The sequence below is a fragment of the Chelmon rostratus genome, chromosome 19, assembly GCF_017976325.1.
Source record: "Chelmon rostratus isolate fCheRos1 chromosome 19, fCheRos1.pri, whole genome shotgun sequence".
NCBI lineage: Eukaryota > Metazoa > Chordata > Actinopteri > Chaetodontiformes > Chaetodontidae > Chelmon > Chelmon rostratus.
The window spans coordinates 5,288,986-5,361,074 of NC_055676.1; positions in this window are offsets into that span (position 1 = coordinate 5,288,986).

The following is a 72,089-nucleotide window of genomic DNA, read 5'->3' on the forward strand; positions in this document are numbered from 1 at the left end:
TCTTTCTTTTCCGTGCTTCTGTCTTCTGGATTTCGGACTGTTGAGGGGAGATTTATATTTGCTCTGTTCAACATCATGCTTCTTGCGTTTGTGAGAAAGAGAACACACTTATGTCTTTCTTTTGAAACTTTATATTACAGCAGAATAACATAAAGGCGACATTGCCTCCAATCTGACTGTTTTAGCTATAATAGCTATACTTACCTATAAATACGTTCTGCTCTGTTACTGCAGACACAATTAATGTAGAATCCATTCATATCATTTTTCTCGGACACACTCTCCCCTCTTTGTTGTTCTGCTTATGACTCCCTGACAGTTCTGTCTGTTTTGGTTTTTGTCATGCTATTTGAAGCAGCAGCCACTGGTGAAAGGAGTACTGAAATATTTTACTTAAAGCATTAACAATGGATGGAATGGTAATGCATGTGTGAAACGTCACATGCAGTAACAAACTACAAGATCTTTATATTATGTCTTATGGCTCACTGTTTCATTCAGTCTTACAGTTTTCATCGGTGTTGTAGCAGCAAGCAGCTGTTTCCATTAAAAACCCCTCTCATAACCCCATTTTACACTGTTTATGCAGCACCAAATGACAGACAGACAAAGTTAGCAACTAGCTTGTTAACATAATTAAGAAGCTAGTAGCTAAAGAGTCAGTGATTTGACTCAGCACTACATGGAGACCAAAGCTACTAATAGGAGAGTGAACTTTGGGCTTATTTGTCGGGTGAGCAGAAGTATTATTGGCAAAATAAAGATAAATTTATTGTTGCTTCAAGGTAGGTTGAAACATTTCCCTGCACTTTGAGTTCAAGTCTGGTTAAACCAGCAGGAGTGGAGTCATCTTGAGTTTTCTCAATGTGCTGCCTGACCTGTGAGCTGGTGGATAAAAACAAAACACCACACCTGCATTAGCCCAGCCAGACTGCCTGATGCTTGTGTGTCTGTGAAGTAGCCTAAACAAACTTGTTGCATCTTTTGAGTTCACCTTTTGTCCTTCCCCGACTGTACTTCGGTGCATCTCGCATCTCACAGACTGAGCTTGCGATACCAGACTGATTGGCCCAGCCGCAATTAATTCACAACACAAACTAAAATTTAATCTATGCTGCCTTCAGGTGCCTTTTGGAAATATCAGAATTACAAATTTAAATGAGACATTTCACTGGTGTGTGCCTCGGTGGATGAACAGCATCGTGGTGCTGAAGTTATTCTGCACAGTGTGAATTAAATCCGTTCTTTACCGACGAGCATATAGTTAATGCAAAGGATGTACTCTTTCATTGTAAAAATATAACACCTATAAATCTTCACACCTCCGCTGTGAATGTAATCTTTCATGATCTTCTGTATATGCAAATGAGTTGTGAGGGTGTCACACTGAATTTACTTTTTGGCTTACATGTGCTGCAATATATAATGACCTTAACATTTATCATTGCAGCCAGAGAGCTGAGATTCTAATGAATAGCAAGTTAGCTGTGAATAACCTCAGGGCTGTTCATCTTCTGTACTGTTTTTTATTAAATGTATGACTGTGTATATGCAGTATATATACAGACACATGACAATATAGTGCATAGTATGGAAAATCTCTGTCATATCAGGTGGCACATATAAACAGTTTTATGTTAGTCGTGGGTTATAAAACATATACATTTCAAATGAGTTAAATCTATTAACAATCAACGCCCTGGTTTTGTGTTCTGTGAATCCAAGCCTGCAAAAGAGGAGGAAAAGAAGATTTTTAACTGCACTCTGACAAGTTCTACCTGCTGAGCAGGAGAAAATTTCCGTGAAGAGGGGGTTCGTTAATAAGCCGCCTCTCGCTGCTCCAGATATGACTCAGATTCAGAATACACCTGTTGTGCTTTAGAGCGTTACTTTGATGAAAGCAGACATACACGGAGTCTCGGGAAGGATGAATCGTGATATCAGACGCATTTTCACACCCGCAAAACAGTTTATTGACTGGGGCTCATGCACACACAAAAACACACGTCAAATTGCTGCCAGGTGAAAACCTACTGATTCATCCCTGTGTGGGTGTTGTCATCACTGTAAATAACTCAGAGTTTTAGTCATTTATTAGACATTTTAGCACATGCCTTGATTTAGGGGCCATATGTGCAAGGGAGGATATTCTTTCTGGATGTCCATCATGCTTTGAGCACCCACCCAACCTTCTGCTAATCTCCCTTTAGCTTTCAGATCTCAGGTATGAGCATGTTACACTACTTCCCCATTCGCAACAAGACAGTTCAATGTTTAAGGCTGCGCTCAACTTCACCCGTGCACAGAATAACTCAGCCCTCTGTTGATGCAGGAAAATAGCTTAACTCTGGCTGCAACACAGTACAGCATCTGGGAATATAAACCTTAAAAGTTATGGATCTATCACTGCAACTGGACTTGATTCATCCTTTATTGTCGCACTTCCTGTATTTAATTAAGGCAGAGCTGCTTTTGGTCTGCATGACCCCCAAGCTCTATTAGCGACGGTATGAGCATGTTGGACTACTTCTTGCTTACTTGAATACTCCACTGGTGACTAAATGCTGAGGTGAAAGTATGAAGAAATAGACAAAGACAAAAAATGCATAAAGTTTCACTTTTCCTCCCTTCCTCTGCTTCTTTTTACCCGATGTCTCCATCTGTTTCTTTGTGCCTTCATACCCCTCTATGGAAACTGCCGTGTCTCTTTTTGTTCATCTGTCTTCCATGTTCTGTTCTTTCATCTGCCATTTTTCTTCTATCCATCGCTTAATCTCTGTGTTTGCTTGCCATTTTCTCTACACCTTCAGCTCTTTTCCGTCCATTCTTTCACGCTTTCTTTTTATCCCCCACCAGCAAGTTGGAGTCAACAAATGATTTAAACCTCCAACTTCAAACAGCACAGCACTCTGAGGTTTGCACTAATTCAAATTGAACAGTCATAAAAGTTTTTAATGACATTTCCTTTTTCACTTTTTACTAGTTTTCTAGTTAAAATGAACTCTATTCTCACGCTGCCAAACATTCGGTCTTTGTCAGAATGGGTTTTCTTGGAATGGAAAACTTGAATTTGAGCTACGGTAACAATCCTTAAACACTCAAAGCCAGAGTAAATTTTATGTCAAGGGAAAAAAGGTTGTCTTGCAAAAGCAATGATTCAATTGCAAATCAGAGCGCCCTCACAGTCAGCCCCTGTGTGGAGAAAGGCTATCATTCACGTCATCCAATCATACTTGCCCCAAGCTTGAGTTTTATGACTAACTGCCTCATAAATAATATGAATGCAAATAGAAGCAGTTCAAGACCAGTCTATTAATCAGGGGTAGACATGCAACCAGGCAATATAAATAAACATGACCCGCAACTGTGTGAATCAAAAGTGAAAAAAATACAATTTAAAAGCAAGGAAGATCAACAAAAGTCTGTCCATTTTTAAGCACCTTACTGGATTATCTACTTTTCACAGCAGTACTGCTTCTCTAAGAACTGAGGAATATCATAAAGCGATTTGATGTTTCATGAAGAGACATATACACAAAGAAATATACTGCAAGGAACGAAATAAAACACCAATTTCACACACAAAATGTAGTGCAAACACAGAGAATATGAGTATCAAATTATTTATGTGTTATGAGCGCTCTGGGCAATGATCGAATCACGGCCCTGAACTCTGTCCTTCCTCTGTAAACAAGAATATGTCCCACCGTGTCATCGGAACAGATGACTTACAGCAAAGTCACCAGCTGGAGTCGGACAAGGTGTCACGGAAGACAGTGTGCTTCTTAACCACCAGGACACCCTGATGGCTAAAGTCTTGACTACATCGGGTTTGGGATTGGCCAGCCACTGAAGCCAGGCAACAGCGGGCAGGAACAAAAAGATGAAGAAAAAGGAAGAGAGAAAGAAATTCTTGGAGAGCACAGCGAAACTGACGGGTGACATTTCTAGAAGGTTCCAGCAGCTCCTGACGGCCCCTTAAGGAGGATATTCTGGCTGTAATTGGCCGAGCTGACAAGGATCAGGAAGAAGTGGTGAAAGATGGTGAGTGGCTGGGTGTCATGTCTCGTCAAATCTGTTAAGTGTTTTTGTTCACTAGCGTCATGTCTTGTCATACACTTCCTGTCTTATTGTGAAACCTAACTCTCCTATCGTTTCAGGCCCTTGACTTCCCGGTGTGTTTCCCGCCTGTCTGATTGTCTACCCCGCCCTAATTGTCTCCACCTGTTCATTGTTACCTCGTGTATATATAGTCCGCGTCTCCCTTTGTCCTGTGCCAGATTGTCATGTGCCTTGTCTCGTACTCGCCTTGCTCTCTAGCGTCCTTGATCCTTGTAAGTCTAGTTATCAGTATTGCCTGTAAGGTCTTTTGTTTGATACTTTGCATCTCGTCTAGTTTGGTATCTTTGTTTGTTACTTTGTTATCGCCTCAGCCTTCGAGCTTGATTATTCATTTTCTAGTTTTCCAGTTATCCTTAGCGTTTTCTGTTGTACTTTGTATCTCCTTCAGTTTGCCATTCATTGTTTATCCTGAGCGCTTTGAGTTAATAAACCTTTTTATTTTGAATACTCCGCTGAGCTGTCTGTGGTCTGCATTTTTGAGTCCTCCTTATCTGGTGCCTCCGGGCTTGTCAGTACAATCTGGCCAACCATGGACTCAGCAGACCCTAGCCAGTTAAGAACAGCTCTTACAGCTCAGGGCAGCCTCCTCCACCAGCATGAGGATCAGCTGCGTAATATTCAGCAGGGAGTAAAGGATCTCACAGATAGACAGAGCGAGTTACAGAGATCAGCCATGGCACAAATTAATCTCCTCACAGAACAATTCCACCGGATGAACATCCACCTCGCTAACGCCGCCTTACCTGCCGGAGAATCTCATGCAGAACCGACCGCCATTCCGCCGGTCCGTGACCAGGTCTTGGCCGCTCCACGCCTCGCTGCTCCGGAAAGATTCTCGGGAGACTCCGGTGGATGCCGATCTTTCCTGGTGCAGTGCGATCTGCACTTCAAGCAGTATCCCGGTGCGTATCCGAATGAACAATCCAAAGTGGCATTCATTATCTCCCACCTGTCGGGGCGAGCTTCAGCCTGGGCCACAGCCGAATGGTCCAGAGAATCTATGATGTGCCAAGATGTTAAGACATTTTCCAATATGCTATCTAAGATCTTTGATCATGAGTCGCCAGCCCACGATGCCTCTCGGGCGCTGCTGCGCCTGAGGCAGGGCCAGCGAAGAGTTGTTGACTATGCCATAGACTTTCGCAGACTAGCCGCCGACAGTGGGTGGAACAGCCCGGCATTAAACGATGCCTTCGTCCACGGCCTGTCCGACGCACTGAAGGACCAGCTGGCTCCGCTGGACCTGCCCTCGGATCTGGAAGCCATCATATCGACGGCCATCCGAATCGACTCTCGACTATGCGATCGGGAGAGGAATCGCCGGGAGGACAGCGCGCGCCGAGGAGACGGCTGGAGACAACCTCCGAGGGAGGAGACCCGCCGCTTCGGTCCGCAGTCAGTGCCTCCGCCGTTCACACCCACACCGCCGCCTCCTGGAACGGAGGAGCCCATGCAAGTTGGGCATACCAGGTTGACGGCGGAAGAGAGGAACCGCCGCCGTAGGGAAAACGCCTGCTTCTACTGCGGTGAGCAGGGCCACCTCTTAGCAACCTGCCAGGTAAAAGAGCAGGCTCACCAACTGAAAGGAGGTCGCTGGTGAGCCGTATGCCTGGACTGAACCCTCCTCGCGCGTTGACTAAGGTAACGTTGAAACTGAATCAGAAACTTTGTGACTTAGAGGCACTGATTGACTCTGGGGCTGACGATAATTTCTTGGACTGGCAATTAGCCAGGGATTTCCAGGTAGCCGTTAACAAATTATCGCAGCCCATAAATGCCAGCGCCTTGAACGGACGCTTCCTGTTTCAGATCACACACTGCACCGAACCATGTGAGCTGACCATAGACAATGCACACCGAGAAACTGTCAGCTTCCACTTATTTGATTCAGCTCAACACTCCCTCATTCTGGGTTTGCCGTGGCTCCGCAAGAATAACCCCCACTTAGACTGGGAAACTGGGAAAATCCTGGGGTGGGGAAGGGAATGCATGACAAACTCTCCATGCTTATCTGTCCACAGCACAGAAACCCAGAGCACTGCAGCCCTCGACATTTCGACGGAGGAGAGTGAGCAGTATCCGGACTTGGCCCGGGTTCCGCGGTGTTACTGGGATCTCAAGGAGGTCTTTAACAAAAATAAAGCAACCTCGTTACCTCCTCACAGATCCTCAGACTGCGCCATCGAGCTGCTCTCCGGAGCTCCCATCCCCAAGGGGAGGCTCTACTCACTCTCGGTGCCTGAGCGCAAAGCAATGGATGATTACATCCAAGCCTCTCTTAGGTCCGGGATAATCCGACCCTCATCCTCCCCCGCGGGGGCAGGATTCTTTTTTGTTGGCAAAAAAGACGGGTCCCTCAGGCCATGCATAGACTATAGTCCGCTTAATGATATCACTGTCAAGAACCGCTACCCATTGCCATTAATGTCCTCTGCTTTTGAGCTCCTTCAACAGGCCCAGTGGTTCACTAAGCTGGATCTTCGCAACGCCTATCACCTGATCCGCATCAGGGAAGGGGACGAATGGAAAACCGGGTTTAATACCCCTAGCGGACACTATGAATATTTGGTGATGCCGTTTGGACTGACAAATGCCCCAGCTGTGTTTCAAGGGTATGTGAATGACGTGTTGAGAGAATATTTAAATGACTTTGTTTTCGTATATTTGGATGATATCCTGATATTCTCGCCTGACCTGCACTCTCATCAGCGTCATGTACGTCTGATACTCTCTCGCCTCCTTGAACACCAGCTGTATGTAAAAGCTGAAAAATGTGACTTTCACACTAACCAGGTTTCATTTTTAGGCTACGTGATAACCAAGAACCAGATTGAGATGGACCCCGAGAAAGTAAGCGCGGTGGCTAACTGGCCAGTTCCTACCAACCGCAAGAAATTGCAACAGTTTTTGGGCTTTGCCAATTTCTATAGGAAATTCATCAGGAACTTTAGCTCTGTTGCCGCTCCTCTCCATGCTCTCACATCTTCCAAAGCAGTATTTCAGTGGTCTTCCGGTGCTGAGACAGCCTTCCAGCGTCTGAAGACTGCCTTCACCTCCGCTCCTGTCCTCACGGTACCGGACCCGCAAAGGCAGTTCGTGGTCGAGGTTGATGCATCCAACGAAGGGGTAGGAGCAGTTTTGTCACAACGATCTGCTAAGGATAATAAGATTCACCCATGTGCTTACTTGTCACGCAAACTTAACCAGGCAGAGAGAAAATATGATGTGGGCAACAGGGAACTCTTAGCAGTTAAGACCGCGCTCGAAGAGTGGCGGCACTGGCTAGAGGGAGCAGAACAACCGTTCCTAGTGTGGACTGACCACAAAAATTTGGAATACATCAAAACTGCTAAAAGACTTAACGCCAGACAGGCCCGTTGGGCGCTGTTTTTCAGCCGGTTCCGGTTTACGTTGTCGTACAGGCCCGGGTCTCAGAATACTAAACCGGATGCCTTGTCACGACTGTATGAGCCGGAGCCGGTCGCCAAGGAGCCCGAAACCATCCTACCACTGAACTGTGTGGTCGGAGGGGTCTCCTGGCAGATAGAAAAGGATGTGCAACAAGCTACTGAGGGGGATGAAACCCCGGCAGGCTGTCCCAGCGACCGGTTGTTTGTACCGGCTCGTCTGAGGTCACAGGTGATCCACTGGGCACACACATCCTTGCTTACATGCCATCCGGGGGTGAAAAGGACAGGCTATGTGATCAGGCAAAGGTTCTGGTGGGCCACCATGAATAAAGACATTTTGGAATATGTGCAGGCTTGTGAAATCTGTTCCAGGAACAAGACTCTCCGTCAAAACCCGTCTGGACTCCTTCAACCCCTGCCTATCCCTCAGAGACCATGGACACACCTCGCTCTGGACTTTGTCACCGGACTACCCACGTCAAGAGGTAACACAACCATACTCACTGTGGTGGATAGATTCTCCAAAATGGCCCACTTTATCGCATTACCCAAACTGCCGTCAGCCAAAGACACAGCTACTGTCATGATTAGGGAAATATTTCGCATACACGGATTACCCAAAGACATTGTTTCAGACCGAGGGCCACAATTCATCTCCAATTTCTGGAAAGAATTCTGTCAGATGCTGGGTGCGACTGTAAGCCTGACATCCGGGTACCACCCACAATCCAATGGCCAGAGCGAACGAATGAATCAGGACCTAGAAACTTGCCTCCGTTGTCTTGTGTCCCAGAACCAAACTTCCTGGAGTGACCACCTTACGTGGGTGGAATATGCTCATAACACTCTCCCCACAGCAGCCACTGGAATGTCACCATTTCACGTAGTGTATGGATATCAGCCCCCTCTGTTTGAGGTAAACGAACAGGAAGTGACCGTCCCTTCAGCCCACGCCCTGGTAAGAAGATGCCGACGCATTTGGGCAGCAGCACGGAGCATGCTGTGCCGTAACCAGGCACGGGTGAAGGCAGCGGCTGATCGACACCGGAAAGTGGCACCGCAGTATGTTCAGGGCCAGAAGGTTTGGCTATCTACCAGGGATCTCCCCCTCCATGTTCATTCCCGAAAGCTGGCACCCAGGTTTGTGGGACCCTTTGCAATATCCAGAGTCATTAATCCTGTGTCTGTCCGATTGAAACTCCCCAGGTCCATGAAAGTTCACCCCACTTTCCATGTGTCAAAACTCAAACCTGTCCGTGAAAGCAACCTGGTACCCCCCACCGAACCACCCCCACCACCTCGCCTTGTAGATGGAGGTCCCGTCTACACGGTGAAAAAGTTGCTCGCTGTGCGCCGTCGGGGACGGGGATTCCAGTACCTAGTGGACTGGGAGGGGTATGGTCCTGAGGAGAGATCCTGGGTTCCCACAAGCTTTATTATGGATAAAACGCTCATAGATGACTTTAACGGACAGCATCCTGATGCTCCTGGGCCGTCAGGTGCCGGCCCTAGAGGGGGGGGTACTGTCATGTCTCGTCAAATCTGTTAAGTGTTTTTGTTCACTAGCGTCATGTCTTGTCATACACTTCCTGTCTTATTGTGAAACCTAACTCTCCTATCGTTTCAGGCCCTTGACTTCCCGGTGTGTTTCCCGCCTGTCTGATTGTCTACCCCGCCCTAATTGTCTCCACCTGTTCATTGTTACCTCGTGTATATATAGTCCGCGTCTCCCTTTGTCCTGTGCCAGATTGTCATGTGCCTTGTCTCGTACTCGCCTTGCTCTCTAGCGTCCTTGATCCTTGTAAGTCTAGTTATCAGTATTGCCTGTAAGGTCTTTTGTTTGATACTTTGCATCTCGTCTAGTTTGGTATCTTTGTTTGTTACTTTGTTATCGCCTCAGCCTTCGAGCTTGATTATTCATTTTCTAGTTTTCCAGTTATCCTTAGCGTTTTCTGTTGTACTTTGTATCTCCTTCAGTTTGCCATTCATTGTTTATCCTGAGCGCTTTGAGTTAAACCTTTTTATTTTGAATACTCCGCTGAGCTGTCTGTGGTCTGCATTTTTGAGTCCTCCTTATCTGGTGCCTCCGGGCTTGTCACTGGGTGGGCGTGTGTGCGTTGTTATATTTTTGTGAGGACTTATCTCAGACCTTGAGAAAGTGGACACCTCTGGAAAGCAAGAACATTTTGGCTGGGATTGAGGCTTATGACTTGTTTTGTAGTCTTAAGGTCAGAGCAAGGGCTACGTTAAGGTGGAGCTGTGATGGTCAAGGTCAGGGGATGCATTGTGTGAACGTGGGTCCTCGCAAGTAAAGAAGTGCACATTGGTGGGTTTCTCTGTCATGTGATTCTATGATAGGCATATTTGTATCGCTCGGAGAGCTCATCTAGCATCACTGTATACAGCTGAAAACTAATATCAGGCTTTGCAATATCTCACACACCTACAAAGCTGCATTGCTCTTATATCTCCCAAGGTGGGATTTTGCATTTTTGCTTAGAGTCGTGCTGATAATGCTGAGAAGAAAGCTCTTTTGTCTGTCTTCTGGCCTTTCTGCCCTCTGCCTCACTCGCTTGCCTCATCAGTTGTCCATCCTAGACAGGGAGACATACAGCAGGTGCATCATTAAACTACGTGCGACCTATTTTTCAAAGCTGACGTCTCGAACAGCGTGCACAAATAGCGCCTTCTCCGCTAGAATGTTTTATTATGATGACCTGATAATGATCGTCTTCCTTCAGCGGTCTCAAGCGTTCAAAATCACATGAGGCCTCATCATCGGAGCCATCGCCGTCGCCCTCTGCGCTGTGTGTTCAGCTCAGACTCTCGCACCAGTGTGAGGCTGAGGACAATTGCAGCATTAGGGACGGATAAAACATCTGTGCGGCATCGCAAACAGTAATGGTGGGCTGGGAAAAAAGGTAATACTTCAGAATGCAGTTTCAATCGTGCTGGTTACCGAGTCAAGCATCACATAATTAAACCAAAACATAGCTTACGTCTCATTGCGAGAGACCTTGAGGTGATCTGATTGGCCCGCACTCACTGCCTGCAGTGTTCACTCTTTCTTCTAATGTTATTCAGTTGTTATTGGAGGCTGGTTGCTTTTACCGTCACAAACACGTTGTGCATCTCTGCTCTGCTGACAAACAAGAAAATGCTTTCTCCGCGACAAATATTTTGACGCGTGTTAGAAGTCTTCATATTATTTTTCTCCCGAAACTGCAGCAGAATCAGGGTTTGCACTTATTTCTCGGAGTGTGTGGTGTTCATGTTGGATCTCATGCGGCATCACAGATTCTGAGTCATATTTTTTCCAGTCTGGTAAGTGCGGCTCTGCTCCGCCGGAGAGTGACCATTATTCCGATCGCTCCCTGTGATGTGGTAGAAAATTACACCCAGCCGTCATGGTCACACTACCAAGCAACGATGGCAGAGACGTGGGTTTCAATACACTGAGAATGATGTGATGAGCTACTTTCATTTCAGAGATATCTGCGGGGCTGTCGGACGTGGGTGGGCCACAATGCCAAAAAATACACAGTCTGCCTGCATTTTTACCCTCAGCACTATTATATTATGATGACTTTCCCACCTTGTTTAGCATCCTGTTTGTGTCTGGTTATCATTTTTGCCCTTTTTCTCTGCCTGCAGCATCGGCCTGGAGATCTTTTCTATTAGCCGGCTTCTTCCCTCTCCTCCTTCGCCCTCCATTTTCCTTGTCCTTCTATCTGGCAACCCATCTACCTGTTCCCCTCCTCCCTGTGTTTGTGCTTCTGTCAGACTCTCTGCTAGTCTTGTGGACACACTTTTTTTTGCAGCTGTTGCCAGCTTACTTGTCTACAACTTTTCAAAAGTGAGATTCAAAAACTTCCTGAGCTATTTGATGACAAGTTCTAAAAGTTTTATCGGACCCCTGAGCAACCAAAGGAGCTCAAGTCATTTCGAAATTCTGGTTTCCTCAAACTTGGTCCCTCATAGCTCTTACACTTTATGCTCTTTCAAGTGAAATCGAAATGTTATCACGGAGAGAGCAGCGAGAGTGTTAAGTTGAAAGACAAAGGACAAAATGACTGCTGCATGATAAATAGCATGTAGAAAAGCAGTTAGTGAAGGATAAGAAGATAATGTTCAGCCGCAGTGGACTACAACTGTCCAGCTGCTCGGTTTAAGTGGCGGGGATGAGCTATGACAGCGCGTATGATTGGAATAAGTGAAAGCAGATTTTAAAAACCTCATTGCAAAAGATATGATACACCCACAAAATCCAGCAAAACACACCGTCCACGACCTCCAAAGCAACAACATAAACAGAAAAACCTGAAAACTTTTCTCTCTGTGAAAAAAAAAATACACTATTAAGTCTTGACTATGACGAGTCGCCTCACCCCTTAAGTCTGTTGTTGCCATCCATTTAGATGCTCTGAAGGCACTGAGAAGTGAGAACAGATTGCTCATTTACTTCCCTGTTGTTCAGGTGAAAGAGAGAGATGTTTAAAATGGGACCTTTGAGCCTGGCTGAGTATCGAATGTAAATCACAGAAAACACGCTGTCTGCATATGATAAACAGTCCGTGCTGCACTCACTGTCGGCTGCAGAGTAAATGCCGAGAGCTGAGCTCAACGCAGAGGTGGAATAACATGATTTATATGTGCTTTTAGCAGGTGTAAAGCACAGGTGTGATCAACAAGATTAATTGTGACTGGATTCCGTTTAGGCAGCAGTGGTATAGGCCTGTTTCACAGCAAATGTTTTGACTTGATATATAGAAGGAAAAGCACATTTGTTAGCTAATGCATAGCTAATTGGAATTCAGCCATTACACATAATTAATTAAGCAAGTGCTTTTTCTGAGTGTGACATGCAAAAAGAGAATATTATTTGCATGGTGCCTCACTGGAGTGACACCTCTGTAGAGTTGAACATTAGGAACATATAAAATGTCTGTGTGCCTTAAAGGATAACTTTCGTTTTTTACAACCTGGACCTTATTTGTAGCATTAAATACGACCATTTAGACACCCAGACAACTTTGGTGGCATTTGGAGTCGTTTTGAAGAAATTAGCCCCAGAGGAGCGGCGCGTATATCCGTATAATGCGAGTTATCAGGGCACCCGTGCGTAGCCTCTATAAACACATAATCTGCGGCGAAACTCGTTCATATTCCAATATTTTGTTAATATATGCTGGTGCTATTCCCCTCTGAGCCCGTGGTGGCATGTTATCAACATCATGTGTGTCTCTAGACAACTACTTCTGACGTGGATGACGTCATCTTCGAGCGCAAAATAACAAAATATTGGAATATGAACGAGTTTCGCCGCAGATTGTGTGTTTATAGAGGCTACGCACGGGTGCCCCGATAACTCGCATTATACTGATATACGCGCCGCTCCTCTGGGGCTAATTTCTTCAAAACGACTCCAAATGCCACCAAAGTTGTCTGGGTGTCTAAATGGTCGTAATTAATGCTACAAATAAAGTCCAGGTTGTAAAAAACGAAAGTTATCCTTTAAAGAGAACTGGTAGGGGTTCACTGACCTGCCCACCTGGGCAGTGGTCACATGTCACTCCCCACCTCTCTTTCCCTCCATTTTCTATCATCCCATTGTCGCCATGAAATAACAACATACAGTGGTTTTATCAACACAGAGATTCAAGTACAGAGAAACTCACAGGACACGAAGTGACGATCAAAAAAGCAAATCCTTACTGGCAGTAACCAGGCAGTCATGCACAGCCAAGCCAGCAAATCATTGCAGGGGGTGGGCAAAAATCCCAAATCAAAGCTGAGTCAAAAACCAGAAAGACTAACGTGAAGAAAAAATTAGTGGAAAGAACTCAACACACAAGGATGAACACAGACAATCCAGCAGGAAATAGGGAAGTCAGGGCAGTATATATACAGTGCGGACTAATGGCAGACTCAAGGGCAGGTGAGTAATGAGAGCAGGTGTTTAAAAACAGCAAATGTTCAATTCATGTGAAAGAACAGTCAGCATAAAAATATTTTACATTGGAGTAATATATCTGGTAACTCAGAGGCCCTCTCTCCATGCTTCAGATTTTGGTCAGTTGCAAATGGTGCTGAAGTTCAGATAATTTCAGCTTTGACTGCGTGGCCGAGGCAAAGTTTCTTATGGCTCTCATGGTTCACATGCAGGAGTCCCCTCAGTAAAATAAAGACATTACTGTACATGTCGCATGCGTCTCTGTCGTTTAATGAGAACATAACTGAGGTGGTTATTGTTATTGCAATGATAAGGATTCAGGGGATCATGACACACATTGATTCTTCACCGCAAAATCTATCGGTAATGTTAAGCACAAACAGCTTTTTTTTCTTGGAAATTTAAGGAAAAAGCATAAAAATCTCATCTGTTGACCTTGAGCAGGAAAAAAAAGCAGTCATACATGTTTTATAGGTGGCACCTACTGTGGTGTTTTTCCAGCTTCCCCCCAAAAAACATAATGCTGCTGCTGTGAAACTAAGAACACCTGAATCCCCCATCATTTTAATAACTGCACTGTAAAAGCGCTTGCACATAAGTGCGGTATAAAGCAGCTCTGTAAAAGTCGATGGGCAGTTATAATGGGCAGTTTAAGGAAAAGCTTCTCACTTTTCCACATCAAAAAGGCTTCAAAGACCGTGGTTAACCGGGGTATTATTTAAAACCTGTTTAGGCATGTGAGGTTGTTTTGTGCAAAATTACTTTGGAAGATGAATGCAATAAAACCAACATCATTATGACCTGGACACAGCACAAACCTGAAAGCCAGGAAAGTGACAGAGGAACTGCATGAAGTGCACCTACTCAAAGGGTCTGCTCGCTAATGAGACATTTGTTCAGTGGTGTTCGACCCTGTCTTCCATGGTTATTGCTGCTGCTGCTGCTCTACACACACACGCACACACACGCACATGCACACATTCATGTTTCCATCACTTTTGGAGACATCATATGGACCTACATTTATTTCCTGGAGACCCAAGTCTTCACCCTAAACTGTATGATTTACATTATGGGGACTTGCGTTTAGTCCCCATAAGGAAGGCAAATCCCCACAATCTGACTGTGTAAACAGATTAATGTCCCCGCAATGTGAGTAATACGCAAACACAAACACACACACGCACACACACACACACACAAGATAGTAGGTTTTCCTCAACTTCATGCAGGTTGAAGATGGATGCCCCAGCATTATGCTAATGAGCATCACTGCTGTCCAATCACACGCTCCACTGACTGAAAGGGCAGAGAAAGGGGGAAGCAGAGTGAATGCAGACAGATAAAAGCGGGAGAAATGAGGGGTTGCACATGGAAACCTTCCCTTGTAAAGTTTCTTTTTTTAAGAATTCCCAGTTAGTCATTAAAGTGTCAGTTTTTCCCCTATGAGCCGCGTGTTAACAAGCTATTTTCACTTTCCGCAGAGAGTGTGACTCATCTAAATGACAGATGACAAGTGCAAAGCATTTGAAGGATAACACGGCTGCCTGCTGGGGAGGGAGAGAGAATGAAAAGAGAGCAGGGGCCGAATAAAAATCAGAATCAGCTAAGCTGCCAAGAGTTGTAAATCTTTGTCACACTGGTGCAGGGACGTATCAACAACTAATTTGTCATGTATACAGACGCATCATTCAGGGACAACAGGACCTCACGCTGAGTTCAAGCAGACAGTGGCAGGTATACCTTGGAAGACAGCATAAATCACTCTAATGAGAGGAAAGAGAAGGGAGGTCAGAGCCTTGTGAAAAACAAGCAGCCAAGATCCTGCTCGAGCTCTTTGTACTTGAATCCCTGCGTTCTCTCATCGTCTAATAATTTTCCAATTTTTGTGAACAGTTTCGCATTTTTGGGATAATAATCTCAGACGCATAGAGGTGCAAGGCAACCTTGTGCGACCTTCTCAATGCTCAGACGTGAGCATTATTAGGCCTGCGAGAGTTTAAATTGACTTTTGTTTACTTTTCCAGACAAGCAAACTCTTGTGGGGTCATGTGAGTAATGACTGCAAAAGACTACAAAAGCAGCAAAAGCAGACTGACGCTAGAAAATATTGGAGAGCAAGTCAGGGTGGATGGTTGGTGTGAATCTGAAACAAGGAGCTACATCACGTTTCCCATCTCCTGTCAAGGCAGTTGTTCCCAAACCTTTACCGAGTCGTTGAAGTTGCCTGAATTTAAACCAAATCTTAATCATATAGGCAGCAAATGAGAAAATAAGTCACACACAGTCTATTTTGTTGTAATTTGATGAGTGCATCACTCAAGCAGTTACTCAATGAACAAAACACCTGGCTCAAGTCATATGTTGCAGCAGTGGTTTGTGTTTATCACTATCGTAACTGACATGAATTCAAAGTGACCAAAGCGGAGAGATGAAACCAAACTGGTCCAACAGACAAATGTCTCAAACTAAATTGATTACCATGAAATTTTGAACATACATTCATTGTCCCGTAACTAATTCCATCAGTCTCTATCAGAGCGCTCAGGCACAAGGAGACTGGACTCCAATGCAATGACACTTTAGGGAAACAAAAAGGCTTGAAGCCGGTTTTAATAACAAAAATCTCTGAGTATACAAAATACAGCAATAGGTGTTCAGTGATCAAAAAATATCTAAAGGCGCTAAGGATATTCTCAAAAGGCAACAAGAAACAAAAATGACTCGTAGTGCACAAGGTGCGGCTATAGGCAAGGTAACAAAGACAAGACTGACGTGAACCATGGATCATACAAGACAATCTGGCACAGGACAAGGGAAACGCAGACAATATATACATGAGGTAACAAGCAACAGGTGGAGACAATCAGGGCGGGGCAGACAGACAGACGGGAAACACACCAGGAAGTCAAGGGCCTGAAACGAGAGGGAAGTTAGGTTTCACAATAAAACAGGAAGTGCAAGACAAAAACATGACGCCAGTGAACAAAACCTCAACAAACACGGCGGGACATGACAGTCTCAGCTGTTCTTGTTGTCTGTCTCGTTGTTAAGCGCAAATGTTAGCAAGCTGATATGTGTTCATAAATTTCAAATTTCAAAACAAAAGCGTTTCACTTAAATAAAATAAAGCTTTGCTTATTTTCATTGACAGCAGATTTCTCGTTCATCCAAATGAATGAATGAAACTGTGGGAAAGTTTTGCCGGTTTTTCTCAAAAAAATGGGATTTTGTAGCAAAGCATCAACCCAGTGGTTCATTCCCATTCAGACTCACATTACTTTCAATTGTGCTCCCTCTCAGACAGGCAGGAAGAAAGACAAAGAAAATCTGTCAGATGGCGATGTAGCCAACCCTCCATTCATCTGCCCAATTGTTATTTTAACTGTAAAAATTAGCACCACACCACCACACAGTGTACTTGTGGAGCTGAGGCACAAACAATGCTTATTAATTCCAAACTGATATCTGAATCATTGCATCATGAACTGTAAATCGTTTGGCATTCATCCCGCAGTGCCAAAACATCAATTGGAACAATAAATACGGACTCATTCAAAACACTGATTTGACTTTTTGTATCTGTATAAACAGGATAGGACGCTCTGGCCACCGCCACTGGCCTCAAAAGGAGGGAATAAAAAAGATGGAAGAGGGGGCAGATGGGAAGGCGGGAAAGCAGACAGAGTGCATGGAGAAGACGGCTGAAGGAGAGGGTGTGAGTGCTTGGACGATGATACATTTTGAATTTCAGTTTGTCTGCAGCTCTCTGCCTGACCAGTGATGGATTGTGCACTGTCGAGGCAGAAAGGAATGGAGGAGACACAGAACACACTTCTTTTTCCTGCCTAACTTCTCGTATTTTTTTTTTCTGCTCCTTGGCGGCGAGAAAAAAACACACACACAAAAAAAAAAAACGGAGAACATCTTTGAAGTTTGCCCAGTCTGCCAATGCAGCTGAGAATTACTGATCTCAACACAGTTGTACCAGAATGAACTTTTTGCGTAGGGTTTGCTGCGTGCATCTCCTGTAATTAAAATCTCCTCTCATCTGACCTTCTTCACTAACCAGAGCATGAGCTGACTCTCTCTGCACACAAAATACAGGCACGTGACCACAAAACGTATTAATTGTAAATTTTAACGTGTTCAATATGTATTAAAAAAGCATGCTCAGTAAATAACCTCCTCACCAAAACAGCAGTAGAGCAAGAACATCATAAAATCTGACCTAAATACTTTTGCCATCAATCAGTAGGTTATTATGTCTCACAGCACAACAACAAAAGTCTGCCGTGGCTGAATCGAGACCAGGGATGAGATGTGTCTGCTTCATTTCCAAACAAAATTGTTGCGGGTGTGAGTTTAATGCTCATGCACGCAACTGCAAAATCACTGTAAGCCACGCGAAACATGTATGGGTTAAAGAAAGTGGCGTAAAGACTGTCCTTGCCTCTTTTTCACAGGCCATGTAAACATTTCGGCTGTAGGTTAATAGCAGCGACTACAGTGCCGTGTTACATCATTCGTTGTATAGTGCTGCACTGCTTTGGAGCTCTCCACTAAGAGAGTTTTCAGCCTCAGAAAAACTGCTGCTGGGATATCAGGACGGCCCACTGTTGTGGTTGGAAAGACCATCCTTCAAGCTGATAACTCGCATCAAACCCCTGCGTTGGCAAGTATCTGCCATGCTGTGCCGCTGATGGATGCACACGGTGTGTGTCAGTGTAAGTCAGATATACAGTAAGTGACTCATATTTTGGGTTTCAACAGCGCTGCCAAGTGAAGCCTATGGTTGGTAACAGCGGAGGCCCGAGAGAAAAGCCAGCCTCCCACGTCGGGGGAGTCTGACGAGTTGACCACATTGTGGTAAAGCATATGCGATTTGCAGCTGATTGGCTAAAACCTGCAGAACCACCTCCGATTTCTGCAGATGCATTCAATGACTGCAAACCCCAATGGAACATCTGAGCAGTATCACAGGCAGATACAAACACAACAGTCGGCTTGATCAAACAAATGTTCTTGCATAATAGGGAACAATTTCTTTTTTATTTACTATATTTTTGTTTGTTTGTTTTATTGTTTCCTCCTTTCTTCTCTCTCTCTCCATTTACAGTTTACTGATGACTAAAATTCACCACCCATGCATTTAGTTCTGCTCATTCTTTTATCTTTCCTCCTCTAAATCACCCTAATTCTTCAAAACAGCACTATTTACACCATAATCCTGCAGCTAACACCCACAAGCAAAAATGTCTGGGACTGTAAACTGGTCATTTCCACAGGCTGTGCACTAATGCAAGCACATGTACACAGAAACACTTTCTGAAGGCGGAATCATACCTATTACATGTATGAAGTTGGGATTCAAAGCGTGAATGCCATATGGCCAGGAAAAAAAGTCGAATTTCAATATATTCAGAAGCGACTTCGCTCGCTTCTGAATATATTGAAATTCGACTGATGGAGGACAATAATATGAGTTTAAACATAAAACAAAGTGGAGACGAGGAAAAGATTTCTTTCAGGAAAAGTGCCAGCTCACACTAAGTGCACTTGCAGACACACATACACCCATGCAGTATGAGTGCTGCATCCCTGCAAGTTCTGCAAGTTTTACCATAGGTGTTTGGACAGTAAGGCCTGTAGGGCTCACATAGGAAACTCTGGAGTTCATCAGTGTGTTTCTTGAATGAGTTGTTAATTGAAATGTACAGTCTTACAAACACATTGTTTGTGTGATAGAGTTCTGCTTGAGCCTGTTTTGTATAAAGACTGTGTAAATAGCAGAATATTGCTATACGACTGAAAATCTTGTACAGCATTTGCACTAAGAATAAGCGTTTCTGTCTCTCTCACTCAGAGAAAGAACACCCACAGAGCTGAAATACTTCAAAAATCCACGTACCAACAAATGAGGAAGACGAAACACAGAGGGAAGACATAAGAGCAGAGTCCCGGGCCTCAGTCATTTACATTCCTTTATTGTCTTTACTGTGCAGTTCAATTCAACACGGCATGAGCGTTTACGCTCCGTGGACTCCTTCTCACTGCAAATAAAACAACATTTGGTGAAACCAAAAGCGTGGAACAGCAAGCTGGAGGAAGCGAATACGTTTCTTTGCAGCAATACATCTGCACATCTGGAGCGGAGTCAAACTTCAATGCGTGTGTGTCCTTGGTTATAGATTAGACTGCATAAGTTCCTGCGACATGAAAGCCAGTTTATTCCTGGAAACGGGCAGAATACTCCAGTGAGATGAGTCAGCTCGTGTTTGTATTTGTGAGGCTAAACACTGGAACACAGATTGAGGGAGCCGGTGAGTGAAGATAAAAATCTAAGCATTTTCTTTTCTCTTTTTGCCAGGCTATTTGCATATGAACAAAGCTTCATTCTGTTTCATACAGTTCTGTTTCCCAATTCCAAACTACTCATACATATCACACAAACTTTGTTTTCAGATGTCTTTCTCAATGCCTGGTTCACAAGTTGACATTTAGCTTTGACATTATTATTACAAATATAATGCAAGCATAGAAAAGTCATCAGTACAGTTGTTTTTAGTTTAATTTGAAGTTTGAAGTCCCTCAATTGAAGTTTCACATATGCTTTTAAAATGTGTACTAATAGACTAATTCTGCGATACTTAAAGTGGTATTTAAAGGTACTTTTAGAAAGTGTACTTTATTCGAAGTGTATTATAATTGTACTTAAGTGTACTTTTAAAAAAGTGCACTAAATTACAAATACTTTTAAAAGTAATAAAGTGTTCTTATGAAGGTATACTTATTTTCAAGTCCTTTGTAATACACTAGCATGTTCAGTTAAAGTGTGCTTTAATTTCACTTAATTTCAGGTATATATGTGTATATTTCCAACACATTGGTGATATATTAGAGGTGTACTGCGAGTGTGTTTTGAATGCTCATGAATCAGGATTTTCACTGGTGGACTAAAGTACACTTAATTTTAAAAAGTTGTGCTAATTTAGCTACTATTTGCACTTCAAGTATAATTCATTATACTTCAAGTATTATTCAAGTGGTACTCAATTACTACTGATTACAATTAAATATACTTGAAGGGACAAAAACAGACCAAAGTGTTCTTGGTTGCTCCTTCTTTAAAAAGGATCATTTAAGTGTAATATTTTTTCAGCTGGGTTGTTATGACAAATATACAAATTCAATACTGCTGTGCAGCCAAAATGACATATTCAGGCCTTATGTAGCTTAATTTGAGATGCATGAAACCAAAAGCGTGGAACAGCAAGCTGGAGGAAGCGAATACGTTTCTTTGCAGCAATACATCTGCACATCTGGAGCGGAGTCAAACTTCAATGCGTGTGTGTCCTTGGTTATAGATTAGACTGCATAAGTTCCTGCGACATGAAAGCCAGTTTATTCCTGGAAACGGGCAGAATACTCCAGTGAGATGAGTCAGCTCGTGTTTGTATTTGTGAGGCTAAACACTGGAACACAGATTGAGGGAGCCGGTGAGTGAAGATAAAAATCTAAGCATTTTCTTTTCTCTTTTTGCCAGGCTATTTGCATATGAACAAAGCTTCATTCTGTTTCATACAGTTCTGTTTCCCAATTCCAAACTACTCATACATATCACACAAACTTTGTTTTCAGATGTCTTTCTCAATGCCTGGTTCACAAGTTGACATTTAGCTTTGACATTATTATTACAAATATAATGCAAGCATAGAAAAGTCATCAGTACAGTTGTTTTTAGTTTAATTTGAAGTTTGAAGTCCCTCAATTGAAGTTTCACATATGCTTTTAAAATGTGTACTAATAGACTAATTCTGCGATACTTAAAGTGGTATTTAAAGGTACTTTTAGAAAGTGTACTTTATTCGAAGTGTATTATAATTGTACTTAAGTGTACTTTTAAAAAAGTGCACTAAATTACAAATACTTTTAAAAGTAATAAAGTGTTCTTATGAAGGTATACTTATTTTCAAGTCCTTTGTAATACACTAGCATGTTCAGTTAAAGTGTGCTTTAATTTCACTTAATTTCAGGTATATATGTGTATATTTCCAACACATTGGTGATATATTAGAGGTGTACTGCGAGTGTGTTTTGAATGCTCATGAATCAGGATTTTCACTGGTGGACTAAAGTACACTTAATTTTAAAAAGTTGTGCTAATTTAGCTACTATTTGCACTTCAAGTATAATTCATTATACTTCAAGTATTATTCAAGTGGTACTCAATTACTACTGATTACAATTAAATATACTTGAAGGGACAAAAACAGACCAAAGTGTTCTTGGTTGCTCCTTCTTTAAAAAGGATCATTTAAGTGTAATATTTTTTCAGCTGGGTTGTTATGACAAATATACAAATTCAATACTGCTGTGCAGCCAAAATGACATATTCAGGCCTTATGTAGCTTAATTTGAGATGCATCATCAGACGAAATGGGATAACAGCAGCTTCCTCATATCAGATCCTATTCTCAACACAATTTCCCCATCCTGCATTACTGGAAAGACTGAGACTGAAAACATCCAGCTGATGAAATGTTTTCAGTTTAAAGCAGCGTTTTGATGCTTCTCTCTGTTACTGACATTCTGGAAGATGAAATGTCTTTGTGTGAGGTTGGTGTTACAATATCATTGAAAAAAAATGTGACCTTCTGTTTCAGTGCTCCGCAACAGACAAGTTTGGTTATTTTCATCTGAATTAGTCACCTCCGCAAACAGCACTTTACCATTATCAACCATCTTTGGGAGTAAACATTCTAAGGATGCAAAACAGGCTTCAAGATGTATGCTGCATATCAGACAGTGTTTACTGGGACCATCATGACAAATATCAAAATTATTGCATTTACACATAATAGTATTTTAATGGCCATAAAAGCTGACTCTTTGCTCTGTGCTCGTAATGATGAATCCAAGAAGTTAAGAGCTTTTCTAAATGCGACTCCATGGGGCTTATTTACTAAGCCGAATGTATTCAGTTTAGTGGCGTACTTACAAACACTGGCGTTGTAAATGAGCACAGGCGCAGTTAAATATATTTAAATGCACTGCCGCCTGATGCCGGGCCATTTGAGACACATCAGCAACGGAGCACAAAAGAAAGCGCAAGATCTCTGCTACTGAACGTATGAATCTGTCCATGAAACAGTTCCAGATTGCATGTTCTCGGTGTCTGCGCTCAGTTTAGATCAATCAGCAGCTCTTAATTGATTTTTTTCTGTTCTTCACTGTCCGAAAATCAACATTATATTTTGAGATTTAATGATGTAAAGCAATAAAGGACGAGAATGTTCAAGGGGGTGTTTACTTACAGTGGGAAAGTATTAGCATGCTCATCCACATGAGGATTGCTCTCAAGGAGGAAAAAACAGCAACCAAAATCACTCTTTCAAGGAAGACAACTGTGACTGTGACAAACGCAGACTATATATACACATGAGGTAACAGGGAACAGGTGGAAGCAATCATGGCGGGGCAGACAATCAGACAGGCGGGAAGGACACCAGGAAGTCAAGGGCCTGAAATGAGAGGAGAAGTCACAAGACAACAGGACAAAAACTAATCATAACCTAACACAATTTCTTGAGCATGACAATACAGTTCTTATACTTTGAATTTTCTCTTAGGTGAATCATTTTTATTTTATAGTTCGGTTCAGCAGCTAATGGAATTCACTCTGAAGCTGCCGCAGGGTCTTTGTGCAGGTTGTTGTCTGGATTATAGCACCAGACAGTGAAACATCACCTGCTGTGGGTTATAATATTTCCTCATCAGTATCTCTGTGACTGCCACGTCTCCCACAAAGACGTTTTTAGCATCGCTACATGTCAATGTTTTCTGTTTGGATGCACATTTTCTCCAGATCAAGCGTTCGTGACGTTGAACGCACAGTGTAGCTGGAGATCATTCACAGCGAACCTGTCCCAAAATTTTCCTATCATTGACATTGTTGTCATGACAACTGCTGGAGAAAGTGTTGTGTGTTGTGGCTGCTGAGTTCACACATTTGGCATTTCACAGCTTCTATAAGCGTCTAAATTGCAGTTCCAGAATGTGTCTCCTCTTCTTTAGGACACAATTTGTAGTTGTAAGAATATGTCACAAATAAGTATGGACTTCGTGCTGGTCCAATTAGGAGAGAAATGAAAGACATGACATTAATTCATTTGAAAAAAATTTTTTTTTACTGCCAGTTGTTCCAGATCTCACACCATGAATAAAAATCAGATGCAGCCCTTTCAGCAATAAGTTTCACAACTTCTGATTTCTTGGACGAGGCCCATTTTTTTCTCTGTCAAAAATAAAACAAAACTGCATCAAAGCCAAGCAGTTAATTCACATTTGATAGCTTGCACTGTTTCTTCTGTGCGGCATTAGGCTACTGTTACATCACAGCTAAATTATCCAGCGCAGCATCACAACCGTGGCTAAAAGAGTGTCGAGGGTACAGGGTCAAATTTAAAGAAACTGAACAAACAATACAGAAGTTAATTCAGTACGTTTTGGCACTTGGATACCAGGAGCAAGCTAACAGCTTCCTGCTAAAAGCCTCAGTGCTTCAGTCACTCCTGCTGACTTGACACTTATTCAACAATACAAACTTCTGACTAGTGAAGACGTGAATTACAAATTTGTGTTTAGAAGTAAAAAAAAAAAACAACTTCTGACACCTGATGGGCTTTGTTTTTGTCTCACAGCAGTCAAGTCAATGCACTTCGTGGCTTCCTCCCTTTGTTTTACAGTATGGTAATGCATGCTTGTTTTGCAATTGTCGAGCAATCTCTAGTCCTCTAGCATCTGCTTTATCTGTGTGTGTGTGTATGTGTGTGTGTGTGTGTGTGTGTGTGCACGTGTAACTTAGTGTGTTTTATTCAAATTATAGCGCTGGGAGCTGTTCCTTTGCACTATTGCTCCAGCCTGAGTTCTCCGTGCTTTGCCTCCACGCGAATGCGTTTGTAGTCTGACTTTTTGTCAATGACGAGAGCGGGGGGATTAGAGCTCATAATAGAGTAATAAAGTCTAATGGCTCTCTAGTTTAAGGTAATGTCATTTTTATGACTCTCACAAAGACAAAGAATGATGGTCTGAAGGAGAGATTTCAAACTTGACCAAACTTGGGAATATGAGGAAGGGTGAAAGGAAAATGAGAGAGGAAAATGGAGGAAAACAGACGGATTCACTGCAACCTCTGCTCAGCTCGCCATGTTTGGTGGGTTTCTACCCTCAGTGCATTGTGCCATGGAAGAAGTGCAAAGCAATCTTACCAAAGACCCGTGTCAGAACATGGTGGTTCCTTGAGGGAATTGTCATTTTTCCTTTAACCATTTGTGAGGTGGCTGGTACGTGTCTTGATGCCAGTTGTATTGAATGACAGTGATTTAGAGTTCTTGTCTCTATTAAATAATATTCAAGGGTTAGGATATGAAGGGTTGGTAGTTGCTGGACGGTGGCAGCTCGTTACATGATATACTAACTGTAACACTATTACCAGAACTTGGTAGCAACACATTATATTACTTTATGACCAGATAATGGTAATATGTTACTGTAATGCATGAATTTTTTAGTACCTTACTCCAAACACTGCCTCTGAGATCAGCTGTAGAACTGTAAATAATTGCATACTGCAGCCGTGGTGAAGAGGAGGCTGTGTGGCTCAGGTGTTATCTGTCTGGTGACACCTGCAGATCTCTGTCCTCCCAGATCCATATTCGTCATGTGTTTTCACAGTTGATCTATACTTTTGTCGATACTGTCATTTTAATATGTTTGTCTGTTTTGAACACATACATACACAAAGACATCTATTGCATGTCTGTCCGTCCTCCCTCTGTCTCTCATCCTTGTGTTTTTTCCCTCAACGTCTTCCTTCAGCGAGGTGTGTGAGGACTTTCTGTTGTTTCAGTCACAGTTGTGACAACAGAGCTCCTTCAGCTCCAAATAGCTGAAGCTTTGAGGAGTGCGGTGCGAGTTCTGGTTTCAATATGAACAGAGAATGGTTGAAGCAACAGCAGATTGTTGAGGACTTTGCGGTGCACAATTCAGACAGGCACATCGACTGGGTTGCCTAGCAACGTAACGTTCAGTGTGCGTGCTAAGCGGTTTGTGTAAAAACCGTGCAGCTCTTTTTACTTCCGCGTGTGAGTTAGTGGCTACGGCCGCTGTGAAGTTTCTATTGTTTAAACATCCTTGTGTCGTTGCTGCTGAGTGCTGTGTTTTACTCTGCTGTTGAAATGGCAGTTGTGTCATTTCTGTATACAGAAATGACACAACTGCAACAATAATAGACTATAGTCTATTATTACCTGTTGCTCCCACCAGGGTGTCCATAGCACTTATATTTATTGTTGGTCATTTATGCTCAATGAATAGAGTTTTATCCTCTTGTCTGGTTAATTGTTGTGAGGCTATACAGAGGAAGGCCATTGGATATTGGATACGGGCTGCAGAATTTGGCTCTATTGTTGTTTGGACATCAGGGATCGGTGGCGTGTCCCACCAGCGTTGTCGGATTGAAATTTAATGCAGTTGTAGCCACCTGTATTACATGAGGGTGATAGTACTCTTTCCATTCCTGCACATTTCCCTAGCAAACTGCAGTGATTTTAACATGAAGCATTGGAATTAAGATGATTCCCCTCAACTTAAAGATATACTTTTTAACCGTTGCCTGTAAATGGTTTGTGTTTTCAATGCAAAACAGAATCTTTCTGATTTCTAAAACATTTGATTCAGCTTCTACTTGATCAATGTGATGTGAAAAGTTAGTTAGTTAGTTGTTGTTAGTTGTTCAAAATAGAGAGGGAGATGAAAAGTTCAGTTTGAAGATGTGGAATATTTCATAATTAATGCCAAAATTAAATCAATTTGATGCTTTGAAGGCACAGCAATTGCACTGCCAAAGCATGTTAGGTTAGAAAATGGGATACAGATACAGAAAATGACGTCTCTGTGCACCTCTGTTGTCTACTCAGCTATAATTGATAAATAAAGCCCTGAATTACATGACATTTGAGGACAGTGGAACAAATCTTTAAACGTTTCTTTTGCAATGCTTTTCAAGCATTGCGCCAGACGGGATCTATATCTTCACAGATTGTGGCCCACAATGGTCCTCTTGGGGACAGTCCCGAAGATTGATCGAGTCACTCTCCAGGAGAGAAGCCAGTGTGAAACCACTTTAATACCCTGCAGCTTTTCTCTTCCTGTGTCTGCTTGTGTCACATTCAGTTTGTCTTTCGTGGTCACATGATCCTTTCATTGTCATAATTGCCTTTGTAAAACCTCTCCCCCATGCATAACAAACACGAGCGTAATGATATGAGCAACAGTGGCTCAAGGGGGAAGTTTAGGTTTAAAAAATATCAGCATCAATAAGTCATCAAGTATATTTAATTTAACATCAGCATCCATTGGTTTTCTAGGCAGGTGCACAACATGAAATGCAAGTCTGCATCTGAGCTTCTACATGAAATATAATGTCTCTGAATATCTGATTAACAATGTGGAAGGTGTGTATTTAGTGTTGCAGGATAGATTTTGTTTGCTTCTGAGCCAGCGGAGTGCATCAGGTGGAGAGGAAGAAAACTGAGGTGATTTTCTATGTAATGAATGTTGGGGGGGATAATAATGCCAGCGTGTTGTCAAGGCCCCAGGGCCGGGAACAAACAGCCCTGTGAGCGTCTTTGTACCATTTTCTACTTCACCCCTGGATGAGCAATGGTCAAAGCAATTCCCCAAATTCAAACCAACCCCAACCTCACCCGGAGAAGTTCAGGAGGATTTTATTTAAGCCTCAAGAGTCAGAGGTGTGACCAGACGTACGGGGCTAATGGATATATATGGCTGCATTTAGTTCAACAACTTCAACTGAGCCAAAAGTGGGAAAAGATTGTTCCTGAATTGGCGGTCTTACCTGTATTGGAAAACTGAGACAACAGGTGCATCTTGCCTGTTTGTCAAATTGCCAAATAACTCGTCTTTTTGTTCCCTTTTCTTGCTCAACAAAAAACAAACTCTTTTAAGCTCTATCGTCCAATGTGACTTTTCTTGACGATGAAAATGAAATAAAAAAAATATCGTATGTGGCAGCTATTAAAAGCTATGAATTCCATATTCAGTCTTTTGTTGTAGATTCTGATTCATATTTTCAAACATAAATAAATTGAAAAATGAATTCACAATGTTAGAGAGTCTTTACTTCCTGTCAGTCTGCAACTAACAGAAGTAACAGCACTGAAAATATACAATAATTTTCCAAGAGAAGTGGACTGTGCAGGTGGGAAGACATCAAAAAGTCAGCTCAGCTGTTTCATTCCTAATGGCTCCATCACACTGGGCAGTTGACCATCATCACTGAGAAACCTGGTGACGTTTTTGGTCGTAAATAAAAAAAAAGGGTTTTAGATCGTGGCCCAGTTTGAGATTTGGCACTTCACAACGCACTGTGGATCAGGATTTCGCAACGAGCCTGCTGCCACGTTTACAGCACAGCTGATCCGAGAGAAATAACGCAGATTACACTGGTGAGATACCGTAATGCTCCAGGCGCCGATGCTAACTCACTTTAACTCACTTTTGAAACCTGGCATCCCACGCACCCCTCTTTTCACTGTGCGTGTCTGGCTTCACACGCTCCCCTTTTTTTTTTGGAAAATCAGAGCCATTGTGATCATATAACGGTCACCACCATGTCAACCACTGACACACAACAAACTAAAGCAGCACACACAGGCAGCGTGCAACAGGTGTAGCTCATTGGCAGTAACAAGCCGGCTGATTGGCGATTGGGCCCGGAACGCGCTGGAAAGGGCAAATGCGACTTTCAGGCTTATTGACTCAGCGGGGTGAGCGAGTGTTTCTGTTGAAACCTAAATACAAGAAAAGGGGGGAAATATAATAGAGTATGAAAGGACAGGAGCCAGGGCTTAGATGGAGTCATGAATAAAGGATAGCTGATTGATATTCTCCTAAGCCTCATTAGGCCATAGCACTTGCTCAGTGTGATGTCTGTTACATTACACAAAGATGAATGACAAACAGTCTCAGCATGCACACACCTGCCTTGAAATAACAAATCTAACAGTTTCCACAAAGAGCTTTTGGCTTTGTCTCGGGTTGTTTATGTGTAGCAAGAAGCGTTTCTTGATTTATTTATTTTTTTGTATGGTGTTATTTCTCGCCATGACTTATCTTGTTGCAGAATGATTATAACGTGATACTTTCTCTCCTCCATTACTCATCCAGCAACCCTCTGCCCCCTTGTAATCTGTCTCCTTCTTATCATAGCTGGCGCACAATGATAATAATGTATTGATCGTGTTCATAAGAATTAATGTGCGCAGATTCATTGTTATCAGCGCTGTGGCATAAGATCAATGCTTTATCATAGTTACATAATGGATTTCCTGCGAGTTACTAATACAGTTGATTGGTTATGAGAGACACATACTGAATGACAGAGAATTGTTAATGTGAAAGCATTTATTGCATTAATTAATGCCCTCAATGCATTTATTGCCCTAACTGTGATCTTTTTTAATGACTCAATTAAAAGATTTTGCTGTTGTAATAACTCAGGAAGAGTACGGTGATATGATAGGATATAAACTTTACGATTACACCTACAGCAGGGTTATCAAGCATCAGTCTGATCAGATGTTGGAAAGTTACAGATCTCCAAATGTTCGTCGAGCAGAAGTGTTGTTGAGAGAAATATTTGTAGCAATGCTTGCTGGATAGTTTTAATTTTACATTTTAATGTGGAGAGCTATGCTCATATATCATGCTGATTAAAAAGTCAAGTGCCTCTTCACAATCAACTGCGCCACTTTAATGAAGACTGCACAATAAATGTGCTGGAAATTGTCTCGACAACATCGAGTGATAACACGTGCACGCAAATCTAAACACAGCAAACTGCTCAACATATGTACAATTTCATGTTTTAGCTATCTTTTCAAAATGTGAAAACATCTTTCAAAGCTCATATATAGCCACAGATGTCTAGTGTGTGACTCTTTTGGTCAAATCTCACGTCAAACCTCGCCCTGATCGCCGTGAGATTTGTTAAACACACACATATCCCCCTCAGGATGAGCTGTGATAACTTCGGTGACCCCCTTTAATGCTTCAGCCACGATTTATCCGTTACTTTGGTTCATGAACAAATACCTAAGCAGGGCATGACAGAGCTGCTAACTTTCTCTCTTTTCGCTCTCAGTCTTGTTTGCAGGATCACACGCTGTCTGTTCACACATCCACTATGCATAACACATTCTCCATTCCAAATGATCACATCCTTTGTTAGTTCTTGCACTAAAAATGTCACTCAACATTAACAGAGCACTGCTTTACTTCAGAGGCCTTGTACGAACGTTCAGGTTTGACGCCGTGCTGTGTAGAGCTGCTGTTAAAGCTGTAATGAAACTAATCAATGCCTTACTCGCGATAAGGTTGAGGGAACACTTCAGACTGAGGTCTATAGCCCTATTAGAGCTGTGGTGTGTCCTGGAGGCAAATCTTTGATGGATGCAACCAGAGTGGCCCGGTTTGAGTCGAGACAGCTGGGGATTTCTCCTGTAGCTCTAAAGATACAATACCTTGGAAAGTATTGATATTTGATACCTCAAGGGCCAGCTCCTCTGCTTTTCCTCACTTGTGTTGTTTTCTTCGTCAGTAAAAACCAGTCATGGAGGCTCTGCACCCCCAGTGTTTAGCAAATTAATATCCTGGCAAGACCTGCCAACGAGACGGCTGACAAGCGCTGGAAGAAAACGGCGCTCTGAGTGAGAGGTTGGGAGGCGGAGGGCATGATTCAAGAGTTCATACTAAAAGCATAAAAAGCTAAAGTCTTGCCTCAAGTGTAGGTTAGACTTTGTTACACAGGCTTTTTGTTCTCAGTGTACAGTATTCTGTCTGTCTGTCTGCACTACCAGCTGTCAGGTAAAGGTATATTGCGTCAACTTCCTGCTGGTTTTACTCTACCAGCGACTAGACTCCAGAGGATCCTGTTTTATCTCCCATCTTCTTATGGGGCTACACTTAATGAGGAGGCTTCACATCACATCACATCAAAGTCCTCCTCTGTTGCAAAAGTCTATAAATATTGTTGATCTGTCCCTATTTAAGATGTTTACACCAAACTACATGACAAAAAGTGCAACTCACTCAGTGCTGTTAGTCAGCCTGGATTTATGTTTAAAGGTTTTTCTAGTTGCCTCCAGAGCGTGGAGGACTGACCATAATTTCATTGTGATAAATTAGATGAACGCAGACTCTCACTTTGTGGAATCGTTGGCCTTCCCCTTGATTGCAGCCACACTTTGTGATTTCGGCTGAAGAGAAAGCTCCACTTCTACAGAACGTGTACAACATCACAGTTAAGGTTGATATCCCTGCAGCATCCTCTCTGTTGTCTCTTGTACATGCTGCGGATTAATTGCGGTTTACTGCTGCAGGTTGCCATATATAGGATTTTTCACTGTGCTTGTCAGTGCATGCTTTTTTTTATGCCCACATATGTAATCATGTGTGCAGTGTTAAAGTATTTGTCATGTCCTTACAAGTATGTGTACAGTTTGTATGTGTGTGTGTATGAATGTGCGTGGTGTAACGGGCAAAGCAAAAATAATTCCCAGTGAGATTAGAGAGAGAGTCACCTTATTGGCTGATTAATAATGTAGAAAATGGCGAGTGGTGGCTGCACATTAAACATTTAGTCCACACACACACACACACACACACATACATCCAACTCATGTACACACAGCACATTAAACATTTAGTCTCCACTGAGCGCCTCGGCTCCACAGACTCCATGTTCCTCCAGTTGGCCACACAGTTAATTAGCAGTTAAATACACGTCCAGACGAAAAGCAAGATGGAGCGAAGCTAATGGACTCATTCATTGGGTGCATCGTTGGCATAAAAAGCTGAAATCATTTTCACCGTGATGCTAATGTTTGTCGGAAAGTATCATGAGGCAGTGCGTGCGGTCTGACTGTAAACCAAACAGAACTTGCGCTTTGAGCCCTGGAAATGATATATGATATGATTTGCTGAGCCTGCTGATGTTATTCACAGAAGGGAAACAGAGAGAATGTCATGTAATGGACCCTGACTCAGTGGTGATTTAAAATTTATTATGCATTATTGGCACTATCAAAAACTGTTAGTGATTTTAAAATGGCTTCACAAGAAAAAAAAAAAAAGAAGATCTGCTTGTATTTTGAGTGAGTGAGTGAGAGGGTGAATTGAAATCTGTGGACTGAAAAGCACACACCGTCAAGCCCATGGTTGCTTAGGGCATGCTTTTACTCAGACGCTGATGCTTGTTTCAACTTACCCTCCCTGCAAATAGTCGTCAAACAATGGCGCACACCATGGTGTTTGCCATGAAGTCTTTTTGATGAGAGTGGATGCTTTTTAAATCCTCACTCTAACCGCACTCAGCTGCACTTTACTGCAGCTGGCTGGTTCGAGCAGGACCAGGAGGCTTGTTTGTCTTTGCATGCCACCGTCTATTGTCTCAGGCACACATCTCATGAACGGGCCATGGTATGATGATATGAAAACACGAACCTGAATCACAGAAACAGAATATGTGCTGCTCAGTTATACAGTTGGTTCGCTACAGGTGGCTCACACACAGCCCACTACAAAAAACAATGTGTTAACTCACAGTAGTTAAAGACCTCTGCAGCCTATGAGGATGCAAATCTTTCCAAATTAAACAAATTTGCTCATACTCACTTATTTTCTACAACAGCTGGAATCATACTGCATTTGCTGGGGACTATTTCTTGTGCTAGTGGGTATTTATGACAGCAGGGGGGTGTATGTGGGTTAGGGTCAAAATAAATTAGCGTTACCACGTTCATCCTAATGAGGAAACAGGTCACACTACGTGGCTGATTGATGTGTTTTTTAAGAACAATGTAGGTCGAGGGCACAGAAGAATAAGCGTTGTCAGGAAGCGGGTACATAGGCAGGAGTAGCAGGATCAGTTCTTTGTTGGTTTGGGTCTCGCCAGCAACAAGAAAAATATAAGATATCGCCAGATTTATCCCTTAATGATGAATGACAAAAGAGTCTTTCTATGAGATGGGATCCAGTTTCCATAATTATCTATTATCTCACATTCATTGTCACAGTGGCCTCTCTGTGCTGCCCTGGCTACCCCACCTGTCAATGCCTATTCCCTTACTCCCTTTTGTGCTCCCGCATTGTTATTTTTCTCCAGGTAATGTCCTTCATTCTAAAGCAATTCTCATTTGTATACAGAGACTCTTCCCAGCAGTTATTTGCATTGATGAAGTGTACCTGACATGCACTTTAAATTGGCCTACATCAAGCTTTTTATGCATGTATGCACGTGCACACGCAACCACTGAAGTGCCCAACGTTGCGCAGTGCTCCCCCAGGCCATGGAAGGGAGGGCAGTATTTCTCTCTCCCTTTCCCTCCCTCATTATTATTGATGCTGAAACACTCCTCAGCAGGGTTGTTCACTGGTCACTGCAGCACAGGAGTGGAGGGAAACGGGACACTGGTTGGTTAGGAGGGAGAAAGAGAGAATAAGATGGAGAGTGCCTGCTATTACAAGCTTAGTTGCTTTCAAACTCTCTCTCTCTCTCTCTCTCTCTCACACACACACACACACAGAGTGAAAATGGCTCAATTACTCCCTCACACTACTTCGCCTCCTCTTTTCTGCACTTTTCAATTCCCTCTGTCCCCTCTCTCAACGCCCTTCCTCCCCCACTTTAAATTTCCTTATCCCCTCCATTTTCTCACCTCTCCGTCTTATGTGCTCTGCCACTCATCTCTCCCTCCTTTGGTGCTTCTTTCCATCTTCTTTCCCCTCTCTAGTCAGACTTCTTCGCAGGCTACATGCACTTCGGTTTCCCCCAACCACCCCCCTCCACCATCCTTCTTTCCCCCCGTCCCATTTCGCCTTGTTCTCCAACACACCTTTTTTGTTCCTTCTTTCCTATGCACCTCCTCTTTTTTTCCAGTTTATTTCCCCCATAGGTCTCACCTTTTTCATTTTCATTATTACACTAACCACTCCCTCAAGCCTTTCTCCTCAACTTTTTCCTCTGTCCTTTGTGCTTCATTTCCATTCAACACTGGGGGAAAAAAGAGAGCAGACTAAGTTCTCACTCAATGCACGTTGCACCGGAAAAGACCACAAGTCTGCTTCACAGGTATCTCATCATAGTTTGGAGCGTCAGTACAGCCAGCACTACCACTAACAGGAACATTTTAGTCACCAAATTCACTGCTGTTCTCGAGCTTTATTTTTTTTTCCCGTTGACATTTGTTTGTTGAACATTAAATGAGGCCAAATTTGTATTCTAACCTTATACGCAGTTGTACATGCAGTCCCTGGTCAATTAAACAGGCTCATAAACATGAAAGAAAATTTGATTAAAAACTATTTCAAAGACCAACTTGCTTAATTGGCCAAGCCTGCCACTATGGTCAGCAACCACTCCACGCCAGACAAACATGGATGAATACAACCTGGTGTGTGTGTGTGTGTGTGCGTGTGTGTGCGTGTGTGTGTGTGTGTAATGCAAACACAAAGGCATTGAAAATGGGTCTGTGATGGATTTTGTAATAGAGTTGGCCTAACCAGCTACATTCCCATTGAGTCATGATTTCCTCATTTTGGCTGCATCAACAAAAAGAAGCCGCAGGGTGAAAAAAGAGCTTTGCATCACTTTTTGTTATTCAGCGTTATTTCACTTTACTTGGATTTTGGGTGACAGGATGGACTAAGACTTCAGAAAGAATTGTTACCGTGCAGGCAGAGGCCGGATCCGTCACCGGACATGGATCTAGAGAATGTGGGATCAATCCAAACACAAGGTTTTTGTTTTTAAATTAGCTACTTCATTAAAAGACGATGTGTTATTCCATTCCATTTAACATAGGCTTGCTGGTGACACTGGTAATAGACCTTTCAGTACAGAATGGAGGCATTGGTTGTTGCTGAAAACAACCTTTCATGGTCATGTGACCACAAAATGAGAAGCATGATGTTATTATGGTGCCACAGAACACCTGCGTTTTTGCGTTGATAGGACGAGTGAAGCAAACTCAGCTCAGCTCTTACACCAAACACCACAAGACACTGTTTAAGCAGTAATACAACAGGAGCCCCTTGGCTTGTCATAATTACATTACACCATAAACTTATTTATTTTCCGCTCGTGGCCCAAATGACAAGTATAGCAGAGTCCTCTGTGGAATTGTTTTTAGCCCTTGAGATGTTTTGGCCAACTCAGTCTGGTACCTGCCAACATAGAGTTCTGAAAACAAAGGAGAGTTGGCAGCACAAGACACCTCCCACCCACACACAAACCCGAAAGCACACAATGCTGAAACTTTACAGTAGTCTGCTAGACTTCCTGTGACTTCCTGCCACACTGTCTGCCGGTGCTCTTAATGTTTTTATATCATAGTCCATGTTTTTTTTAACTCGGTCTGGTTGTCAGTTTGTTTTCTGGTGCATAGTTACAGCCCGACTGAATTGGCTTATCAAAGGATGCAAAGAAGGAAACAAGAATGCTTAAAATTTGGAAGAAAATATGAATAAATAAAGCGACCGTAAAGCAAAGAGGCCATCTGCTTAGCTTAATGGCAGAATGGTGCCTCACGTCACTTAATGGACAAATGTCAGGAGAAAATCATGTCTTGGCCAACCCGTTCTTGACAGCTCATACCCAGCTGATGTTATCAGTTGAACAGTTGGGGGGGTCCAAAGTGTCAGACTTTAAACCACTGTTCTAGATTAATTCATTTTTTATTGCTCAAATTCCATGATGTCCCATTGCACATTCAGAATTCTGTCTCATCCCTCATCCAGTCAAGGCCTGGGGCAAAACAAGTCTTCTGTTTGTCCAAAAACCTGATATCTTCCTCTAAAACTCCAGGTCGCCAAAGGAAATGAAAGCAGTTGGACTGGCTATCATTGTAACATGTCTTCTAACAGCAGACCAATAAGAGTAGGCTATTGTTAGAACAATGCAGGGCCCTACGCAGAACAGTTCTCTTAATCCCGCTTCTGATGGATTTCTGATCATTACTGCCTCAATCTGTGCGTTCCAGACCGCCTACAGCACAGTATAAATACAACCTTCCACTTCAGAATATTGTCTTGCAGAATATTCTGTTCCAGAACATGAGAGGTAAAATATCATCATAGAAAATGACATTCCATATCAAATCAGAAAATTCCATTCCAGAACATTCTATTGCATTATTTTAGAACATAAGAGAAAATGTCATTGCAGATTAGAACATTACATCACAGATTGCAGTAAATTCCATTTCAGAAGATGAGAAGAATAAGAAGAACAATGATCTGAATGATGACATTCCTTTCCAGAACATTCTATTTCAGAAGGTTCTATTTTAGAATATTGTATTTTAGAATAGAATATAAATATGCCACTACATTTCTAAATTATTGAGTAGAATCTATCAGAACACAAAATTCATTATACATGGCAACACACAATCTTAAACTGCCTTGCTCTCCCGAATTTGCATTGGGTCCTGTGGGATCAGCAAGTTCCCAAGCAGAGGATCACAAGCAGTGGATTCCAGTCCCAGTCAGCTAAATTACAGCATAACAATTGACAGGGACCAGATTCTGACTGGATCAGGGTCAAATTATGATTCTTTGCCTAATTCTTAAGTCTTAACTGTATCACTTTAATCATAAAAAATGTAAGTCCCTGAAGATTTCAGTTTTTCTTCAGAAAATGCACAGTCTGGAAGAAGAGTCGGAGTCCAGAGAAGTTGAATCCAGGGAGCTTTATTCTCTTTACAGATCAAAAAGCGTGGGCAAGTCGTGCCGAACAATGCCAAAATTCTGCTCTGAACATCATCTTTTATACTATTGTCAGGGGGCATGGCCATATGGTTTGGCCAAATCCTTTTTTATCATTTTACATTTTACTCTGATTCTATTGGTGTTTCGTTGTTTGGGGGCTCTCCCCTCTGATGCCCTCTGGATGCCCTCTGGCACTAATATCAATTGGGAATTTTCCACTGTAGCTTTTGGGATTTTCCACTGAGATCCCTTTGGCATCAGTATCTATTGGGATCTTAGGAATTTTCTACATTACTGCTTTGTACTAGTTTTAGCAAGTTATCTCTATTCTAGTGTTTTCAACGGTGTCCAGCCAACTCTTAGGACACTTTTTAAAATATAGAACAGAACATGGCCAAGCAAAACAGAGACAGTAAAATGACTTACTAACTAAACAGACATATGACTCACTAAGCAAACAGAGATATTATTTCTTAAGTAAACAGAGATGTGATTCATTAAGTAAACAGAAATAAGAGTTAGTTGACTCCAGTAGATTACATTTGCAAAGATCCTCTTCATGTGCCCGTCTCCCCCATGCCTCTGAGCACAGAGCAGAGCAGAGTGAGCACTGAGCAGAGGGGCACAATCTTGTCCTCTAGTCCTCAGATTAACACTACACAATGACAGTGCAGAACAACAAGCTGATAAACTCCACAATGAAGCCACATAGTGAACAACAGAACTGCTGGACGTTGGTGCATGCAAGTCATTTGAATTCATTTTGAGCAGATAATTTCCTTTGAAATAATCATTGCATAAAAGAGTAGTTTTCTTGTACTTTTCCTCATATTTAGGAGCCTTTTATGTGATTCTTGGCATTAATAAATGCTTTACAATGACTAATAAAGGGTCAATATGCTTCTAGTATGCAAGCTAATAAACTAGTTATTGGTGAATATGTGTACCTCTATATGAAGTGTTACCAAAAGGTTTTCTTACACCTCTTAAAATAAAGAAGACCTTGCAACCCCCCCCCCCCCCCCCCCCCCCCCCCCCCCTCGAAGCTTGTGGGACAGCTTCTGAGGGCAGGATCCCCATGCTGGCAACCAGTGGCAGACATCAACATTAACTGACCAACATCAAGTCCCATATGTGTGATGTGATTTGTGTCTTAACTTGAACTCCTCGGAAGGAAAATATGGACTGCAGGAAAAGTTAAACAAAACATCCAAAACTGTTGTTAAAAACTTCAAAGCATGAAACCAGGATGGAATTTGAAACTGTTTTTAACCTTGCATAACACCTGAAAAGATAGCTATTTCTTAAAGTTGGACTCACAAAAACACACAAATCTAAGCAAAACATTTGCAGCTAAAAATACTTGCTATTTGGAAGAAACAGCCATATGGCATTCATTCTATGATCAGAAAGTGGTATGTCTCTGGGGCATGTTTTAACTTTGTATGATGTCAGGATCAGACAGATGAAATGAAGTATAAAAAGCTACACTACCTTCATTATCCCTAGTTTGCAATACAACTTTTAAAGTGTATACGTTAAATCTATGTGTCCTTTTCTCATGCAGCAAAATTCATCTATGCAGGTCAACATTATGTTAAATTCTGTGTTTATTCAGTTTTTGTTATAGTACTTCAGTTGGTCAGCGTGAGTAATGTTACCTAACAGTGCATTTCTCATCAAAGATGGAAGCTGTTCACTCAGAGATACAAAGAATTCAAACACATTTTGACTTTGTTTCCACTTTTGCATTATGGGGTTGAACAGAATACATTTTTGTATTTTTCATCAGCGTACTTAAAGTGGCGAAGTGGACATCCTTTATACTGTTCATTGTTTCTGGTGCTGACAAGTAGTCAGCATATTCATGATAAATAAGTCCAGTGCTTTTATCCTGAAAGCTACTGCTGTGATGGAGCATCAGACCAGTGAATAAATTGCACTAAAAGGACAGATGTGACAGAAGCTCTCTTTAATTCTTAGTGGTTGTGACAGGTGTTAAAAATGGCCAATAATTATTCCATCACGTGTTCATCCACAGTGTGACGACTGATTTGACGTATTCAATCCTGCCTTACATTCATGCCCGTGGCCATATTCTCAAAGGATCTTATCTTACCAGTAGGAATCCTCCTAAATGGCCCTCAGAGTTCCTCATCAAGAGATTCCTCTTCAGAACTTTTCATCAACTCTGTACAACTGAATAAGCTGCAAACTGTAGCAGGGAGCTGTGCAGATTGTCCTTTCCACTGTTCCTGGATTGTTTTGATTTGTTGGTGAGCAGGAGTGAATCCTTGTTAAATGGCTCCCACCAAAGCATTGGATCCAAAGTCCTTTATCATCCTATTTTTTCAAAACGCTGATGCAATGAGACACGCTACCTGCAGCACATTACTGCAGCATAAATTTCTCCATTCTGATATTAGTAAAGTCTTATCCCTAACCCTTACTGATTGTGAGCAGGAAACATGCTGAGAATACGCTGAGAGCTCTTAACTTAAAACTACTTAAACTCTCATGATGAGCATAGAATGGACGGTGAAATCCATCAGCCCAATGACAGAATTAAGCCTATATTAAGGCTTGGTGTATTTATGAAAACTTAATTAATAAACATCTCAGTTGAATAAATTGTAAAGCATACTTTAAAAGTAGTCTACAAAATGTTTAAAGACAGGCCTACATGCGCAGTAACCTATTCACATGCTGAAACTACTTTACTTTCATTTAACATGCCGGTCATTTAAGTACTGAATCTATTTAATATGCTCATTATTTTGGGTTGGGGAGGATTAGGCTCAGGTTTAGGGGAGATGTGAGCGCATCTATAATGAAATCGACCACAAATTTTATCCCTGAACTATCTAATCTGTAGCGTTTCATTAACTCACTGTCATTCTATTGAATATTTTTGCAACCTCTTTGTCTTTTTGGCATTTCTTCCTCTGCTTAAGAAACTCTTAAGCCTCTTAAAAATCAATTTTTCCCCCCCTTAGGAGCTCTCTTAAGGGCTGAGATGCTTTGTGAATAACTTTTATCTTTACCAGGATCGAATCTTAACTGTGAGGGGAAATTCTTAGAAAAACATCATAATTCTGGGCTAAGCCCTTGTTTGTCCAGCTAATGTATTCACACTAATGAGGATCACGTGGAGAAGCAGAAGCAATATGGATTAAGAAGTAATCAAACCTCTGACCATATAGAATAGTCAGGCCACGGGAAAATTGAATCATGGGAGCATTGACATTGACATAACACCAAATTACACATATAGAAACTCAACAATCTGAGATCACTGGAGAAAAAAAAGAAAGCATGGCTGGGACTTTCCTGACCTTTAAAGGCAATGCAGACAGGAAATCAAAGAGGGCTCAGCATCTGTAATTCCGTCAGACAAAGCCGTGGATAACATTCTAATGCATACCAATATATTACTGCCCATTTTGCCAACTTATCTGAGATGTATTGCTTTGAACCTGAAACTCACTTGGGAGATAAACATCAAATCCTCAAGCATGCGTCGTGTTTCTTAATCAGCCTGAACAAGAGAGGCAAGAAAGGAAAGGAAGAGGATGGAAGGAAATACGAGGCAACAAGAAGGAAACTGCAATCACAAGTGAGCAAGAAAACTAGTGTCAGAACACACACACAGCTGTAAAGACAGTGGTGGGAAGAAAGGACATAAAACACTTACTTACTTACTTAACCACACAGGATTTAGAATCTGTGCTTATTTGTGTTGTTGTAGCTATAAACTAAGACTAAGCTGGCTGAAACAAAGCCACATTCAAATGGAGCATTTGGCAAACGATGATGATCACCACGCTACACGCATGCCCATCGTTGCTTTGTGTAATGACCGTGCGTCCGTGCACTACTGGTCAGTTTACTGGCTGGTGAGGGATGCAGCAGGCCTGATGAGGGGGCGAGCCACAGGTGAGCAGGGCGGGAAAACAGACAATATCGCTGTATCTGAAACCATTATGAACTCCAATTCTATGTAGCCGACTAAAGAGTGTGTCAGACTGCAGAGCAGCAACAACAACAATAAAAGCAATTTTGGCACGACTCAGTTCTTTCATCTTACGGTTGTATAAATTCAACGGGGCACTCGATTTTGCATTTGAAAGTCAGTTCAATCACCACACTGAGCTCTACACAGAAAATAGCTGCACCATTGATTGAAAGCGTCTTTCCACGCTGGGCTGGGGGACAATTTGAGTTCTCTCTATGTTGGATAATGATTTTCAGTAGACATTCATACCAAAAATATGGCAAACACAATATATAGGTAGATGTCGGAGGCAGTATGAGTGTTTGGAAGTGTGAGGACTGGCTACGTACAGTACTTCACAGCTAAACTGTGGGCATATCATAAGACATCCAGTCCCCAGGTCTCCTCTCATACACTCACTTTAACACAAGTGCAAGGATGTACCTCTGCTAAAGTGGAAAGTGCTCGAGGGCTCCCTCGTGGACTTTCTGAGCCCTCTGCGAACACTCGCCAGAAGTTCAGAATCCTGCAGACATCGCTCGAGGGAATAATCCTCAATTTACAGCACTGCAGAGTGAACAGGGGACGGCATGCCTGCGAGTGTTCGAAAAAGGGTAGAGCTGTTTGGCCTCTGATATCATGCAGACAACTAAAAAATGCTTTCATCTGATCTGAGCTGACAACATTACTGCTTTGCTTGTGAGCAAGAAAAACATGGTCCGTGTGAGGGTTTCAAATGTGCTCGAGTGCGACAGTATGTGGGCTACAACAAACTTCAAGATAAACACTGGACGTGAGCTGATTATCAGAAAGTTGAAGTCTTTTTTGCATTTTTAGTACAATAGCGCATTAATTTCCTGATGTGCTAAAATGTATTGATCTCTAAACCAAATGTTTTACCTCAGTCAAAAAAAATATCTAATTTTGTATTTTTTTATTATTGCTGGCCTCCCAGATCAAGTATTCTTAGCAGTACTAACTGTGCTTTAGGTTTACTAATGCTATAAACCTCAATTTCTCTCTAATATGTCTCCTCTGTCAATGTGAATACAGCATCATGTGCATTTATTGTGAAGGTCCACTTCCTGTTTTGTTGTGTTTTTTAGCTAACTTCATTTCTGTTCCCGGAGGCACCCTTCCCTCCTCTCGAGGAGTGATTGGGCGCACCTGGATTCACTTCCTGAATCAAGACGCCTACTCATACTCTGATGAGACGCTGCTCGACGCCAGAGTATACTCTTTCGTACCGTGTTACCAGTTGGCTTTGTATCTACCTCGTGGTAAAACTGTTTGATCGTGTCATTTGAAAGTTTCTCTTGGAGTAATTGTTTGTCTCCTCTCTTTTGTTTCAGTGCCTCCCGTGCCCACACAGCCCAGCACTCTCTGGACCTTTTTGAGTTTTTCGTTTAACCCTCTCTGTTTCGCTCCTGGGTCCCTCTCAGCATTAATCGTCACATATCTGGTCTTAAACTATGGGTACATGCTCCAATCTTAAAAACCACCCACTTCATTATACTGGCTACTGATAAACTGCAATTAAGTTGTAGTCACATTTCAAGGTCACCCAGTGGATGCTTAAGTAAATTTAATGTGCTGCTTCACAGAGGGTCTGTGCTTAATTGATCACTTTTTATCTTTAATTAAACTGCACACAAAAGAGAGAGAGAGAGGGAGAAAAAAATGACCCTAACGTTATGAGCTACTGTTCGCAGATAAGTAATAAAATCCACCAAATTTAATCCGCTCCAACTACAGACTGTAGCAGGACAACAAGTTAAAGGGAGTTGAATCTTAAATCAGAGCTGTGTACTGTGAGAAAGAAAAAAAAATGGCACAGCTTGCAAATGTGTAAAACCATCAAATATAAATCATTATTATTATTTCACATTAAAAGTGCTGTACCGCAGTCTCAATATAAAGCCAATGCATCAAATATCTACCCTGCTGTAAGCACACACACACACACACCATAGCCCTGATGCAGCTCCTGATTCAACCCCTGCTGCTGTCCCCCTCCGCCAGCAATCGACTGTGTTTATATATTGATTAATGTGGCCCCTACTGTAATATCCTACAGGGCATAACGCAGCAGGCTGCTCTTGTCAAATTCTGCTATGTGTGTGTCTTTTCCGTGCATGTGTGTGTGTCTGTGTTTTTAGATTTACGCTGATTAATGGGCTGCTGCAGTGATGTACCCTCGGCCCACACACGGAACAATTATCGTCAATGAAAAAACTGTCCTGTGCGTGTGCTGAGCGTGCAGCCGTGAGTTTGTATTTACGTGCGCGCTTATGCTGAACACTTTAGGGGTCAAAGCGGCCGTGTACTCATTAACCAAACACAATGTCGAGTCTATTGCCGTGGCGACATGTTTCACTGGGGTTTCGGCAGGTCTTCAACACTGTGATGGAGTTAGAAGAGTAAAAGAAACACATGCACGGTCGTCACATTTTCCACGCGGAAATGGAGGAAATTGATAATATATATCACTTTGAGTCCGTCTGTCACACCCAGATGGAGGCACTACAGCATTTAAAGGAAATGAAAAATACTGTATTAAATGTTATTCTTTGCTCTGCTCTGAAACTTTCTTTCTTTCTTTCTTTTTTCCTTTGGGATTTAAGTTTATATTGTTCATTAAAGAACAATAAGGAAAGGTTTGGTGCATGGCAGCACCCCCCCATAATTTCAGGGTTATACAAGGAGACACTATTACTGTTGAAGGTATGGCATAGGAAATAAAAGCTACATTAAATGAAAAAATAAGTATCGTGTACAGAAGATAGACCAAATCCATGACACAGAAGATTTTGTGACTACATTATGTTTGAAATTTTTGGATCTTGCGGTCTCCCATCTTCAGGTAAGTCCCATCTTCTTTTTAATGTACTGAGAACAGACTCATAGGGTGCAATCTCTTCTCTTTTCTTTCTCTCTCAGTTTCGTTTTTCCTGATTTCCACTGCCTCAAACTAATCATACCCTCAATGCACACCTTAATATATTCAGTGTTTGAGAGCTGTCCCCTGCTGAACCAAACCTAAACAACTCAGGACGTCCATAACACCAAAATTTAAGGCCTATTTCCATTTACAATATATGTGTAAGAAAGTTCCCCACTTTCATTCTGCAATCCAGCACAAATTGTCATTCATCAGCTTCATTTTGGAGAGTCTTACTGGAGCGTGCAAAATTCCTGCCATAAGTTTCACATTAGATGGGTAATCACTGACAAAAATTGCTCATAGAATCGTGAAGCTGTTATAAATCCAACTAATCCACAATGTTTTGTGTCTATAAACCCACTAAAACTAGATTTCTTACTTGTAAATATTTCAGAAAAATTTTTATTTAACCCTTGAAACTGAATTGTTGAACTAAATCTTATTGGGACGTTAATACACTGTCTTCAGACAGATTTCCAACAGCGTGTGGGGCATGATGATGCCACTGCTTCCATTGAAACAGAGACAGTTTGACTAAATGTTGCTCTGATGAAGACTATCTTTGGTTGAGAGACAGAGCATGCAGCAATACGCTGATATGCAAGACTGTCTTAGTCGAAACAACTCTGTTTTTAGTTCATCCACTGCCTATGAAGCTTTTGACATGTTTTATTTCTTGCCCTGGCTATAATTTGTTTACTTGTTATTGATTAGTTTGAAAGGCAGCTGCATTTTGCTTCTTTACTTGGCACGATGCAGCAGACCTATACATAATTCATACAGTAACTATTTAAAATACGAACTCACGTCTAAACAGAATCGCTGCAGCCGGGATTGCTAACTGCAAGTCACTGCACAGCGACCCACATGAACTCGTACGGACAAAATAACATCAAAATTTAATATCCTTACTGTCACCCGGCCTCAGAGGATCTACAGCAAATTTCACCAAACCCACACCGAGTTGATGTGTATGTCCACGTTTTTCTCCTGCACATTCTTTCCTCCTTCATACATAAATGATTAAACTGAGTCAGAGCATTTCCACCGAGCATAATTCAGTCATCTGAATGTTTTATCGGTTCCACTGTCTTTCATTCCAGCATGATTTGGATCCCCTAAACCCTGCTGTACTGTAGCTGAACCTTGCTTTTCTGTTCTATTTGGGGCAGGCTGTATTAATTGTTGATTCATAGAGGGGAGGCAGGCGACGTGTGAAGGAGACGGCAGAGCGGGAGAGCAGGCGGGGAGAAGAGAGGACGCTCAATACGGTTCGGTCAGCAGTTTGCTCGGAGCGATGTGTTTGCAGCCAAGTCGCTCGGCCGATAATTGGCGAAACAGATGGTGTGAATCAGCCAGGATGAAGAGGTCGGGATGTGACACAAACACGCCACGTGGCACAGGCATCTTCTCAACCCTTTCAGTCACTAGTTTGGTAAAATATAGCGCTTGTCAGTTTAGTCCACTGCTGCTCTCTGCACGTCTTTGCTCTCACATAGTTACGTCTCCACCAGAATTTCCCAAAAGCAGCTACATCTCCAAAACGCCATTTTACCCCCCCATCCACTCAGGTGTCAAAGATTTAATTACATTAGAAATTAAGGGTGCCGTCGCAACATGACTTGCATATAAAAAGAGCGTTTTATCGAGTTTAATTGCTTTTTTGATTGTCGTCCAAAACACCCATCACCCTGTTAGCCAGTGCAGTGACCTACGAACCCGCCCCCCACAAATTACATTTAAACAGAACTAATTTCAATCGGCACATTTATTTTGGAGAAAACTGCTGTGTGGATTTGCTGGTAATGATGTGGTCTCTTCTCTTACATCTAGAAAAGTCATGAAGAGGAGATGGATGGATGGATGGATGGATGGATGGGAGTACAGAGGACATGACTTTGACCCTGGAGACCAGGGTTTGTGGTCTCTCTTCAAACAGGTAATTATTTTTTCAGCTGTGGCGGCAGTCTTTCGTAACATTAACCATGACCACAATCTTTACCTTATAACCAATAGCAGGCTTTATAGGGGTCAAGGAGGGAACGGCACACTAAATTAATTTAGTATGACATAAATGAGTAGGTTATTTATATTTAACGTAGAACTGTGTCCCATGTCGGAGGAAGGATTGTTCATTACTCAGGAATAGTTGGCTCCACTGCGCTACAGTATACATGGGCTAAGCTGCTGCAAAAATGTCATGAAAACAAAAAATCTGGTGCACAGACGTGTTAAAGCGGAGAAGCTTGTGAATCTTATCATGTGTTCTATTTTATGAGTTATTGGCAGGTTTGCCAGAATGAAACTGAGAAGGAATCTCAGCTTGTATGCAAGTTTGTTTGGATTAAATTGAATAATTTCTGTATCTAATCTTGGCGTTGAAGCAGGCATTCTCTGAGAAATGGAGCTAGCAAAGTGAAAAAAAAACAAAAAAACAAATGTGTGTGTGTGCGTTTTTCAGCGAGAGTGACAGAACGGAGAAACTCGCTGCAAAACTTATCTTGATCTGAGGATTAGACGCCAATGTTGCTGTTGTTATTCATACTGCACATGTTGACTGTTTGACTGTGAGGATGGCATGTTTTGTTACTGCAGAGTCAAATCTTGTTTATTGATGAAATCAGATCTGCGGTGTACGCTCTGCTTGGTACGGCAGAGATGTCGATGTTGTTGTTCAGATCACTGTGAGCATTATGCCCTGCATGGCCTTGAGGTTCTCCGTGGTAAACTAGTGCTGTATAGGCCAGTAACACTGAGCTGTGTTTGTCTTGATGTGGGTATTTTAGCAGCAGCACCTGTTAGGTGTAAATACAACAGAGAACAATCATGTTAATAAGTGAACCAAGTTCTCCTGACAGATTTTAAAGGAATGTTAAAGTAAACAATCATTAAAATTTTGCATGATCTGGTCAGCAGTTGTTGTTTTTTATGCTGTGTTTAGATTATTTTGCACTGGTTATATTATTCAGTGACTGGTGTAGAGGGCCCACATTAGGTGTAAACTTCAACTTTAGCGTCCTTCAAAGGGATCTTAACCTGTGCTTGCAATAGCAAAGCATCATCTCAAATATCTATTTAAACTTCCATCCTTGGATAGTATTTCATAATATCTGTGCAGAGGATTTCATGAGGCAGGTCCTCTTCAGCTTGCTCATCTCTTTTGAATTTCTTTTTGCTGTGGTCTGTACACACATTTTTCTGACATCACATCTTATGAACTTGTAAAAAAAACCAGAACTATGTCATTCCCATCATGTCATTGTTGCCAGCAATGTTATTTCCAGTTATTTCAGTAACACAGCTCAGCTGCAAGGTGCTGTAGAGGTAGCATATAGTTAGCAAGTAGCTGGTGAAGATAGTGGAGCGTTTAGCAGCTAAAGAGGCACACATTTCCTTCAGGAGTTGGTGGAGACCAAAATAGAGCTAAATGACATCTGTTGGAGAGTCACTTTATCCACTCGATGCCACCATAAGAATAAACATAAATGTAGGTTAGAATAACCACGTTGCAAACGGCTGTTTATAACGCACTACCTTGCATTAGAAATTGTATGCATGACCCGAGGACCTGTGTGAGAGAGACAGAGAAAATGAAGCCCACGCACTGGAATATGTTTCAGTTTTTAATGGGCATGAGTTTATGAGTTCTGGCTCTGACAACAGATAAACAAGTCTTTTGACCCTCACGCACTATTACTGACCTTAAACAAAAATAATAAGCAAAAGTTATCCTTTAGAAGATACAAGATATTTTTCATGCCAAAGACTTTTTTCTCATGGCCCATTTTGCTGGATGCTGTTTGTGGAATTAAATGCATAACTCCACAGATCAGAGATCTGTAGCGGTGAAGCATTCTGATCCCTTCCGACCTCGGCTGACACCACCAAAGTTTGTCTCCTCTCTCTCGCCCTCTCATCCATCTATCGCTTCAGAAAAGAGCCGTCTCTTGCTTTCTGTAAACATGAATCACTTTCCCACGTCTTCCAAACACATTCAGGGATGCTGTAAAAATGAGCTAATATCTGGTGTGGTTGTCATAATCGTTTCATCAAATTTCGCAGATCAACACTTCTTTTCTGGTCTTATCAGATCAGATCAGATCAAATCTCAAGAAATAAGACTTCAAAAAGTTTGCCTGCAGAAATCATAATTCCATGTAAAGAGAAATTATAACCCTAATCTGTTTTATTGCTGCATAACCTTTTTTATTATGATGTCAATCATCGATGAAAAAGCAGTCAATCATTTAGTGTTAGTACAAACAGTGTTCATTATGGTCTGTTGTTGTCTCTTTATGATTCTGTCAATCAGGTTGGGTTTAAACAGATATTGTCAGTTAAGTCAGTCATCATTGTGTGCTGAGGCCCCTTTCTCTCAGCTTTATATAGAAGGAAAACGAGGAACAGGCTTTGTTCAGTATTCTCCTGACCTTCAGTGTGGTGGTAAATGTTTTCTGTGTTGATGAAGTTTGAGAAGTGACAAACTGTGAACAGACCAGGAGGACATTGTTTACAGATGTGCCTCTTTTAATGGAAAATTATAAAGTCAAAATATAGTTTAATTGTGAGTTAATATTGATTGACAGCTGTACATCTGTGAATCTGTAGTTCAGTTGGGCGGCACCTTAGCTTTAACATGGAGGGCTTTTCCCATACGCTCAGATGTGGTGCATTATTAAAGATATATGTATTTTTAAAATAAATGCTGGAATAATGCATTGAGAAAAGAGAGTATTTGAAAAATGCAGTATAGTAAAAGTGTCTACAGCCATGCCAGCATCTTATAGAAGAATGCTGTAAAATATGGAATAAGAATTTAAGAATGTATTAAAAACTCAGGATGACATCAAAACATCAATTTATACAACTTTATTCATCTGTTATTATAATCTTCCTGTTTATAGGGTAATGAAAAGACTTCCATTCTTTCAAGGTTTCGCTGCAAAGTTGCTTTTAATAATTTCTCGAACAGACTTGAACCTTTCATGCCCTTGCGTCAGTGCGCCTCCTCCATGCAAGATTTAGTATCTATGATGTCTGTTGTTAATGTGACTCTAAGCACTTGCTTTTATGTGGCCATTGTTGTGTTACATTATGGCGTAACACGCACATGCATGCAAACGCATGCCTGGTTGAAAGAGTACCCGCTGCTGTGAAAAGACAGGTTTCAGAGATGCGCTTTTCTGGCAAACTTGCCATTTCAGACTGTCTTCCCAATGATTTAAAATGGTGCACAGCGATCCAAAGTGAATCTTAATGTGTCATGTTGGCTTCTTATGATTTAGGTGTCACTCCCAGTGATTCCCATGGCTCAGGCAGTGTGATCCTTTGTTGTATCAATTATCCCTGAAGTCGCTCAAGGGGAGACTTTGATATATGGCATGTTACCTAGCGACTCCCTAGCTGTGGCTGTGCAGCTCCTGTGCCTTCACATGTGTGGGTATGTTTCAAAGCGACGTGAACACAGAGGGGAAGTGTGTGTTTCCAGCTCAGCTATGGTTTAATACTGCAGCTCCGAAATACAGCCAATGAAATCTGTCATTATGATTCTATATCAGACATGAACATTTTCATATAATACATGTTGGGATTGCAGATCCAATAACAGCCATGTAAGTAGTTCCATCCATCTTGTTGTGGGAGTGAGGTCATGTTTGGAGGAGTGGAAGAAGGAGGAAAAATCATATAAGCCGTTTCTCTATGTAATAGCTTCAAAATATGATAGAGGGAGCTGCTTGTCTTCAAAACGGTCAAACTGGCCATCATTACTAAAACAAAAACATATGCCTCTGCAGAGGGACAGAGACTATCCAACAGGTATGTGTCATGTTGGACAGAGTGGGCCTTGAGAGATGGAAGGCTTTGATGGGGATGTGACAGAAGAGAATGGGGTGGATGGTGTAACTGAAATTTTTGGTGTTTAATGGAGCTGTGAATGATGGGGTAGTTTTTGAGTCATAAAAGGAAGACTATGTGTGTTTTCTTGAATGGCAGTTATGGTGGAACGCATACACACCAACGCAGATTTGTCTGTTATTGAGCAGAACAGCAAACATCAATGTGAAAGGTGTGTGGAGAAAACCAAACCTAACCAAAGCTGCACGTGGTTTCATACCGATCTCTCTCGCTGTGTCCTCTGCCTTTCCGTCTTTCTCTCCCTCTGCATCATTCCCAGCATAAATCCACTTAATGTTCTTTCCTTTTCCACTGGAAACTATTCACGCCTCCAGCAGAAGACTGACAATTGGTCCTTAGGCATTTTCTGCTTTATTTTCACCATAAATCAAAGAAGTGGGAAAGGCAAAACTCAAGTGTCACAATGTGACATTTGGGACTTCATAATAAGGGCTATAAATTAGCACATTGTACTGTACGTGCACTCACATGAGAGACTCTGGCTAATGTTCATTACTTTCTAACAGTAAAGGATTGAGACAAAGCACAGCAATCAATAAGTTCAAATTCTCATTAGTGCATGTCTGATTCATTTCATCCTTTCCCCTCTCTGCCATCCTGCTATTTATTTTTCTACATTGCCTTTTCATGCTGAAATTTCTCTTTCTTTTTCTTCTTTTTACCCCTCTGCTAAACGAATGCTAATTCACCAAAGGTAAACACAATACTGAAATCGCCTTTCTCACGAAAATCACATAATTACACAGCTAACTTTCATTAGCTAGTACGTTTTGTGGAAAACGTAGGGCCACCCAGATTTTTAATCAACATAATGGAAAAAAAAAAACAACAACAGTTAACATGTTGAACTATTATGTACAGTCTAATCTTTTATTATAATTTCATTTTGTGTTTCCTGTGCTTATGTTTTTACTTTTCTGTTTCCCTGAAGAATCTTTTGCTGCCATCAAGGATCAGCACAGTCATGTAGCTCATTAAATATGAAGCATACAGTATATCTCACATTTAGTCTTTAGGCCATTTTAAAGGTGCTATAATTTTATGATGTCCATTATTTCAGTGCTACTGCAGGTCAAATGGAGCATAAAATGCCCCTGCACCGTTATGCTTGATGTTCACACTGCACACATATGTACATGAAGTGACCTCTCGTCTTTGTTATTGTTTTTCTTACTTGTGCACAAGAACCCATCTCGTTGTTCTCTCTCACACATGCAAAGTAGTGAAGTAGTAAAGTAGTGAAGTGCATCCAGAGAAGTCCTGCAGTGATAGTGATGCTGTGCAACAGTTTGAGTTGAGAGATGGGAGATGATGTGCACAGACTTACAGCACATGTGGTAACAGTTAAGATATTTTTGCAAAAAGGAAATATTCTCACCACATAGATTTCCCCATCTTTAAGTATTTTGCGTACTGCTACACTTGGGACATAATTAATTTTTGCTTGTGTGTGCAAGATTGTGTGTCTGAAAGTCTATCTGTAAATGTGCGTGTGTGTTGCTGTGGGGTCCTCTGTCTCACGGTTCGACAGGGGGTCCAACATTCTTAGTCAGATCTAGGGATCATCCCTGAATAGCTAGGAGCCTGTGTGTGTGTGTGTGTGTGTGTGTGTGTGTGTGTGCGTGTGTGTGTGTGTGTGTTTGTGTGTGTGTGTTCTGAACCCCATGAACCAGGGACAAAGTAACCTCCCAATATGGCAAAGAGAGAAAAAGGCAGAGAGAGCAAATAAGAGAAATCAAGGAGAGAGAAAATGAAATCAGCAGAGAAACAGAAGTTATGGGAAAAAAAGGACATAAAAGCGACATACAGCAACAATCAAACACAGAGCTAAAAATAAAGAATAAGGAAGAAATAGAGAAAAACAAACAATTATGATAAAATACAACTCGGTAGTGTGTTTCTTGGGAGGAAGAGAGAGAAGCAGACAGGCACAGAGGGAAGATGAAGAAGAGGAGGAAAAAGACACATCATCTCATTCCCCGTGTTGAAAAACATTTTTGTTTTTATAAATGAATTGAGTGCTTCTGGTGCACGTGTATAGTGTGTGTTTGTGTGTGTGTGTGTGTGTGTGCGTGTGTGCCTGTCTCTCCCCGGAGCACAAAGACAAAATACTTCCTCCGTCCTTCCTTGTGTTCATTCCCTGGCTCGCTCCACCTCCTCTTCCATGACCATTTCTTAATATTATTTTTATTGCATTTCTGCTTTATTGGACATTATAGCTGGATATAACACGCATAGGGAGCAATAAAAGATAAGAAACAGGCTGCGTGCGATAGAGGAAAAGAAAAAGTGGAAAAAGGAGGAGTGAAGCGGTAACGAGACGAAACTGCACGCAGCGACGGAGCAATGCACGATGAAAAACGCAGTTCTTCATGTAGCTTGATGCTTTGCTGTTGCTCTCTGTCAGAGGCTGACTGGAAACACTTCTTGTGTTTCCAGTCAGGTTTACCTACAGAGCAGCAGCCCTTGAGCTGATAAGAAATCAGTGGCTTGCAGGTCAGCATCTCCAACAGCAACAGTTCAAGTGTCTCTCTCGTCTCACCTCGAAGATGTGCCATTAAAAACAGAGCAGTCTCCAGCTTGGGGAAGCTCGGCAAAGCGAGCTGGGTATGTTGTCTGGGAAAGAAACAGTGCTTTGTTTTAGGGATTAAAAACCTGAATGCCGTGACAGCTGTGACCTACTGCACTCCTGACAGCTTCAAGATTTCTTGGCTACCTGTGGGTGGAAGAGCACAAGCTTTTGCCTTATTATTGCCTTTACCACTACATGTCCAAAAGTATGTGGACTCCCAAACTTTAGAGCATTCTGTAGTTATTAAACAGCAACATCAGCATGCCGCTATAAGATCCCCCGCTCTTCTGTGAAGACTTTCCTCAAGATTTTGGAACCTGACTGCAGGGATTTTCTCACATTCAGCCACACGAGAGCATGGGGGAGGTCAGTCACTTATTTTGGGTCATAAGGCACGGTTAGAGTTGGTGTGCCAACTCATCCCAGAGGTGTTGGATGGGGTTGAGGTCTGGGTCAGGCCCCTGTGCAGGCCAGTCAAGTTTACCTACAGCTCAGAAAAACATTTTTTTCTTTTTGGCTTGGCTTTGTGCTCGGCAGCACAGGAAAGGGCTTGAAAGGCCCTGAATTGTCATGGATATGATTTTCCTAGTTCTGAACTACAAGGCCAAACCCAAACTTTAAAAAATTAATTTCATATTTCTACTACATATGGAGCAACATTAGTTGCTTCTGATAATCTTAGCTTTGTTTTGGTCTCAACCAATTCGAGTTAAAGATATCTTTGTCTGAAGCTGCCAGATGCTAATGTTGCCTGTCTGTTGTGCTATGGCTGGAAACTACGATGATGATGCTAAAAAGCGGAGTAGAGCTGCGGGCAAATGTGTGCTTGGACCATATTTCACTTTTTTTTTCACAACTGAACCCTTTAACATGCTGGGAACTGCAGTGTATTGAATCATGACAAATGTTTATGTTGTTTTCTGTTGTTTTTGTTGTATTGAACTATATGTGAAGGATGGATCTACACCACTAGATGCAAGGAAAAAAGATTTTCTGTACTGTCAGTCCTGACTTTATTACAGATTAAGGGAAATGTTTTCGAATGGTTCCACCAATAATGCTCTTACCCTCGTCCACCTCAGCTCCTCTCTTTCCTCTTTCTATCAGATATGAATGGAGGCCTTTGGAGTAAAGGATATTAAAGTGAGATAAAGAGACAGACTGGACTGAGAGAGGGACAGAGGGGCAGCGAGGTGTTAGAGAAGATCCAGCAGGGACACACCATGGCAATGTAAGGGGCAGGAAGATGCATTGTTGCAGTTATGAAGGGACGTCTGTGGGGAAGAATTGCAAAGAAGCACAGAGAGACTTGATGGAAAGGCAATAGAAGGGCACATGATAAATTGATATAGTTGGGGAAAATGTCTTGAGAAAAAAGGATTCTAAAAGAAAAAGTACAGACGGCTAATGGAAAGAGGAAGGAGAAGCCGAGATAAAATTATCAACTAAAAAAGGACAGCTGACATTCCTTCTCCAAAAGAGAAGTACGTCAGAAGCTGTACATATAGAAGCACAACCTTGTCTTATCTGCTTAAATCACAAACCCACTGCATGAAAGTAGAACATCCAAGCACGTGGCACAGCTAAGTGTGTCTGCACATCCTTGCTAAGTAGGTGACACTCTAATGCTTATGACTTGCAGGGTAAACTAGCTGGCTTCATTGCTAAGCACACACTAAATCTATTGCTGTTTTAAGACGATGCTGCTTCTCCTGTTTGACACAACTGACACTCCAGCAGATTCAGATGCTGCAACACAGCTAAAATCATTAGCTTATTTTCTTAACATAGGTAAGAGCTGTGAAGAAGGTTTGTTATACACTGCAAACTCCAGTTCAAACAAACAAAGTTCATCAAGGTAGAACTTTACGTAAAAGCTCCCCTGTGACTGATTTATTTCCTTCTTCTTCGTCTGTCATCCATTGATTCATTCATTCAACCTTTATTTAAAAGCTCAAAAAATCATTGAGGGCATGCCCTCATTTTCAGTGATAAGAGAACGAACAACAAGCAACAGACCACAGTTAAAAATCATGATTTCAAATTGACCCATGATTGTGTTTCACTTTTAATGTGCAGTAAAATATTCCAAGTGTGCAGTTTCCCCAAATTTGCATGGAAGGGTTTGCATGCGGGACATTCAAGCATTATCCAATCACTTCAACAGGTCATATAATGACTATGGGACCAGTTTAATAAGATGACATGTTTAAGGGCTTTATAGATAAATAGAAACTGCGCTTACAGACGCCCATGCAGCCTTTTCTTACAAGGTGCTATGATGAGTAAAATAACTGTCACCGGTAATGACAGAGTGATGAACTGAATCTGGGGGTTTAAGGGTGGAGGCTGAGGTGTGTCTATAGATAACACTGGAACTAGTACAGGAAAATTAGCTCTGTTTCTGTGCAAATGTCCAATGTGTGTCAGTGTGAAATTTGAATGGAAGTGTTTGATCGAGCCAGACACAAAGATATTTCTGACTGTGATACCGTCTCAATACTGTGTCCATTCATAGTAGTAATATGCGAGCTATTGTCCACATTATCTCTGGCTCTTGAGAATAGCGCATATTTAGTCTTGTTTGCATCCGGACTATCTTCAAATTAAAAAGGGTATCTTTATTTATCAAAGGCTTGTTGTGGGATTTCAGTGGCTGAGTGTGGAGTATTAGGAAAGCAATACAGACCTGTCCTTCCTCTTTATCTCCTTTGGTAAAACGCAGCTTGCTTAGCTTGCTAAATCCAGCTACTGAGGTTAGAGCACTTGATTTATAGGCATTAAATTGAAATGTTTCAAACTCTTAACCTCTTTGCTATCATTCGGAGCCGCCAAGGTGAGACTTGGCCTGTGCAGTTCAAAAAAAAAAAAAAAAAAAAAAAAAAAAAAAAATCCTGATTATTTTCGACCTAGGTTGAAATTTGCAGAGGTGGGGAAGGATGTTTTGATGGATATAAAAGAAGGCAAGCAAAGAGTGACTAGAGGACAAATGGATCTCTGAAAGAGAAATAGAGAAAAAGAAATTAAAGTCCAAACACACACGAACCCAAAATGACACACACACACACAAATACTCTATATGCTAAGGGAGACAATCATACGTACGACGCTCCGACAAGGTGAAAGCATTTGGGTTTGCCATCGTCTCTGCAGACAGCCGATGATAAATATGAAAAGAAAAAAGGTGGAGTACAGAAAGGAGAAAATAAAGTAGATAGACAGGCATCGTGGGATGTCTGTGGAGTTTGCAGTGTTTTATTAAAAAAAATCATTAAGTCAGTGAGCCAATTTGAAGAGGACAGGAGAGGTTGAGAAGCAGTCGATTGATGGAGGGATAATTATAGTTATACTGAGAAGAAAATGCCCTCTGGTTGTGGGTGTGTGCTGCATGTGTGAGTGGAGAATTTATTGCATGCATGCATGTAATATATGCATGTGGTGTGTGTGTGTGTGTGTGTGTATTACAGGTGCAGAGGGAATAGTAAGATTTATATTTTCTTCCCGCGTTTATGCAAGTCTGTCCCACTTAGACACTAAAGATATACTGCTGGGACGCACACACGCACGCGCACACACACAGAAAACATGCTGAAATGAATGCACACACGCTTCTTGCTTTGACAAGAAGGCATTAGTGTGTGGTAATGGCGTGTCCTCTATGGAAAACAGCAAAGCATATGGAGGGGATAGGAGAAGAGAAATGATAGAGCGAGAGGAGAGGAAAGAGGAGGGCAGGAGAGGAGAAAGGAAAGGAAAGATGCAGAGGAGAGCAGAAAGGAAAGAAGAAGAGAGGAAGAAGAAAAGAAATAAGATGATTACCGAGTGACACCTGAATAGAACATTGCAGTAATTCCAAAAATAAAAAGATAATGGTAAAAAAAAAAAAAAAACTAAACTAAAACTTACAATGCTGTCACCTTGAGTAGTTCGTTATGGATTGATTGCTTTGTAAATCTGAAATCATGTAGTCATCTGCACAACCCCGCAGCTACAGTAACAGGAATGTCAATGCTTACAACCAAAAACTGATTGATTACATTAGATTATTTTACTTGACATATCTCAGCGGTTCTGTTAGCATACAGTCAAGAGCTAATTTGGAATCTTAGTCTTGCGTGTTTTGGCTTAGGCCTAGTTTGACTGCACATAGGTGTGTATATATATAAATAGATGTAAATCCTGAACACTAGAGAGGAACGCAACATTGTGTGGGTGAGAAAAACATCTGAATGCAAAGGGTGAAAAAACATAATGAAGCAAGAGAGAAGTGGGGGAGAAGTGGCTTCGTTTTGAGGACTACAACAGCAAAGCCTGTGTTTTCACCAAAAGCTTTTCAATAAAGCCTTTATTGTATTCAGCCTCTTGAGATGTTGCAAGCTGTGTAATTATAGCATAGATTACGCCCTGATTACAAGTAGTACAATGCACTTTTATGTGTTTGCAAAAGAATTATTATATCTCGTAGTGGCTTGAGAACTGCTTGTATAACGCTGCAGCTCACGGTAATTGTTGATGCATCCATTCCATTCAGTGTCTTAAAAACATTTTAACAGGGCACGCTGATTGAACGCGGGTTATTGTCTTCTCCCAGTGTGCTGGGAGTGCATTAACATCACTGTCAACTGGACCATAGTATTTTGTTACACTGTCTCGTCTAAACTTTACTGAGAAGCGTTTATTAGTTAAATAAATAAAGCTGTAAATTTGCAACAATGAAGCGAACGGAGAGGCAAGGATTCCCCTGAAGGAGGACTCGAAATAAGTTTTGCTGTTAACAAAAGCTTCTCAAAATACAAATTGACAAAAGCAATGTTATGACGTTTATTATTCTCTCTCTCTTTATGCTGCGTCTAACTTATTTAACCCTGGCTGACACATTGAAAGGCCTGTAGTCCAAGGTGGAGCACTGCTGGAACAATAGATAAAGCTATGGGCAAATGAGAGATGATTTTTGGATTAGTCAAGATTAGTTCCATTTATTAGACGGCTTTGTTCAAAACCAACTCGGATTTGCCAGCAAATGCAAATGCAATTCAAATTTGCAGTCTGGTGTCCAACAGCCGTGTCTAGACAGTAGAGCAATATATTTGGGACCTGAGAATGAAGGTGTGAGACGACTACGGAACAAGGGCAAGAAAAGAAGAGCGAAAGCACAAGAGCTAATGAGAGGGAGAGAGAGGGGAGGCAAAGAATAGGGCAGGATGAGCTTTTAGGAATTACAGGTGCAGAAGAACAATGACAATACCCTCAGAGATGTTCCCACACATGAAAATACACCTCTAATTTTTCTCCACCTTCTTTTCAATTTTCTAACCCAATTCCACTTGTTCTGCCTCCGCGTCGCCTCTAAACGAGAGAAAAGCGAGCGAGGGGAGAAATGAGGTGTGACGAGAGCTATTTAACTAGACGGCTCCAATCTGATTTAATGGACTGGATAACTGACTGGTTGACTAACTTACTGTACAGGCTGACTGGCGGAGTGACAGAGCGGTGGGCCGATTTGCTGGCTGGCAGCTGAACAATACAGCCACTCAACGGAAGATTTGCCGCCAGATGTTGCCGTGTTTGACTGAACGACTACTTCGGGTGGCCGTCTACCCCAAGCTAACTTTTCTTGATGGAATGTCTTTCCAACGCTGTGCTAAGTGGTGGGGAGATTGGCTGATTAACAGACCGATGATGTGGCCAGGTGCTGCTCTCTGATTATCAGCCCCTCCTCCACCCGTCTATTCTCCATTGCTCTTATTCTCACCTTTTCCTCTCGCTACTCCACGCAGTAAATGTAATAAGAACTGTGGGACTAGCAGTGACGCCATCCCTGAATTGACATGCAAATTAATTTCTCATCTTCCTTCAACTTTACACTGACCTGGGAAGCCATTCTCCGATATAAATGCATAATTTAGGAGCTGATAAAAGCTCTTTTGTTCTGCTGAGATGTAACATTTAAAGAGCAGTTTATTATAATTTTTTTTCTTTACTTTATATTGTGAGCATAAAAGGGGAGCAAGGGATCATGGCTGGACTCATGGTGAAATTGAACATGAATCTCTTTCTGCAGAGTGGCTCCTTTTAATGGCACTTTAGGGAGAGAGGAGGAAGCCAACTGTGGACATACCGACACACATGACATTGAGGTAGACACACACAGCAAGAAAACTTCTTACAAAAAGTGTGCATGTGCACACTGGGTGGTAGACTGTTCACATGCAGAGCTCCATGTGGAAGTGCTGGGGCTGCCAGTGTCTCAGACTGAGATCCTATATTTTTTTTATCATTGCATCTACCAAGACAAAAGTCAGATAAAAAAAATTAATAACCTGCAAACAGCAACAGACCGACACAGATTAGCACAGCGGCCCACCGCCACAAAACAGCAATGGATAGATTACAGTCAAGTACCACAAACTGTCACGCCCTCCACTTCTGCCCTCTCCTAGTGGCAATCCCTCTTTCCCTCCCCTCCTATCTCTCCCTCTTCTATCACACTCCTCCTTAGGTGGGCGTGTGCTGGCTGGTGTGTGAGGCACGGACAGGTGTTGGGAATCTGCTGATCATCAACTCTACTCACCTGCAGTGGGGTGTGGTCCACTCTGCTCCATTGTTCTCCTTGCTGCCATAAATACCAGCTTCAGTCCATGACTCGACGCCGGACCGTAAACTACCTCCAGTTAGTTTATTCCCAGCTGCTCAAGATCTGTAAGTCTGCTCTTTGTAATTTTGGTGCTTGAAACTAATTGTGTCTTTGCTCTGCCTCAGTTTTGGACCACCCTGCTACCCTCTGTCTCTGAAGATTCTGCCACCCTAAAACCCCTGCTCCAACTCCAGCCAAGCCACATCTACTGCCACACCTGTCCGCTGCCATCTGCCTCACCTCCAGCCGCACCGTCTCAGCCTTCCCCTCAGTCTCCGTCAGTAACCCTTATCTCTTGTTGGTCCTGTAATATTAGTTTCGTAGCTTTAGTTTGTCCCTGGCTTAATTTAGTCCTGTAGCTATCTACGTTAGTGTTCTGTTGCTAGTCTAGTTTCTTGTTAGTTTGGTTCCTGTCCAGTAACTTTGCTATTGAGTCTAGTACTTTGGTTTGTGTAATATTTGCTCAGAGTATCTGATTAGTTTGTTGCTCTTCACTGTACATATTAATATCGCACTCGTGGGTCTTTGTATATTAACTTGATTGTAAAGTGTTAAACTTGTGTGCTGTGAACTTCATCTGCGCTTGAGCCTCTGCCTCTGAACTGTGACACACACCAGTTTGTCCTGTTTGTTTCATTTCAAATGCAAAACAACCTGATACTCTGTGCTGAAAGCTTGAATAACCATTAAAGCAGCATCATTTGACAGCAGTCGTCCAGCTCTTACACATTCAGCAGACTGGAAGCAACATTAGCATTTATTTGTTTTATTTTTCTGGCCACCTGAGGAATGCAAGTCTGACTTTTATTATCCTTTTAGCTCTGTTTTGGTTTCAACCAGCTACTAAAAGAGCTATCTGGCTCTTTAGATGCTAAATGCACCACTGTTCACCAGCCAGTTGCGAAACACCTGCCTGGAAACAAAGTTGATGAGAGCAAAGGGACTGAACCAAGAGAGTAAAGTTGTGGGCCATGAATACCAAAACAATGAACTAAACGATGCTAAAATGTTCTTTCGAACTGAGAAGCGCAAATATGGGTTTTCCGTGGATTCATTGCAACACCCTTTTTACTGCATGTAGTCAGGTCACTTATTGTTAATATAAAGCTTTTGATTAGTGCAGCTTTAAACTTTGGGATATCAGAACAAAAACAACCAACTGAACATCTTTTTGGATCAGTGAGTCTCAGCTGGCCTCAGCGTGACCTGTAACAATCCCGACAGATAAAGTCTGTCTAACCTGAGCCCAGGATCCTGCTGGAAAGCAAAATCACCAGAGAAAAACATCTTCATCCTAACAACTATGCACACAGTTTTTGCTGTCAAGGCTGAAGAATAGACAGAGGCTTTTTGCACAAAATGTCAAGAATGTCGCCTTTTGATGAAACCAGACAGGACAGAGGGAGGCTGCTCGGCGCTGCTGCTGCTGCTGCCACCCACACTTGGGTGTATCCCGCACGCTGTCAATCTAAATTCCTGCAGCCTTTCATAGACTGCTTCTTCGTCTCTGCAGCTGTTTGTCTGTGGAGGTACTTCTGTCTCCATGTAATGTATTCCTGCGTGAGTTCCTCCATCAGCAGCTGTTGATCTGCTGTGATGTTCACTGTTCAGGAGCTCAATAGGCTGCAGTGGAGTTTGATTTCAGCTGTGAGATAAAAAAGCTGCAAAATGTGGTGCTTTATTCAGATGATGTGTCGGCTTGTGCATGCGTGTGTTTTCATAACTGTGTTTCATGAATACATTTGCTGTTATGATGCTGTCAGTGGAATCCTACATTAAAAAGAAATCAGAGCGCTGGGTTGTGTGCTTTTAATACTGCCTCTTTTCAATACGTTCAGTGTTACTAGAGCACAACCTTTTAAACAATGAAGATCTAATAGCTGTTTCAATTCATCATTTCCATTGAATTGAACACTGAGCTTCATATTCTGTAGCTTTGAAATGGGTTCTGTCATAGTCATTCTTCATGACATACAATGTTATGTTCTCTGTATGATGGCTCACATACAGAGAACGGATTTACCCATCATGTTATGCCTCTACCCATTTCTTCTCTTCCACATCACTGTTCCTCCTTATCTTTCCTGTAGATTGTTCTCTCCTTCCTCTCTGTCACAACACACACCTTTAATCAATCAAATTAACATATGCATACACACAACAGCATACTTTCACACATGAGACAGGCATAACAAGACAATGTCCCGATAACGACTGATACGACAACGGAGTAAGAAGGAGCAGAGAGAAAAAAAGACTGAAGATGAAGAAATGGGAGTGGGGGAAGAAAAATAGAGATAGGGGAGAAAAAAGTCTTAAAAGGAGACAGATGAAAGTTCAATGATGAGAGAAGGGGAGGAGACTGCGGAAGACAAACGTTTGAAATCCATTAAGTGGAGACACGGCATGTGCACAGAGGGGAAGAGAGGGGAGGATGATGGAGTGGAGCGTGAGCAGGCACAACACAAGAGGAGGAGAAGCCGAGGCATGCAGTCGGTCTCGCGGCGCAGTCCTGGGCCACCTGGACGCCTCACACACTCGCAAACACACTGTCCATAAATCACATTCCATCACATACATAGGAGGAAAGGCAGTAAAGTTTTAGATACTGGAAATGTCATTTTTTAATCTTACGTATCTGCGTGCGCTCGCAGGTGCAACATGCAGGCACGCACGGGTCTCATGTGCACTTAACCCTTGTGTGGGTTTAACCACGGACAATATTTCCTAAGTTAATTGACCTGGGACATAACATGCATTTAAAATCAATATAGAAAATGTACGTGTGAATACGTGTGTGAATGTGTGAATACATATGAGATAACAGAATTCATCATTTGTCTATTTACATTTTCTAGGACATTAATAACAATTAAAGCACCATTTTTTAAAATAGAAAATAAATAAACATGTGTCTTTTCTGTATATGAAGCACTGTTAACTATAATCTTTCATGGAGTCAGCCTGAGTTTGGTCCCAGAAGCGCTGGATGCCTAAACATCCAGCATGTTTTAAACACTATTCATTGCCAGCTGCAGCAGGATAGCAGCTTGGCCCAATTTTGTTCCCACCACTCTATGTGCCATTACTATCCCGTATGATTACAGTGCTGCTGGTCACTGATCCTTCACTCCCTGTGTGGTGCGCTTATGAGCACCACATTTTTTTCCCCCCGTCCTATCATTAGCAGCCTCCATTTGAGAAATTATTTTCTTGCACATAAGAAATTCTGATGTTGTTGCCACAGAGGCTCCGTGTCATGTCCAACAGCACCAGGCAGGGCTATGAGTGTGTGTGTGTGTGTGGGTTTTATCTGCTAGACAATTAGGCACACATCATGGTTATGGATTATTTCCAATTTATTACAACTTCGGTAATTTTTTTTGGAGTTTTAGGGACCATTTCTATCATTTTTGTTGCCTGTTGCCCTTTTTACTGGATACTGTGGAACGTTGTGTTTAGTAAGGTAAAGAGAGATATTGATTTTGTAAATATGGATGATGTTCGAGTTGATCGAGTTGTCTGCTCACATATGAAACATTGAAGAGAAAAACGAGCTCTTTATCAGGATAAACTGACGGTATGCAGAGGTCCTTTTCAGTGTGCGGTTCATTTGAAATTCTTTTTTCAAATATTGGAAAGAGCTCAGGTGACATTCCCCTCCTCTCCTCCTTCTCATGTCTCAACTCCTTTGCTCCCCTGTTATATCTAATCTCCCCTCTCCTCCCCTCTTTTCATGTATTATCCTCCCTCTTCAGCTGTCATCCTTCAATTCTCCTGTTTCCCCTCTATTGTCATCTCAGGTACCTCTTCTTTTCTCCGTTCTTGCCTCCCCTCATCTCTTTTCCGGCGGAAAAGGGACGATCTTCTCTCCCGGTGACATTCGATAAGCAAATAAAACTGTGGTGTCAGCAAGACACTAACCATATGCCAGTACAACGATGCTGCAATGCCATTTATACACTCTATAAAGCGCTGAGCTGTGATCATAGAGGTATGCTAATAAAACAGCTCTGTGAAGACAGAGCTGGCAGAGTTACTCGAGCGCAGAGGCGCAGAGAAGGGAAAAGGGCTGCATAATTACGCGGGAGGAATGTGTGTGTGTGTGTGTGTGCATGTGCGGAGGTGCGGGTGTTGAACATGTGTGTTTGAGACATGTGTGTGGGCCTTTGTACATGTGTGGTTTTGTGTGTGTGTGTGAGAGAGAGAGTGTGCCGGAGTGATTGCATGTGTGTGCGAGCATCTTTGTGGTTTGGCATGTGTGCCAGGTCTGTAGAGAGCCTCTCATCTGCTGCCCAGAATTAGTCAATAACTGGCACCTTCTCTTGATAACTAGCTCAGTTAAAAAGTACTGAGTTTTAATTTACTCTCTCTTTTGCACTCTGCCTTAATCCATACAAGCCTGCCTCGCTCTGTTGCTCTGCATCTGTCTTTCTTCAAAATAAACGATTAAGCTCCCTTTCCGTCCCTCACACATACGTTTGGGTCTTACTTTTGTATCTCCGGACATCATTTCTGCCAGTTACGATGACATTTCACTGACCAAAATGCTGAGCTGCAGCATTCAGACACGGCAACAGTGAAGCCACGTTTTCTAAACCACTTTGTGTGAGGTAAAACCAAAAGCGGGTGCAGCCACAGTGCGGTTAAATCATCCCTTACTGGAATACTGTGTGTGTGCACAACAATGGTAAGCATGGTTGGTCAAAGCTGAACCAGGAAATTAGTGTGTAAACTGTGCTGAATGTTTATCAGAACAATTTCAGCAAAAGAAAAAAAAAAGCTTCTGTTCACCATTGTTTTCTCTCCAAAATAAGTTTGGCTAACCTGGGCGTTTGTTTAAAACCAGCATGATTGCCTGCACGTGCGCCGTTGTACTTGAAAGTGATTTCCAGATCTCAGCAATTCACTCACAGTAGCGAGTACAGTATTGTATATTCCTGTACAACAGTGTACTTCAAACGCTCTGATGAAGATCGCGTGCCAAAGCCATTAGCATTTTCCTAACGAGTGAAATGTGTATTTTTTCCTCCTCGACTTGATAACTTGGGATGTGCTTCCTTTTTAGATGTTTTGGAATATGCTCACTGGACTGTGGGCTTAGCCCTCTGAGTATAATATTGTAGTCACTGATAAAAACTGGTAGAAAAATAATCCTTATCAAGAATATGAACTCTATGTCCAACCCTTACGTTAACCAACAAGCCAGATCCTCACCTTAACCCTGAAAACCAAGTCTACACCTTCAAACAGCCCCTTAGAGAAGAGATTACCAGCCAGTGTCCTCACGTCCCAAAAATGTCCCCTCTCTCAAAATATGGTCCTCACAAAGACAGAAGTACCAGAACAAACACACACGAATACCACAGACCCATTATTGAGTCATGCTCACTCCTATCATTAACTCTGGAAACTGTGATCAAACAAGTGTTTCTCTAATGATCTGCACAATATCTAAACCACTATCATATGTGTGCACAACGCCGCAGTTACACTCAGACCACAGTTGAATTTACTCTGCTCTGTAATCCATCACTCCCTGGATGGATGTTTGGACACAAATATCACACAGGTGGTACTTACCATCAAAAACAAGCCCTGCACTATGTAATGCAATTTGGTGCGATCCAATTTTGCACCGCTGCTAATATAATTATCCACATCCACAGTATCTAGTTACATGCGTGCATGCATACAGTGGGGATAAAACATAATAACAAGGAATGGAACGCTATTTTCTATGGTAAAAAAAGAAAAATAGTATGTAGTTTGTGTTGTTACATTGGAGCAAATTCTAAGCTGTACATGGCACCATTTGTCTTATTTATTCATTTTGCACTAAATCAAGACTGTTTGATATTTATCGAAACCCTCTGACTCAGCATTGGTATCAAAAATACCATTGCACAATAGCATAGTGTCATTTCTTATTAAACACCAGTGGATGATACATGCACACACACACACACACACACACACACAGCACTACCTTCCTCTCACCTGGAATTAAGCGTGCAACAGCGAAATTGTCATCTCTGTTCAGCACGCTGACATTCTTAGTCATGGCAAGCAATGCACATCAGGTACTGTAGGTGCACAGGCTGAACTCTCTGACACTAATGCTGATGACAAATCCCACACTTGGATAGCAGGATGTGATATGTTTTCAAGTAATCCGTGAGTTTGGTTGAGGGAACCACGGATGTTTGCCTAATTACAAAAGTACTTCAAACCTCACGCTGTGTGGCCCTGAAAAATGTGACAACGTTTATGCTGACTCGACTGTTAATCAGTCAGCGGGGATTACATCACGAGAGATTTGATCTTTTCGCAGCAACGAATGTTCACACAGTTGGAGTTGCTGTTAAGAACTGTACAGCAGCGAGCGACCATGTGAGCTTCACTTTTCCACACGCCAAAAGACCTTGCTGACCTTTGTGATGTGGCTGCGAGAGTTGGCTTATGCTGATAAGACTTTATTTATCCCACGCAGGGGAAATTCACTTGTTACATGACAGATGAGCACATGGCATCAGCGCTCACCTCATCATTTTATCACACGCCACATGTCGTTCTCTGATGGTGGGCGTCAAAACTGTGAATCACACATGTAATCCGAATGAAGGCTCGGTGAGGTGGTAACCAGTTGACCATACTTCAATAAAAAGATGAGAAAGGGCTGATGGGGCGGTTGCAGCTGGGAGGTGAAGGTCCACTTAGGCCGGCGGTTTGATCCGTTGTTGCGGTATCCCGATGCTGTGCCATTGGTTTGTGAGTGGTTAAAGCTCGTAATAAGCAGGCGGCTCCTCGCTCTACATGACGGAGGTGCTCAGATACTGTGCAGACGACCTCAAAGTGACCCCTTGTTAGTCCGGATCAGCAGAGCTGGTTTTGATGCTTGCCTGCCTCTGGACGTGCTCCATGCACGACCAACTAAGAAGAAGCAGAGGCAGAGCCAGGACACGCTGGAGGGATTGTGAGCACTTGGGAGGCTTGGGCTTATGCCTTACTTACAACAACATTAAAATATTATCATTACAAGCTGTAGTTTATTTAGCTCACAATACACTATTTCTTCCAACATGAGTCAGCACTGCTTGGAAGCATCCTAGGTTTGTCAAGCCTGATCTCTTATTCTCTTATTCATTCACTGCGGGTTTAGGAAAGGACGTGCACATGCAACAAATGATACAAATGCAGCAGATGTTCTGTGTTCCGACGTATCAAGCTGCTATTAAGTTGTCGTTTTTTGTTTTTTTTTTCCATTTGATGTTCAGGCAACACTGGAAGTAGTTGGACAAGAAAATGGATTAGTCTGAATATGGGGAAAACTTTTCACATCAGAGCTTGTTATGTTTTGCAGCGCAAGAACAAGGATCCATCTGTGTGCTGATAACGGGCCCTGAAGAGAAAATTATAATAAGTCTCGAGGGAGGAGAGAGGGCACCGTTCACGTACTGCAGCCAAATATCCTCGTTTAGAAAGAGTCGATTAAATATTTCAAAAGCAAAGTGGCTTCCCAGTCTGCTCGCTGGTGATTAGATTGAGGAATCTCGGTCTATTTGTTGCTTAACTCTGTCTTTTCCTCATATTAGTTTCTGTCTCATTCTGTCTTCTCATCTCAGTCTGTACATTTTTACATCTTCATCACTTCATTATATCCCCTCTCTCCTACTCTTCTTTTTCTTCTCGCTTTCTCGCTGTGTCTGTTTCACCTTTGCATTTCTGTCCTTCTCCTCTCCTCCAACCTTTATCAATTTAGAAGCTGTGAATCGATACTTGTTAACACAGTTTTACCCTACAGCAGCTTCACAACACTTGACAAACACACACACACACAGTGCAGTTTCTTTTCACTAACTGATTAGCTATATTAACGGCAAGGCCATGCACTAAATGCCCAAAGCCAGCAACTTGATTGGTCAATACCCTGCAGCCTCTGTCCTAATTGGCTGGCCTACGAGAAAGAGCCGAGGGACTCGCTACTTCATTAAGAAGCAGAGAGATGCCAAGATTGGACCCACAATTGCAGTGTTTGAGTGTGTGTTTGTGTGTGTGCGTGCGTGTGTGTGTGTACTGCCCTGCTCTATTCAGCTCATTTCTGCCCTGCCAATAAATCCATACTTACACAGAGGCCTTGATATTTAATATCCTCAGCCTGGAACAGAATGCTTCACATTTGGCTTCCATAAAAGTCATAGAACAGTCTTATCAACTCAAGCCAGGTTTTTTTTTTAAAAAAAGAGAGTGATCAGAAGTTGGACAAAAAAGGTGGACCTTTTTTTAAGGAAAAGATTATTGAGATGATCTAACTGTCTGTTATTTTAATAAGGGATGTTTAAACCGGGGTCAAATTCCTTGTATGACCACACATGCTTGGCCAATAAACCTGATTCTAAGTTAGCACAGTTAAGATGACACCATGTCTAGATTATCTTTTGGTTGAACAGGCCCATGTAGGATGCTCTCGCAGCTCGGTCGTTACTTTACTGATGTAATCAACCTTTTCAAACATGCTCAGCAGGTAAGCTGAGACGCAGCACTTTTACACCTTCCTCTGCCTCATCCCATCCAGCCTATCAACTGTTCCTCCCAGACCCCCTACCAGCTCCCTCACGCTGCCATTCGGATGAGAGCGTCAGCACAATGTCTTTTATGTGAATGAGCCCATTGAGTTGGAATCCACAAACAGCATAATCAAGAAAAAGTAGCAGCAATCCGACATACAATGCCGCAGCAGCGGCACCGCCATAGCTTTAGCACCGTGTGCAGGCCCACACCAAGAGTGCGTCTGCACACAGAGCGAGTGCACTTTTCCTTGATGTGCCCTATTGTTTGTGGATGTAAAGCGTGTAGGCATGTGAATTCGTTCAGTAATGCTCTTTGTGCGTGCGCCTGATGCTTGCCTTCGCAGCTCTGTTTGTGCGCTGAGAAGATACGTGAGGCGGCTGTCGGTGCAAAAAGAAAGCGGGAGCTCTGATTAGGAGTTTGGTTCTGAGTTTGATCTGAACCAGGACCGACTGTATGCTCAAAAAGAGGCGCGATCAAAGAAGTCTTTGTTTCTCTGCCTCTACACACGATGAGTGTTGTAATGTGGCAGCTGTCATCGAACAGAGGTGACGATAACGATACCTCTCAAAAGCACCTTGGCTGCGTTGACGTAATCCTGACTACAGGCCAGTATGAACTGCACACACACACAAATGATTGCCCTCTTTTGTACGAATGATCGTTCTGATGTATCAAAAATGATTGTGAAATTACACCTTTTTTAGCTGAAAGTTTAAAAGTTTTGTGTCAGCCTGTTGCACATTACCCTCACTTTCACCCTATAAATAGCATGCAGGCTATTTAATGCTTATGTGAAGTCATTTGGTAAATTAATTAAATGGAAAAGACTGTGCTCTCTTTTATTGCCTGTTGCTGTAAACATGCAATACTTAATTGAAAAAAGAAAATTAATTAAAGTTGGATTACAGAATAAATTACACACGGCTGCAAAGCATATTATTATAGCGAGGGTTAACAGAAGCGATTGTTGGCAAGTCTTTTAAGGTAAATTAACAAGCTGAATACTTAATAAAATCATTATCGTTATTATAAATTTCACATACTGTCCTCGATAGAGAGCAACAGAAACAAAAAACATATTGTCTTTTGAAAGAAAGTTTGGGGAACTGTCTCTATATAGCCCTTACATTTTTGGTCTAGTTTGATTAGATGCAGCAGGCAATGATTACAGGAGCAGCAATATGAAACACTAAACGAATAAATGCAGCATTTCTTCACGTTTATAGGCTCTAAAAAAGCTCACCACGGTCTTAAAACAACTGCCATGCTAAACCAGCACGGAGCAAGCATACCGATGTGAAACACGCAATTATACAAACGTTTGTCACCTACAAATAGCTGCATGCATGCACACACAACAAGAGGCTTCTGAAAACTCCAGGTGAACGTTCTCTGCTGCCACAGTATGGGTTGAATTAAACTTTAATTATTCAGCCTCATTGGTCCAGTTGTGTTGAACGAGAGGTTAAGAACCCTGGTGTTCATATCGAGGAATATAGAAGCATTTTCCACATATTTTCCTCAAATTGTGTGCTTTCCCTTCCAGAATGATTTACATTGTCTACTTAATGGTACTTTAGGCAGGATCTTTATAAAACAGCTGTTTTATCCATAGTCAATACTGGATGCAACACAGAAGCCCAAGTCGAAGCGTCATGACTGTATGGCCTCTTCTCCGCTGTGATCAGTATAGTGATCACACCTGAGATTTCTGGGTATTTTCAAATTGTTACCCCTTGCTGCCATTTTTAAATCAGCCCCCCAGTTGGAGTGTTTAATCTTCTGATGCCCTCCTAAACCTTGTATCATCCACATTCATGGCCACTCGCCTGTGAAATGCTCTGTTAGAAGTCACAGCTCACTACGGTGGGCTAATTTGGCTCATGATGAGACGGTACAAGGCGATGGAGCTAGGTGATGAATACCGCATGCAGTCACTTGATTAATCTGCTCTCTGTAATACCAAACACCTCATAATATATATCAGCTCAGTCATGAATGTTTGAATCCAAGATTCTTCCATATTTCATGAAATGTTCTCAGAATATCTGATATATATCTGAATAATGTACCTATGCAAAAATGTGCGAACATGCAGATTTTTTTATACCTTGACCTTATTCTTATTCTCAGAGGTAAAAATAGGGAAATAAACACTTGAAAGACTTTTCAACTTTTTCTCACACAAGCTCTGTTTCATCAATCATATAAACAAAGAAGCATTATTTATTATCTGTGTGTGTGTGTGTGTGTTTGTTTGAACAAGGCGATTTCATGACTGCTTGAGCGTGAGCGCCACCCGAGTTTCATGATGGTTCTCACTCCCACTCACACACATGTGCTCAGGATACCTGAACCCTTCCTCTCGTGGTCAAAGCGCGGAGATATGAAATCCAATAAATCTTGCATGGTGGCAGGAGGCAGACGGCGCAAACATGGGGATGTACAGGTGAGGAGAGACGGGTCTGTCTGGGTTTGTGCGTGTGAGTGACGGAGAACGAGACCGAGGGTGACAGGGAGAAACAAAGCGTATGTGTGTGCAGGTCAGGTGTCAGGGCCGCAGCGGGGGGAAAGCACGTTCTGAATGTGCATACATCTTACATGCAACCGGGTGAGTTCACACTTCGGCTGAAGCTTTTTCGCATCCGATTTTTGCTACATGTGACACCTTTTCCAATCAGCGTTAACAGGAGAAGTCTGTGCAGACTGTGAGGCAGACTTATTTGGGGGAAAATGGAGAAGACAACTTTGACCTGTAGCTGTGTGCATGTTTTTCTTCTGTGCAATAAAGGGTTGCTACTGACATTCCGGGTGTGCTCACTTTCAGTTCTACCATAGGTTAGATCATTTTAACCTATATGATGGTCTGACTGGTTTGGCCAGAACTATATACTATACTATATATTATATATAAGCCCCAGCTGCTCCACTAAGGCATCTCTATGACGAACAGGTCAGGCTGTGGTTGTACTGGGCAGCTTCAGGTGTGAAGGACACACACATACCAACTTACTGATGCATCGTCTCAAATTGCCTGATGTCTTCTGTTAAAAATTGTACTTGAAAACAACACAGTTAATGACCAGCTGATGGCCATTACTCACATACGTTCTGCACCTGTTTGAGAAGTAATAACCACTCAGTGGTCTGAGTTCAAAAAGAATATCCACCCTTTTGCATGTTTTGCTACAGCCACTATGATGTTCATCTCTCCGTTCATCTCTATGTGCACTAATCTCGATGTTTGCAAGTAAGCTCCCATTTGTCTGCTATTTTCTTTTCAAGCCATAAAAATGTGTTGGTGCTCCAAACGAGAGACACATGACACATTCATTTTAAAAGTGCACGCGCAGAGTAAATGTGGGTGTGTGTGTGTGCTCACATGGGCAGGCTTTTCCTTTCATAGTTAGATAGATGTGCTGTCCAGTGACGGATAGCGTGTGTCCTTTTGGTCATATCTCAAAACTATCATTCATGTCCTGCTGAGGCATCGTAACCGAGAACAGAGCTGAACACACATGTGCGCACAGAGTACATGCAAACAGAAACACACAGTTTCTATGCACACATGCTCAAGATGGATTTTCATATGGTCAGGGGTATAAATCATCTTATTTTATTGTGAAATGTGGTTGATATGCCTCAGGACTCAGTTTACTGGAATCATACGAGAACATTTTATTTTAAATTAAACCCACAAGGCAGCAGACAGGAACAAGAGCAACTTTAGGATTTTGGTAAAAACACTTTACCTGCTCAAGACTTGCTGCTCTGTAGATAATCTCCATAAACAGATACCTGGGTATGAATGCAGACAGGATGTTGTATTCTGGATACTTCATGTTTTCACCTTTACATAGCCATCCTCACACAAAAAACGTGTAGTTGACCCCACACATCCATGCTCCTCAGAACGCCACCCTTCCATCAAATTTTCCTGAGGATGGCTCTTTATATGGTACATTAAAGTTCTTTGCAAAACCCACAATCTGCCTGTGAGATTGTGAGATCTTGTGTGCAAATGTGACAGTTTTGCACAGTGTAATGTGATTAATATCTGACAACACATGTGCGACACTGGGTTTCTGCTTGATCAGCTGTACATCCAAAGCACAGCTTGCTTTGTAACGAGCCCAGCCAGGCTTTATGTTCATTGATGTTTTTACAGTTGTAGGGCAGTTTAATTTAATCCACCTAATCCTAACTATGGGATGTGGGCAACATGGACACCTGCTGCCGCTCCTATCGGTCAGGAAAGTTTACAAGAAGAAGTTTACAGTACTGTGGAAATTACAGCTGTCAGTGCTCAAGCTTACTGTCTGAGCCAGTGACAACATTCCAGTCAAGTTTCTGTCGGACATCAACGATATGCTGCGTGTTAGGCGTCACACTTGCGTGCTTTAAAGAGTGTTTCAGCTCTTTCGGTGATGGATGCGGATTGTGTCAGAGGTGATTTGTAATTAAGTGGAAAGACATTTCAGGGCTCCATTATCATTCACTCTAGTTGATTATGACTAGAGTGATTAATGTGCCAATCTATAGTGCAGACCTGACTCAATTCATTACATAGCCTTATTAATGAGAAAGAAAATTAAAATGTATAATTAAAACACAGTGGAGAAATTAAAAGTTTTAAGCTGTGTAATTTGTCTCTGGACAATAAAAACTCTGACACAGCTCACATCAGCACTGTCCTGTAGGAAGCGTATAATTTCAAAAGGCTTTCTACAGCGACAAAAGCGAAAATAGAGGGACGTGTGATTTCAAGTGCTCCTATTGAGCATCTTAAAAGCAGGGAAAATGGCACAAAGTGAGATTTGAAACCAATTTCCCCTGTTCTGAAGAGATGGAAAGAAAAAGATGTTCACAGTGGCTGCTCATTTAAGAAATGAGCGTTCGATTGAACCGTTTCCACAGAGCGTTCATTGCTGCTTCGGCATCATGTTGATAAATGATTTTAATCGCATTCAATAATTAGAATATTGTGATGTTGGTGGGAAACATTTTTGCAACAACATCTTTATTGGAGTCTAAATGCTAAAATTTAAAGCCATATCAAACTGATGACGTATGAACTGTTGTCAGATTAACAAATCCTCCAGAATGCTGATTGAAGATG